Here is a 72,089-nt window from a genome sequence, read left to right on the forward strand (position 1 = left end):
TGAAAGTTATTTGTCATTGTCTGTCAAATGAAAATTTAATTGTTATTATGCTAGACATTCATTGATATGATCGAAGTATCTGACAAGAACAACTAAGAAATAGGAATTTTCATTTTGGGGTAGTAGTTTAAGAGGGCTAAATTCATGGACTCCAATGCTCTGAGCTTGAGAGGAGTCAGAATATTATGGCAGAAGGGCATGGTGGAGGAAAGATCTCAGCTTTGGGAACCTGGGACAAGATATAATCCCCAAGGCCATGCCCCAGTGACCAACTTCCTCTAGCCACACCCTAGCTGCCTAGTTACCACCTAGTAGTCTATTCAAATGATTAAATGAATTAATCTGCTGAAGGCTTACAGTTCTCATGACCCAATTCCTCCACCTTTGAACATCATTACATAACCTAACATGAGCATTTTGTGGGACATTCACTAGATCTAAATAATAGTAGACATTCTGTGATATTGTTCAAAAGACTAAAACCTGGGATGATTTGCAGTTTCTCATCAGAAGTTATTTGTTTTCTCAATTTCTGAGAAATGTTTATACAACATTTTTCATAAGTCTTATCAGATGATCATGAATTACATTTTCTATGTCTTATATTTAAAAACATTATTAGGTCATTATTCTCAGAACAGTTTGGGAAAATAAAAAAAAACCTAATGCTTTTGTCATAGTGCAGAAAATCTCATTGCAGTTCTCCTGAGCCAGTCTAAATAAGCAGGCCAAGTAACCAGGATATAAAAAAAAAAAAAATTTTACTTGGACACATTGACTGTTGGGTCTGGGGAAGGATCATTAGGTATGATGTAATTTACTTGTGGTAAATTTGATATCTTACAGTCTCATTTGAACTATTACTGGCTTATGCTGTGTCATACTTTGCTCATGATTCTTTTTTTTTTAGACTTATGAAAACTATCTCTTTTGTTGCTTCTTAATTGTTCTAGAAGAAAATATATAGGTCTGAGCTTAAACCCAGGAGTTTCCCATCAATCATATGTTATTTTGAGAAAGAAATACTAAATGAGAATTATATATACTCATAGGTCTGTAAGCCTAGGGATGTGAGGCTTATGATGGTTTTCACAGTGATCTTGTGGTCTTAGATTTATTTCAAAAATTATCATTTTATTACCTGTGAAGAACACAGGATGTAGAGGGAACATGTATTTTTTTTTTTTTTTACAGAGGTGTAATATGCATGTATTACCTGCAGTAAAATAATGGTCCAATGTGATCTCATATTTTGCCCTGTTAACCTAGTGATAAAATCATGTTATCAATTAAACAAAATAGTGCACTATAGATCTAATATTGATGCTTTTGTTTGCTGTTCATTATTTTCCTTGTACTTAGGTATGTTTTGCCTCTGCATCTATAGTTGGAAAGAAATGTTATTTGAGTACTCTGTATGGCTGTTGCATCTGGCTGCATGATTGCATGTGACCACTAGAGGACATGCTTCCTCTAGCAAAAACTATGGGAACTCTTGTTTAAACTTTCTGAAGAATGGAAGTGTTTAAAAGGAAAAAACAAATAAGACTCTGTAGGCATTTTGTCTATGGAGTCTGAGACTGTACCTGTTTCTAAAAGTTTTGGAACAGAATTTGTTCTCAAATCCCACCATTATATACAATTATAATACACTAGTAAAAAATGTGGGAAAAGTTAAAAAAATTTAGAAACAAAACAAAACAAACAAAACCAACAACAAATCCCTGACAAACAAACAAAAAATGAAACCAAAAACCAACTGCCTCCTCATCCTGTATTTTTTTGAGCAGTGGTTATTTGTTAAACACTAGTTAAGTGCTTTGTATGAATTGTTTCATTTAATCTTCTCACAACCCTTCAAGGGAAGTAATGTGGTTTTATGTGTCTTATAGATGAGGAACACAGACAAGACATAGGAAGGGTAAATAAAATGTCCTACTGTATCTAAAATGTCACTATGTTAGTATAAAAGATAATGCATAATGATCTGATTGTGGCCTACCTCTGTGCCTTCATTACAAAAGTGGACTTTCCATGTTATCTTAATATTGCAGACATTCAGAAGCAATCATATGCTGCATTATTTCAGTGCCTTTGCACCTTCTAGTCTTTCTGCCTCAAATGACTACATGACTTCAGTACTCCTCATATGCTTTGTCAGTGTTGCAGAAAATCTCCTTTCTGTGCTCTGGAATTTTGTCACAAGTCCTTCTTCCTTTTCCTGGATAAGCTCACGTGGAAACGGTCCCTTCCTTCTCTCTCTCTCTCTCTCTCTCTCTCTCTCTCTCTCTCTCTCTGTTTTTCTCTCTCGCGTGCGAGAGCGCCACAACTGCATAGAATATAGTATGATATTGCACCTCTCCCATTGTACTGAAATTATTTATTCACATTCATCTGTATTATACCTCATCTCTTTAATACAGGAATTGTATTTCTTTCTTCCTCTTGATTCCCAATATTATTTGGTACATGATAAACACAAATAAAAGGCAGTGAGGGATAAAAAAAAAGCATAGGTATACTGGTATTACAAACAAGTTGTAATAGTTAAACCTTATATGGGGGGGGATAATTGTGATAAGCTTCGTTTATGGTATTTTAATAATTTGAAGGTAATTATATATTTATATCTATACATATAGCTAATATCTAATTTTAATGTTATAAATATTTTATGAAAATAGGTATGGAGAAAAAAATTTATGAACAATGTCTATTTAATTAGCTTTTTCACTGCCATAACCAAAAGACCAACAAGGTGGAAAAGTTTATTCAGGGCTCATAGTTTCAGAGGTCTCCACCTCAGGGCCTTGCACATTTTTAGACAAGTTCTCTATATATGACTGACTTATTCAGAACTTTTTATTTTTTTGACAGTATGATACTAATTTTTTTCATATTGACATTGAACTTGTTATCTTTCTGACTCATCCTCCTGAGTAGCTGAGGTACCAGGTATGTGCCAACATGCCAAGCTAAATATTTGGTTTTTATTTAATATCAACAGATTTGTCTGGGGCAAAGTGAGATACTTCAATACATGTATATTGTGTGCAAAGATCACACTAGAATAATGAGTATATGCATCATCTCAAACATTTATCATTTTGTGTTGGAAATAGTCAAAATACTCTCTACCAGCTATTTGAAAATATTCAGTTCATGTCTGTTAACTATAGTGATCCCACTGTACTATAGGTCCTCTGTACCCATAAACTGTCTGCTTTCAGAACCTCCTTCCTAGACTCTTGTAACTACTATATTATTTACTTCTATGAAATCAATTTTTTGCTATGTATGGAGAATATGCAGTATTTGTCTTTCTATACTTGACTTATTTCACTTTATGTTTTTCAGTTTCATTCACATTGCTACAATGTGACAAAATCTCATTTTTCATATTAGTGAATAATATCCAATTATATATTTATGCTAAAATTTCTTTATCCACTTATCTGTTGATGGACACCTTATCTGATTTTGTATTCTGACTATTGTGAGTAGTGCACACAATAGAGTGAAGTTTATTTCTTTGATATGACAATTGCACTTTTTAAAACATATACCTAGATGTGGGATAGTTGGATCATATTTATGAATTTATTTTTAGTTTTTTGAGGAAATTTTATACTTTTTCCATAATGGTTGTACTAATTTACATTCCAACAAGCAGTGTATAAGCAGTATATAATTTCTACGTATCCTCACTGGGATTTTTTTTTATTTTTTGCTTTATTAATAATAACCATTTTGACTAGGGTGAGGTGATTTTTCATTGTGGTTTTGATTTGCATTTTGCTAATGGTTAATGACATTGAATTTTTTTTCTTATATGTATGGGATAATTTGTATTTCTTCTTTTAAGAAATATGTATTCAGATTGCTCATTTTTATATTAGATAATTTGTATTTTTGTTATTGCATTTTTTAAATTCTTCATATATTCTGTTAGTAATTTCTGTTTAGAGAAATAATTGGAAAATATTTCCTCCAATTCTGTAGGTTATATCTTTATTCTGTTGATTATTTCCTATGCTACGCAGTAGCTTTGAGACAGTACTCAAATAAAACCTTTCATTTTTAGCATTTCAAAAAAAGCAGGTAGGTAAACCATATTCTTACTTCTTTTTTTTTGGCAAAAGAAAAATCACAATGTGGCAATAATATTTCTTCCTGTTATCAGTTTTCTGGTTTGTCCCTGCATAGTATTTGTTTCTTTTATAATGTAGTTTCCTTCTCATTTATTTTGAGAACATTTTCTTTGCTCAAAGAGCATGAGATGTGTGTACATTGCTTGTGTGCTTAACTAAATGTGTGCTAATTAACATACCATTGGAAAACTATTCACAGTACTCAAGAAGAAGCAAAATCTATATAGCACACTGTTATTTGCAAAAAGGTCATGAGGCAACATGTAGCAAATAACAAATAAGGTACACCATCAGTTTCTTATGAACTTCCATGCTTTCATGATAAGTCATGTAACTTATATGACAAGCATCCAATACTAAATCCATAAAATACTATTGAAGTTTATTTTTCACAAAATCATAAGGAAATATAAATAGAAGTTTCAGTATTTTATCTATATACTCTAGTGTTTCTACTTTTTTTTAATCAACCAAGGTGCTCCATTTTGAAAATCACTGTCTAAGAGATCCATTGACTCAATAATTTAAAGGGTTTGGGTATAGATTCCATCACCATTCCCAAGTGTTTATATCCTTCTCTGAGAAAGGATTAAGCTTTGATGCTATTGACATGTCTTCCTATGGGTGGAATGTCTTTTTCTGCCTATTCACATGTTTATCTATGTAACATCCATTGGTCAATAGATCAGAGTGAATATAATATGCAGTTGACCCAAATTGAGGATGCTACTGCACAGTTCAACTTACAAGGAGCCACTCAACGATTGTGGATACCTTCTCAATCCTCTTATACCCTGGTACTGTGCTGAGGGAGACTGTATGTGTGGACATCTTCCTCACCATGCCTCCCACCTGGGTTCCAGAATGAGAAAACATTTAGAAAGGATCCAAGTCAAGTTATAGTCAACTTTAAGTAGATGTTTAAGTTTACAGTTTCTGTGTGTGAGAAATAAATGTTATAAAGCTTTGGGGTTGTTTTGGACACAATGTAATCTACTTGCAATGTGAGTTATTCTAGGGAGAGAGACTAACTTTAGAAACCTATTATGTTTAAGGAACTTGAATGAGAAAGCCTCTTAAAATCAGTTATTTTTACTAGGAGGAGGGTGTGTGTATGCACAACTATCTAAATGCTTGTATTTTGTTAAGTTCCAAAATTAATTACAGAGAACATAAAATGCCTTTGTACATTGTAGCACTTTGTACATTTCCCTACTAATTATTTGGTCATAAATTAAGCACTATATGGGACAGGGCAAAATAGGTATTTGCTGTAGGATGGGGTGAGCAGGTGAGATAAATGTAGCACTGGGCCTTAGGCTCAAGCAAGGAAAGGTGACAATAAAGGGGTTTGGTGTAACAGTGGTATTGGAGCCCATGAAAAGTGAATAAAACCTCATCATGGTGGTGGAGTGTCTTCTGGTGTGTATACTTAGATCCTGAGTATGGTGAGGTGGCTGTCCACAAGTGGCAGTGGCCCAGAGCAGAGTAGCAGAGGATAGGAGACTTGAGGAGGTGTCCCCATAGGGGAAGGCTGGTGTGAGATGTCAGTCTGTGAGAAGAGGCCATCTATGTGGTGGTGTGGTGAGATATGGGGAACGTACCTTAAGCAGGATTGGGAAGTCATTCATGCATGAAGTCAGTTTTTGTGAGAAGTCAGAGCTCCCTTTTGGATGAGGAATGAGTCCTTATAGAGGGGCTGCCTGGCATGGAATCTCAGCATCTGGGAGTGATGAGTAGACACCCCTCAACAGTGTTATTTCCAATGTTGGTTGGGATTCAGTGCCTAAGTGGGGTGAGGAGGCATCCTTGGAGAGGGAAACCTGTGTGGGTTTCAGAGACCAGTCAGGGTAAAGGGGGTATCTCTGTGTAGAGTCCATTGTTGAAATTCACCACAAAAGCAAGGGACAGAAGGAATTCTTGCTGGCAGTGGAGGACCTGGCATGGGATGTCAAAGCCCAAGGAGGATGAAGAAAATGTCTGTGCAGAAGATAGACACGGTGTGGGTTTCAGAGACTGAGCTGGATAAGGAAGCTCTCCACATGATGGCATAGACCCAAAGGGGAGTCTGGTCCTTATATGGTAAGAACTTTTATCAGTGGGAGCAGCCTTGTATGGTCTGTTAGAGCTCAGGGAGACCATCTGGTGGTAAGAGATATGCTTTAAGAATCTGATCTGTGTCACCCTTAAAGAAAAGTAGAACAGTAATATAGCATGACCCTGAAACACCCCTTTCTATTTCCAAGAAACCATTCAAATTAGGGGAACAGTATGAATGTTCCTCGACTTAAATATTCAGGTAAATACTATCTTGTAGGACACTGACTTTTTTCTTGTATGTTGTAAATTTGAGGGTGGCTTAGCACGAGGTGTCAGAACCTCCACAAAGTGATGAGAATGTCTGTTAGATGAGGTGTGGTTGGCTGGCCATTGTGGGAACACTCAATTAGAGTGAGGACGGCTATTGTGCAGGGGACAGTGGTTGGCCTAGGGAGAAAAGGATATATCATGGAGAAAAGAATGTCTAGGGAAAGATGGTACAAAAGATGAGAGATTGGTAACATACAGAGTAAAATCAATGAGTTAAAAATAAGTGAATAAGTGTAAAGATAATGAACACAAATTTCTTTCTGTCACTGATGTGATAGAATTGTGACAGAAAGAAATGTGAAAACTGAGAAAATGAAAATGAAATCTGAGCCATTGAATTAGAAGTATTACTGTGAATTTAGGGTTTTCAGTATATGTTGATACAAAAATAAATGTAAGGTTAGGGGATATAGCTCAATTGGTAGAGTGCTTACTTTGCATGTACAAGGCCCTGGGTTCAATCCCCAGCACCACACACACACACACACACACACACACACACACAAAAATGTAGAAATGGAATGGATACAAATATAGAGATGAGAAAGAAGGAGAGATGTGGAGGGAGGGAGACAGATATAATAGAAAAAAAAGAGTTAGGGTTGATTACAAGAAGGGGAATCATTTTGGGAGATCTGAGGGTAAAGAACCTGGGCATGAATTCAAAGTAACCCTCTGGACTGGTCCTACATGAAAGATTTAGTTTTTGGACTGCTTACATCTTATCCTTTGGACAAAAAATTCAGATTTTGCACTCAAGTTCATTCTCTTCTATATGTATTACATTCAATTTTCCTAACTGTTAAGTATAATCATATGTACCTTCCAGAGCTGGTTGTTAAGGTGATGTGGGGATTAAAGGTAGAGATAAGTATGAAATGAAAGATGGCCTCCTCTTTTATTATGGCTTTCAGGAGTTCTCAAGGTAACCAGTAGCAAAATGAATAGAGATTCATGATGGAACTGATTATGAACAGCAGGGGAATGCAGAGATCACAGAGGAGCACCATCTGAAAATAAAATTTAAACTTTTGCTTCCCCACCATGCTAAAGGAAGGTGGCTCTGAACATGGGCAGCCTGTATTCAGGAGATTTGTGTCAATGATAACCTTAGAATGTAGTACAAAAGAGCTGCTTTATCAGTCAAACATCATGATATGAACGCAATGTGAACAAGTGTTGCTCAGGTGGTTGGCTAAAAAGAGGTTACACTTGCACGTAGAAGCTCACAAATTTCAGTTTTTCTGTTGAATTTATAGAATGAAGTTCTCAGAAAAGATTTCTTTAATTGCTTGGTTCCTCTTTTCCTTTCCTTCCTATTTCTTTTGAGTTACCACTTTTGTTATATTTTTTAGCTATATTTACTATGACAGCTGGAATTTTCATCTGGTTGTCACAAAGATTGGACCTCTGTGGCCCAGTGGTTTCACATGTTTTCAATCTTAGGGGTATGTGTATATTTATTACTTCTGCTTTCATCTAGTTAAGTGGTAGAACAATTTACTCTCAGGCTGGATTCTCAGTTGTAATATGTTTTAAGAAAAATATTGCATGGGATTTCTGAAAAAAGCAGAAGGTTTCTTCTCAAGATGGCTTGGGGAACAAATTATGCTGAAGTGAATTTCAAAAATGAATTGAAGTCCTCAGGCACCAACTCAAATTCTCCTGCAGGTAAAAATCATTTTCCAGTGGTCAAAGTTAATTATGAGTTGAAAGATGAAGAGACTGTTAATAAGCAGGGCAGAGGTAATGTTAGGTGCTGTTATATCTGAGTGATCATGTCTGGGACACCCAGGAATCTCTGAGGATTGTGCTGCCTGTAGATAGGAATTAAGGTGTTGTAAAGTTGCAAATGGGAAAGAAAACATCCAAAATACTTTCTTTAATATTATCATTTACAGAAAATCAGAGGTCAAATTCTATTGTATATTTCAGGTATGAATATATAAAAATGTGTGTACCTATATTTCCAGAAATGAAAGAATATAATACTGAGTTTTTCCTCCTCATCATTGACAATATACATATTTTTTTGAGAAAAAGAAAAAAAAAGCTTATTGCTTTGCTAGCAAAGGAGAAACACAGGGGATTCCTGTTCCAGAGGCCATGTAATAAGAATTGTAATGCACTCTGCTGTCATATATAAATAAAAATAAATTAATGAATAAATTAAGACAATATACATAGTTTTAAGGAAAGTGTTTCTCCTTATTTAGTGCTTTTATCTGAATGGAATGTGCCCTCACTGACCCCCTCATCTTTGGTGGTGACCAATTTTAGTTTTTATGTATCCTAAGCAATAGCTTGAAGGTATGCCCCCTGTCCAGAAAATGTTTTTTAATCATGAAATAGTGACTAAAGAGGCTGACTTTATCTTAAAAATGTGAAACTTGGTTAGAAAGATTTATCTTGTATAGTTTACTTATAAATGGATGCAATCTGAAATATTATTTAAATATGTAATAAGTAATAAGCAACCCTAATAAAAATATTAATAAACAAATTATGGTGAAAAAATGTTCATCATACAGTATAAAAGTAAATAATGAATCAGAAATCAGCAAATATGTATGTCAATGAAATGGAAACATGCACATATATGTTGTAAACACTTCAAAAATTGCTGAAGAGACATGTGCCAAAAAATTAACAATAGTTATTCTCAATGATAGAAATTTTTTGTTTTTGGTTATTTTATAATGTTATTGTAATAAACATTTATTTTTTAAATTTCCATTTTCATGTTATTTCAAATATTCACAGTACTAGTGATTGTGGTTTTTAGAAGAAAATTTAAAGTACTAAGAGGAGAAAGTTTCCTTTTTTTTTTTCACTGTGACCAAAATACCTGATAAGAACAACTTACAGAAGAAAGCTTTATTTGGGATCAACATTTCAGAGGTCAGTCTTGGGTGATTCAGCTCCATTACTCTGGCTCTAAACTGAGGCAGAACATTATGGTGGAAGGGCATGGCAGAGTAGAGCTGTTCAGCTGATGGCAGCCAGAGGATCATTGAAGTTTCCACTGAGATTTCAAAGGAAGACTTGAGTGTTCAGACAAAGTGAAGCTGTGATGGAATCCCTTCAGGATTCCCTTGAGAGGGCATGCATGAAGCTGTGAAGGGGAAGCTGAAGCTGGAATGGAGATCTCAGGGATTAAGACATGCAGGTAATGTGGAATGTCTGCTGAGGAAAGCTGTTGGCTGTAGAGGGAGTCAGCCCAAGAAAGCCACCTCGTGAATTACAACCAGCAAGGAAATTTAGGTGGTGCTGCAGAAGCCCTTTGAAGATTACATCGCAAGATTCTTGATATGGAGTTACAGGAACTAATATCTGCCTGACTGAGTTTCACTTGTTTTGGTTCCATCCCTTCCTCTATATCCTTATTCCTCCTTTTTGGAATGGGAACATTTACTTTATGTCATTGTGTATTGGAAATATATAACTTTTGATTTTTACAGAGGCTCACAACACAGAGTTTGTCTTGAGTCACAGAGGAGACTTTGGATGTGTCTGGAACTTTGAAAATTATGGGGACTCTTGGAGATGGACTAAAGGTATTTTTCTTTCTATCTTTTTTTTTTTGTGAGATGGATGTGACGTTTTGAGGGCCATGAGTAAAATGTTATGGCTTGATTATGAGATGTGCTCTAAAATGTTTGGTGGCAATTCATGAATGTTAAGAGATAAAACAGTTCTGAGACCCATAACCTATATGGTGGATTAATGTATTTGATGGATTAAAAATTAGAATTGTTATATAGATTGCTGGTTGGTAATCAGGTGGGGTGTGGCTGAAGAAATTTGGTCACAGGGACATGCCTTTTGATTATATACTTTTTATTTCAATATTTTCATGGATGAATTATAATTCTACACAATAGTGGGATTCACTGTTACATATTCATACATGTACATGATATAACAATATAATTTGATCAACATCATTCCTCAAGGGATTATATTTTTTTCCCTGGCTCTTTGGTTGTTCTTTCTGGCTATCTTGAGCTGAATAGCATTCTTCCACGACACTCTTCTTCCATGATGTTCTGCCTCATGTCAGACCCAGAGTAATGGAGAAGACGGACCATGGACTGACACCTCTGAAACCACAAACCCAAAATAAAATTTTTCTACTGTAAGTTGTTCTGATAAGATATTTTGATCACAGTGACAAAACCCAACTCACATAGAGGAGGAACTGGAAATAAGGATAGAACTTATTACTGATGAGGATAGAATTTATTACTGATGAATTAATTTGATTTATTCTTCAGATCCCAGGGAAAACACCATTCCTCACCAGAGTAATTTTGGTTTTTCCAAGCTTCTTCTTGCCTTGTTGCTGATACTTTTCCTGCTGAAGGAAATCTTATTGTCTGTCTCTTTTATCAGTAAGTATGCCAACTAAGTCAGTCAGCAATGCCTGTTTTTCATGAATAGAAGCTATTCATTAGAAATTGACATTTCACAATGATCCAGACCTTTGAAAAATATTGGGGGGTTGGGTGGGTGGATAGAGTTCCTGAGCATTCACTTGGAATTTTGCTTTTGCAAAAACAATGGGATTCATCTTCATTGAGTGAATTTGAAAAGTAGATATATGTGTATGTCTTGGTTTACAGAATGAAATCTATAAGTCATCAGTTCTATATTAGATTCTTTGTATGGACCCATCTATAATTCCTTAATTGTATTTATAAAGCTAGCCTTATTTGATTTCACAGACATTTATATTTTGGGATGAGCAGGTGAACCTGCAGAAGATGTCAAGAAATGTTCCAGGAAGAGTTCTCCAGTGAATTTCCTTCTAATAATTTCTGTCTTGGTCAATACTGTGATAACTCAGGAAGAGTCAATTTAACAAATAAGTAGATTTATGCATATCTTGTATTTCAGAGTTTATCAAGTTTTCAAAATCATAAATATCAGCATATATTAAGATACATGTTTTATTCATTAATTTGGTAATTTGATAAGTAACAATGGCCATACATATTGTTTGCTAGGCGCCTTGTTAGAGAATCCAGAAATAGCCACAGCCACTGGTGTCAAGACATTAATAGAATAGTCAAAATAACCAGTGCTTTTAACAGTAAATGGGAAGTGTTGTTCAGGTAAGAAGTAAGCACAGGAGGCTGAGATAGGTTTGCTGAAGGAGGAGACATCTATGACTGTGTGTATCAAAAATAACATAGACATATTACAGTATCAAAGATTTTGGGGAAATATAAACATGGCATATAGTACTATGTTAAAAACTATGAAATAAAGTTGGTTGTGGCAGACATAAGCAGAACTCAGATCTTGAAGAATGTCATTACCATTATAAAAAAATTTTGATATTTTATAAAATATCCTTTGCTCCTTAATTAAGAAGTCTAAAACAGTGGATTGAAACAGCTATTTATTTAGCTCATGCATCTATGTCTTGCCAATTTTGACTGGTCTTATTGGGAGTTTCTATTGGTCCTGACTGAACTCAGTCATGCATATGCTGTTAGGAACCAATCACAGGCACTGTGGCTTTTGAGGAACAGCATGTCAGCTGGAATGAAAGGGGCAATAACCACATTTCTCTCATTACTCATCAGAATAGCCTGGGTTTGTTCACATGGCCACTGGCAGGTTTCCAAGAAAGAGGGGAAAAGAAAACCAAGCACAATGAAGTTTCAGTTTCGATTTAGCATGGTTACTTTTGCATGTTCTTTTGGCCAAATGGAATCTTAAAGTCAGCTTATATACTAGTGGTGCAGAAACAGACCTCACTTGTTGATTGGAGAACATGGAAAGTCACATTGGAAAGGGGTCTGAGTATAGGGCGGGTGGAAGATTGAGGCCCATCTTGCAGTGAGTCAGTCCTGGCCAGCCTTTGTGGAATTCTGGGGAAGGAATTGACATAGTGAAATTTAATTTATGGGGATATGCTTTTACTGAGGTGTGAAAATGGATTTATGAGGACAAGATTGAAGGTAAGGAGAGGTGTTATTTTGTGGAAAATAGATAGAAGTAGACAGCATTGTGTTAAGAGAGATAAACCAGAATCAGAAAGTCACTGGTTGTATGTCTTTTCTCTTATATGATAATTTGGAGGCAAAAAGAGAAAAAGGGGTGAGCTCTAATGAAAATTGAGTTGGAAGAGTAGTAGAGGAAGGGGACAGGGTGAGGGCAGAGATGAGATAAATTGGAGTACTAGGAATGAAATTGACCAAATAATATTATGAGCACATATGATTATGTAACAGTGCATCCTATTATTATGTATAATTATAATGCACCAAACAGATGCTAATTCATAATCCCATTTTAAACATTGAGAGCATCATTTAAGGATAGTGGTGCTAGTGAAGAAAGAGAAGAAAGGTAGCTTTGAATGGTAAAGAAGATATAATGAAGGAGGCCAAGGTTTGATGATATTGGGGATTAAAGGACCCAGAGAAGTTAAGTGTGAATATATATTCTGATCTTGTAACCTCAGTAGTGAATAAGTTATTCAAATAGGTAGACAATATAGGTTGCATAGCAGGGTTTTTTTGGTAAAGATGATTATTTACATTTTGGGAAAAATGTGTCAAACCACAAATGTACATGTCCAGTGGCAGGCATATTTGCTTGGATTTTAGAAAAGAGGTCTGGAGTTTTGGAAGTCATTCACATAATGACAGCAAGGGAATATATGCTATCAATCCAGAAGAGGACATTAAGCAAGAAGTAGGGATTAGGATAGAACTCTTGGAAATGCTACATTTTTAAAAAAGTTGAATGGAGGAAGAGAGTCGATGGAAGAGGATAAGAAGCGGCAGCAAGAAAGTGGAGGTGGGAACAGGTAGAGCACTGCACCAAGAGCTAGAGAGGAAAACCCAGGGTGAATGATGCAAGAAGGTCATTAGAAGACGACTAATAAGTGGTCCTAGAAAATTACTGATGATCCATTTCAAGGATTGTTTTAATAAATTGATGAAAGCCAAAGCCAGAATGAAGTGGGTCAAGGAACAAATAGAAGGTTAGAGGGAAAGAGGAAATTTAATTTCTTGCAGTAATTTCTCCCAGGGTCTTGCATCTTCTAAGCAAGTGCTGTAATACTGAGATACCACTGTAACTCAGAAAATTCAATTCCTAGGGGGAGGTGTGAATTAGTTCTCAAATGGGAGAGACCTGGTGCACTGAGGAGTTAGAATCAGTTGTGATGAAGAGAGTTAAAAGACAAAAGAGATGAATAACACTTTTCTCTTGATCAGTCTTGGGGTTTTTGAAAAACATTTTTTTTTTCTGTTCTTTAAGATAAACCAGAGTTGCTTAAAATTAGCAAGTTCTTCCTTCCCCCAAAGTCCCAGGTGGTGTACTTCCTTAAATAACTTCCACTTCCTTCATACAATAGTTAGCCTTTGTTGGCATCTTAGGTTAAGTACTGAAGAACACTGTGGACAAGATCATTTAAGTCCCATTATGATGGAACTCTCATGTCCTCTTTCAACTCTTCACCTTTTACCTCTTCCTGAGAGATACCTAATCATTTAAAAGTAGTAGAATCATGATTCCATTGATAGTGGGGTCAAGGGGAAACTTTTCTTGTCAGGCTCTGTCCTATCAGGTAATCAGACATTTGTGAATTTTGTTTCTGTGTAGAATGCAAGAAAGCAATGTATAGAGCAATAACCTAATGCTACTGGAAAATGTTTGATTTTATTCTATTTTACAGCTTTCTTTCAAAAAAATTCTCAGCTGCTCAAAGAAAAAAACTATGAAAATTCTACAAAAGAAATGATTCATACAAATTTGGAGTGTGTAAAAATCAATTCAACCATGAAAGGTAAAACTTAATGTGTGTAGAATTCAATTACTGTAGTAGGTAATGATCCCAAATCAGAATTTATGATTACCAGGGAGATCACAATAAGAAGTGGAATCTTATGATCATTCTAAGCTACAAGTGTATTATATAATTCATAGGGTCTAAAATTCTTGTTTGTGAATTCAAAGTTGTTCATGTGAAGCTTAATTGTGAAACAGGATATATTGCTGTTGCATTTATTCAGCTTGGGTTTTTTTTTCAGAAGTTTCTGTGAAGTACAGCTCCTTTTCTCACATGTCAGTTAAAAAATTGCTGACCATAATGATAATGGCAATATAATTGTGAGACTGAATTATCTATATTAATATATGTTATTTAAAGACCATATTTCCATTTACAAAAAAAGCATATGATATTGAAAGATCCAGTTTTAATTCCATCCTTCACACAGTGACCACTGTGTAATTAAAAGTATTTTATCCAAATAGTGAATCAATATTAACATATTATCACTAATTAAATTTACAATATTTTTGGTGCTGGGAATTAAACACAGGGTTTCACACATGCTAGACAAGTCTATCACTGAGCCACCTTCCTATCTCAGAGTTCTTATTTTTTTTTCCTAAGTTTTCAACTATTGTTCTTTTTGTGTACTAAAGTCTCATGCAGTCTGTGAAATTACATTTAATTGTCATGTCTCTTATTTGCTGTGATAGTTTTTCAGACCTTCCATGTTTTTGATGACACTGACAATTTTGGGGAATACTGTTCTATATATTGTAGGCTGTCTCTATTAAAAGTTGAAGTTTTCTAATGGTTAGATTGGGATTATTTGTTTTTGGGGAGGAAGATCATAGATGTAAAATGCTATTTTCATCACATTATTTCAAGAATATATGTTATCAAAATAATTTTTAATAATTGATACTGAACATAATGCTGCTTTTCCCTCTTCCATTTCCACACTGTACTGTTTGTAAAGAAGTTACTATGCCTAGCTCACACTTTAAGATTGAGGAGTTATTCTTGTCCATTAGGATGGAGTTCTTAGGTTTCTCTGGAGGAACAGATGCAATATGAATATGACAATTTAGTTTAAGGATTTGGCTTTTGCAATTATGGAGGCTTGAAAAGTTTAAAATTTGATATGGGTAAACAGCAGGGTAGAGACTCAGGGGAAGTAGCAGTTTGAGAACAATGACAATCTGCTGCAGGACCAGGAAGAGCAAATGTTGCAGAGGAAGTCTAAAGGCAAGTTTGCTGGAGAATTCTCTCTTGCCTGTGGGGGGCATCCTTTTGTTCCATTAAGATCTTCAACTGATGGGATGAGATCTACTCACATTTGGAAGGCAAACTTCTTTACTAAAATTTCACAAATTAAAATGTAATTCTCATTCAAAAATATCCTTGAAGCAATACCCAGAATGCTTGATAAAACTAGTATATAAAATTAGCCATCAAGAAGTATCTATATAATTTATTTGGAATTCTTCTGCATTTGAGGTTTGTTTTTTCTATTCCATTTATTAATTTACTCTATCTTTTACATCTGCATGCACTCATGTCTATTTACTTTATATTTCAGATTATAATCCAATGCCACTTCATTGATCTTGTTATTCTAACTTTGACTAGTGGGTGGTCTTTCTGTTGGCTCTTGTAGCCTTTGTCATTTGCTATCAATGTGTTTTTTGTTTGTTTTTGTATTTTACTTTCTTTAACTACAAAATGCTCTAGATTCATGTTGTCTGTTTCCTGTCCCTATCTAGAATTAACCATTTCTATGAGGAGCCCTGATTCCTTTTATTGAAGAATAATATCCTAGAAATTTTGTTATGTTGTATTTTTATTTTCATTCATTCAATGTATTTTTTAAAGTTATCTTTGACACATCTTTAACTCATGGGTTATTTATATGTATTATTAGTTTCAAGTGTTTGGAGATTTTCTGTTTTCTTTCTTTCATGGGTTTCTAGTTTGCTCTCATTGTTGTTGAATGACATTATATGATTTTAATGACTTTAAATTTCTTGAAGTATGTTCTGTATCTCAGTATGTGGTCTATCTTGTCATAGGCTCCATGGGCACTTGTAAAGAATGGGTAGTCTGTTGATGAGTAGACTCTTCTAAGAATGTTGATTGGATTCTGTAGGTTGATAAAGTTTTTGTTCTTCAACGGTTTTCTAGTTTTCTGCCTGGATTTCTTTAATTTTATTAATCTGTTTTCAACTTCTATTTCCACTTGTGTGAATTTTTACTTCATATATTTTGCAAACCTGTTGTTTGGTATATTCACATTTGAAATCATGATAAATGAAGTTCTGTTTAATGTTTTTATTATGTTTCTGGTGTTTGGTTGGAAAATTCTGGTTTTTTGTCCCTCCCAATTCACTTATTTCTCTTTTCCCTCCATTCTGATGTTAAGTCCTACACTGACATCTTAAAATGTAATAATATTTTTCAATGATAAAATTTCTGTAGTTTTTTTTTATATCTCTGTTTCTTTGTTGAGTCTGCTGTTTAAAAAATTTACTTGAAGAATGTTTGCTCCTTCTTATTAGAGCATCTTTACTATGGCTGCTTTAAAAATCTTTGTTACATAATTCTAACATTTTTGTTTTCATGATTTTTTACATCAGTCGATTATCAGTTTTTATTACATTTGAGAACTTCCTAGTTTTTGGTGTAAAGAGCTATCTTTTGCTGAACCTTGGACATTTTTGTATTGAGTTTTCAGAGGTGGGGTCTTATTTAATTATTATGTTTTTGTGGCTTTTCCTGATACCACTTCAGCAGGAGAAATGTTCCCTGACACATTAATACCTGATGAAGGCAGACTTGGCTCTTTGTTACATCTGGATGAAGACAGGATAATGGTGCTCATGTGGTCTCCTTTGGTCCTTAATTTTAATAATAAACACACTTTTAAAATAGATTTTCTTATGTTGCACTTATATTTCCTTCTTCCCAATAAAGGAAAAGTCTGGAGCTGTTGCCCAAAGAATTGGAAGTCATTTACTTCCAGTTGCTACTTTATTTCTTCTAAACAAAGATCTTGGAAGGAGAGTCAGGAGAATTGCTCTACAATGGAGGCTCATCTGGTGGTGATCAACAGCAAGGAAGAGCAGGTACTTTCTGAGAGACAATGGAGTCATGAGCCTGTCTGACTTTTGTACATATCCTTGCTAAGAAGGAATATTGGTGCTGTGACAGATGACTTTCCATAAGACAGATAGGAGAGGCTTCCTCAGCCTTCACATTCCACACCTTGTACCTTCTTCAATGTAACTAAGCTAACTTGAGAGAAATTGTGGAATTAAAAGTGATAGCTGGGGCTTTAGTGAAAGGATTAAAATAGCAGCTTGTTCTTTCAATATGAATATGTTTTATAAATTATTAACTGTTTAACAGAGAGAGGTATTAAGTTGAATAGGGAAATAAAGTGAAATTAAGAGTCACAGCAATTAGGAATGAAATTTAAGAATCTGTGAAAAATAATTAAATGTGTAAGAATTTAATTTGCACAAATTTGAAGAATGCTTCCTTAGTAACAAAAGTGGGGAAATGAGTCTGAGATAGGAATTCATTATGATTATGGATAGGAATTGCTTCCATAGTTAATGAAAATATGATACTTCCCTGTTTAGCTGAGAAAACCTGCACTTCTGGGAACACCATGTGGCTATTCTTTGCTTCCCCCCTCATTTCTATATAATGATCTCTGTGGAAACATCACACTATAACCTTTAATATGTATAATAGTTATGTGTTAATCAAAATATTTTTGCTACATTTTAAAAAATTGGTCCATTACATTTGTACAGATTGATGGGATTTTTTGTTTACTAATTATTTATTTATTCTAATTAGTTATACATGATGGCAGAATGCAATTCATTTTATATTACACATATAGAACACAAATTTTCAGGTGACTGGTTGTACAAAAAGTGTTTCTACACCATTCGTGTCTTCATACATGTACTTAGGGTAATAATGTCTAACTCATTACACCATCATTTGTACCCCCTTTCATGCTCCCTTTTCCTTCTTCCCCTTTTCCCTCTCTAAAGTTACTCCATTCCTCCCCCCCCACCATTGCCATTATAAGTCAGCATTCTCATATTAAAGAAAACAATCAGCCTTTGGTTTTTACGGATTGGTTTACTTCACTGAGCATGATATTCTCCACCTCCATTCATTTACCTGCAAATGCCATGATTTTATTTTCTTTTAATGCTGAATAATGTTCCATTGTGTATGCATATACATTATATACTGAAGGGCATCTGGGTTGGTTTCACAATTCAGCTATTGTGAATTGTGCTGCTATAAACATTGATGTGGCTGTGTCCCTGTATGCTGCAGTCTGGCTGGGCACAATTCAGGAGCCACTTGTCAAAAGAAACTAAGTTTATTTTTAGAACCACACACGCCAAACAAAACAGCTCCTCAGGAAAAACCCTCAGAGCCCAACTGCCACCACCGGCTTCCAACAAGCCTCTCACACCAAAACCAAGCCTCTCCCACTCCCACAATCCTCCTGCTCTTGAGGCTGATTGGCTGGGTCATGTGGGCGGAGCCAAAGAAGTCTCCCAATGAGCAGTTCCGTGGTCTGAAAGGGCAGGGAAACAGCCCAGTGAGCATCAAGGCAGATGAGCCAATCAGCTAGATGTTGCTGGGGCCACTGTGAGCCAATCATCAGCCGGCAGCTGGAAGTTTGCTGGCAGCTGGAAGTTTCCTGGGGCCCCTTCGGCTCTGGCTCTCAACATCTCCCCCTCTCTGTTTAAACAACAAGCATGTGGCTTAGGGACCGTGCCTGCCTTAGGTTGTCCAATAGTACATATGGTCCTTACCCGTTATCAGATGAGCTGACCTCAAGGCATCAGCCTCCTGTCTTAGGTTGGTACCATTGTAATTGTATATTACCCGTCACTGACTACCTGTCCAGTATACAGCCACACCTGTGGAGAGGTACTTGTACCAGCGGGGGGGTGAGGTTCTTTGCCTCACCTCTGTTGGCCACCAAATTTTAGCTGAACGATCATGACAAACAGAAGGGAGGAAGATACATGAAGCCAAATGACGGCTCCTTTTGGAAAATTTGTACTACCGATGACATCATCAGCAAAAATACCCCAACACTACCACAAGTCGCTGCACCAACAGATAGTTCACAATGCATACAGGTGATACATAGGCCAGGCAAGTTCTTTAAGCAGTTCAGTGATGGCTATTGCAGAAGCTGTAGATTGGTTTTATCTTTGTCTTCACTGGCACTGGGATGAAGATAGGAATTCTGGCAATAATGGCTAAAGAAAAAATTATGTAACATTCCAGAAGGCACTAAAAGAAAACAATTTTCTTAACAATTTACATTGTCTTCACTGGCACTGGGATGAAGATAGGAATTCTGGCAATAATGGCTAAAGAAAAAATTATGTAACATTCTAGAAGGCACTAAAAGAAAACAATTTTCTTAACAATTTACATTACCTTGAAGAGAATTATTAAATATAATGAAAAGGAAAGGTGAAAGTAAACAAACAGATCTGTTAACCTTCTTTTTTGTTCACACATTAAAACAATCCTCAACATTGTTTACCCAATTTAAATTAAACCATTTAAATCATGTGAATAAAAAAAAATATTTGGATCCATTTTTTCATGAGCGCTCATCATATATAAATATGGACATACGTACATTCAAACATATAACACAAAACACAAGTGTGCACACATAATATAATACATACAACACATAACACAATAGTAAAGGCCTTATAACTTTTACAGGTGAAATCTCCATTGCAATGTTTAAAAACTCTATAGTCAAAAAATAGAACTGATCAGCAAAACATTTACCTAGGTCTGTATGAGCTCACAAAACAAAATAGAACTTCATGATGTGGAAAAGGGCAATAATAAAATAGATATTGAAAAAAGCATTCTGGTTCTGTCGCAGATGTAAGGATAGCCAAATTGGAGTTCTGGATATCGGCTGTTATGGATTTGAGCCAAATCATCTTCTTTTTGGTCTTTAGAAATCGCTTTAGTTAATCTTTCTGGAATCCAAATCGGCTGCTGTTCTCCCAGTGGAAACACACAACAGGCCCCCAACTCCAGACAATCACTGGGTCAGGACTTTAGTTAATCTCTCCGGAATCCAAATCGGCAGCTGTTCTTCCTGTGGAAACACACAAAGAGACCCTCAACTCCAGACAATTACTGGGTCAGGACCTTTCCATTGTCCTGTTAGAATATCTTTCCAAAGTACCTTGGGCTTGTGTACATTTTTTGGACACATATGCCTTTCTGCAGCACTAAGTTCTGATGAATCCAAATTTAAAAAGTTTAGAGTAAAAAGGGTTATTTTAAGTTTATCTTTGGGGAATATATACCCCTTCCCAATTCTGTCTTTTTGCTTTAATAAGTACATTTTAATAGTTTGATGAGCTCTTTCAACTATGCCTTGTCCCTGTGGATTGTATGGGATTCCTGTTATATGAGTAATGCCAAATGATGAGCAAAATTGTTTAAAAGATGTAGAAGTATAACCAGGGGCATTATCTGTTTTTAACTCTTTTGGCATGCCCACAGTGGCAAAATTTTGTAAGCAATGAGCTATAACATCTTTAGTTTTTTCTCTGGCATGAAGGGAGCCCATCAAAAATCCAGAAGAAGTATCAACTGTAACATGCAAATATTTTAATTTTCCAAATTCTGGCAAGTGTGTGACGTCCATCTGCCAAATATGGTTAGGTATCAATCCTCTAGGATTGAATCCAAGATTAACTTGTGGTAAAAAGGTCACACAATTTTGACATTGTTTTATTATTTGTCTAGCTTGTTCCTTAGAAATTTTAAAATCCTTTTGTAAAGTATTAGCATTGACATGGAACCTTTTATGAAAATTTATAGCTTCTTCTAGTGTAGATAAAATACGTATGTCATGTGTAGTTTTATCTGCTAAATCATTGCCCAAACTAAGGACTCCAGGCAATCCTGTATGTGCCCTGATATGTCCTAAAAGAATGGATCTTTTCTGTCCCAGATTAGACTTTGTATAGTGGAAAGCAAAGAGAAAACATTAGAGGAAGGGGAAATCCTACCAGCATCTTCAAGGGATACTATAGCATTAACTATATACTGACTATCAGAAAATAAATTAAATACAGAATCTTTAAACATCACAAAAGCTTGTAATACTGCATTAAGCTCTACATTTTGAGCTGATTTTTGGGGTACTAAAAATGTAAAATTTTGATCAGGTGTAACTATTGCTGCTGTACCATTATTTGACCCATCAGTGAATATATTTGGAGCATTCATGATAGGTATTTTTCTTGTCATTTTTGGAAAAATTACAGGATGCCTAGACCAAAAAGACAATAAAGGATTAGATGGTAAGTGGTTATCAAATGAAACATTAGATTTTCACATGATTATTGCCCAAGAATTTAACTCATTAGCTAATTCATCAATTTGATTCAGAGTATATGGAGTAATAATTTTATTGGGAGAAATTCCAAACACTCCCTTTGCTGCTTTTATTCCTTTGAGTATTAATTGTCCTACAGCCTCAGGATATCTAGTAAGAATAGTGTTAGGAGAATTTTAAGATAAATGTATCCACAGTAATGGACCTTCTTGCCAAAATACTCCTGTAGGTATATTTTTTGTTGGTAGTACAATAAATAATAAAGGCAAACATATCAATTCTATCCAAATGCATATTTTCCATATATGTTTCAATGATTTTTAATGCTTTTCTTGCTTCAGGTGTTAACATGCGGGGTGAATTTGGATCTGATGGACCTTTTAGGATATCAAATAAAGGTCCCATCTCTCCTGTTGGTATACATAGATAAGGCCTTATCCAATTTATGTCTCCTAATAACTTTTGAAAGTCATTAAGTGATTTGAGTTGATCTACTGGTATTTGAATTTTTGGTGGACGGACCATGGTTGAGGATAATAGAACTCCTAAATAATTAATTGGAAAATTTAATTGTACTTTATCTATTGCTATCTCTAGATTATAATTTTTTAATAAGTTTGTCAGTGTGGCATAACATTCTAGCAATGTGTTTATATCTTTGTGTGCTAATAATACATCATCCATATAGTGAAATATTTGTAGTTCAGGATTTTGATTTCTAAGTGGCTGGATTACTTTGTTAACATAAGTTTGACACATATTTGGGCTGTTAGCCATCCCCTGAGGGAGTACTTTCCATTCATATCTCTGATCAGGACCTTCATGATTCAGTGCAGGGATAGTAAATGCAAAACGTGGACTATCCTCAGGATGAATTGGAATTGAAAAAAAGCAATCTTTAATATCTATAACTAAAACATACCAAGTTTTTGGCAAAGCAGACAATTGAGGAATCCCCGATTGAGCAGGTCCCATAATAACCATCTCATTATTAATGGCTCTTAAATCTTGCAATAATCTCCATTTACCAGATTTATTTTTGATGACAAAAATGGGAGTATTATGGGGAGATACAGAAGGTTGTATATGTCCTTCCACTAATTGTTGTTTGACCAGATCATGGGCTGATTGTATCTTTTCTTTAGTCAGGGACCACTGAGGAACCCATACTGGCCTTTCTGATTTCCAAGTAATTTTTATTGTCTCAGTGGCCCTTTCTGAAAATCCAACCCATGTCTGTCTGTTCCTTGATCTATTTGTATTGGTGCTGCTATACCTTGTTCTTGTTTTTCTAATCTTTTTCGTTTCCTAAAACCTTGTCTAGTCATAATAGTGGGTGCATTTTTATTGATGTTATTTGTTAATGTCAAACTTAATTGATCTAGGACATTTTGTCCCCATAAATTTACGGGAAGATGATCCAATACATAGGGCTGTATAGTTCCTTCACATCCTTCAGGATCCTTCCAATCTAATACCATTGTACTTCTATGGGGATTAGTCGCCACTCCTAGGCCTCAAAGTGTTTGAGTGGCTTGTTGTAATGGCCAATGTTTTGGCCATTCTTGATGAGAGATGATGCTAAGGTCTGCACCTGTATCCAGTAGCCCATTAAATTCATGTCCTTGAATATTTAGTTTTCACATGGGGAGAGAATCTAAATTCAAAGAAGGCATAGCCCAACCTACACCTGTGGAGCCTAATCCCTTGGAACCTCTTTCTACAGCATGACTGGAAAATTTATCATACAGGCTTGGTATTATTAGTAACTGTGTTATTCTATCTCTTGGTGAAATTACTAATATACCCTTTGGAGAACTGGCTATAATTTTTATTTCAACTTCATAATTGGGATCAATTACCCCAGGACTTATCATAAGTCCTTTTAGAGTAGAAGAGCTGCGTCCCAATAATAAGCCTACTGTTCCTTTGTGAAGAGGTCCTTTTACCCCTGTGGGAATGATTTGAATTCCCATCTCTGGAGTTAGTACTGATCTGGCGGAGGCGCAGATGTCCAACCCTGCGCTCTCTCTGGTTTGTCTGATGAGGGATCTGATGGACAATGTGTCCTGGGCACTACCCTGATGTGGTTGTTGGGTTCCTCCAGTGCTCCGTATATTTGTGGTTTTGGGCTCCGGAGCATTGGGCCCCCGCTGTCCATTTTTTGGCAATGGAGCCCGATGCCTTTCTTCATGATTTCGTGGATAAACACCTGGTCCTTGTTTGTTTTTTGATAATGGAGTACCCTCTATGGTGGTTTGAGAACGGCATTCATTAGCCCAATGTCTCCCTCTATGGCATCGTGGGCAAATACCCGGTATTCTACTCCTTTGATACCTAGTTTTGTGAAACCCTCCTCCTATGGGGCAATTCCTTTTAAAATGTCCTGTTTGTTCACAATTGTAGCATATTCTTGGCCTGGAATCTAAAGCCTGTTTTACTGCAGCTGCCACCATTTGCCCTTGTTCATTAATGTCTCTGGCATCTAAAGCCTGTTTTACTGCAGCTGTCATGACTTGCTCTTGTTCATTAATGTCTCTACATAATTTAATATACGTGTTTAAATCTTCATGCTTCCATGGTCTGATGATTTCTCTGCACCAATCATTTGCTTGGTCATAAGCCAGTTGTTTTATTAATGGCATTGCTTGTTCTGTATTCCCAAAAACTCTGGTAGCTGTTTGAATAAGCCTATCTACAAATTCAACGTAAGATTCATTAGCTCCTTGTATTATCTTAGATAATTGACATTGTAAACCCCCATGTCCTTGTAAAGTCTTCCATGCCCTAATCGCCTCTACAGCAATTTGTGACTATACGCCAGGATCATATGCAATTTATTGCTGCTGATCCTCATAAGGTCCCTTTCCTAACCACATTTCTAGATTTCTCTGAGGATAACCAGCTGCTGCATTTTGCCTAGCCGTTTCCTTGCAAAATTCCTCATTGGCAACCTTCCATAACAGGTATTGTCCTCCATTTAGCACAGCTTTACACATATTAGCCCAATCTTCTGGCATCATGTTCAAGTTGTTAATGGATTCAACCAAGCTTACAGTGAAGGGTGCTTGAGGACCATAGGTGGTTACAGCCTCTTTTAGCTGCTTCACTGTTTTGAAATTTAAAGCATGGTAAATTCGCTGCCCTCCTACCTCAAATACAGGGCATGTTAATACTTGAGATCCTGTCTCAGAATCCCAACTATCAACTGTGGGGGTTGAGGGCCTCCCAGCATATGGAGGTGGCCTTGTTAGTTGGACATTTACATCCTCTGGTGATAGAAAGGTGTTAGTAGCAGTCTCCTGTAGAGGTGGTGCTGTTGGTTGGACACTTACACCCTCTAGTGATAGAAAGGTGTTAGTAGCAGTCTCCTGTTGTAACTTTTCCCCTGATGGCTTTTTCTGCTCTAAATTTTCTTCCTCTGTCTGACTAGTTCAAGAGACCTTCTCTTTTACTTGAATCTTTTCCTCTGTCTGACTAGTTCGAGAGACCTTCTCTTTTACTTGAATCTTTTCCTCTGACTAGCTCGAGAGATCTTATCTTTTACTTGAATCTTTTCCTCTGTCTGAATAACTTGAGAGACCTTCTCTTTTACTTGAATCAATATGTCTTCTCCATCCTCTACCATTGTCTGAACTGAAGGCTTTGGACTAAGCAAACAAGATACTAACGTCCACAATGGCAATGTGCCAAATGGCGCTGTTGGTTGTTGGTTGTTGGGCTTTTCTTTTTATTCTTTTTGAATATTCACCATGATGGTTCCATGCTAGGAACCACAGCAAAGTAAATTGATGCATGGCACTTTTGGTTGTAAGGTGACACCAGCTAGCCATTGAGATGATATGATTATGTTAAGGTTTACATTCATATGGAAATTGGACTCCTGCTGTTCACCTTGGCCTGCTACAGGGCTCATGTTACAGGACTCCTGGAGAGTTCCCATTGGTTGGGGAAGGATAATAGGAGGGAATTCCGGGGGAGGTCCTGGGCCCCGGTTCCGGTAGACGCGACCACGTGGGTGGACCCGGTTGCTTGCCGAACGCCTATGGGGTATTGACGGCATTTTCAAAAATAAAGTTTGTTCCTGCTTGAGCGGCTTGTGATTCTGTGCCCAGCCAGACGACGGCAGTTCCATTGTGATATATTTAACAACTCCTCCTTAAAAAGCCATGGGCTACATTTTTGTATTGTATCAATGTATGCCTTGACTGCTCTTGATTTTACTGGCATGCCTCCTTCCTCTAACAATTTAGTTAACACTCTTTCAGTTTGTTTTTTACTAATTTCTGATTAAATATTTCTACTATAATACAACCCAACAAGATAACACCAAACAAAACCGAGATAGAATGAAATAAAAATGGAACAACAAAAAATCATTATAGCCTTTCTCCCTATCTGTTCCTCAGACGGAAATAGTTTTTCCTCAGATGTGAGCGATTTTTCTTCCGTCTCACTCATCTTCAGGAACAGGCAACTTAAAACAAAAGTGAAGCAAAACAAAAGAGGAATCTTAAAATGGCTACCCATCCTCTCGCCCTGCCCTCAGGGGCGAGCAGTTTACTTACCCTCAGTCGGTCCCCATGTGAGCCACCAGCAGTCTGCCTGGCACAATTCAGGAACCACTTGTCAAAAGAAACTAAGTTTATTTTTAGAACCACACACGCCAAACAAAACAGCTCCTCAGGAAAAACCCTCAGAGCCCAACTGCCACCACCAGCTTCCCACAAGCCTCTCACACCAAAACCAAGCCTCTCCCACTCCCACAATCCTCCTGCTCTTGAGGCCAATTGGCTGGGTCATGTGGGTGGAGCCAAAGAAGTCCCCCAATGAGCAGCTCTGTGGTTCGTGGTCTGAAAGGGCAGGGAAACAGCCCAGTGAGCATCAAGGCAGATGAGCCAATCAGCTAGATGTTGCTTGGGCTGCTTTGAGCCAATCATCAGCTGGCAGTCTGAAAGGGCGGGGAAACAGCTCAATGAGCATCTCCAATGAGCATCACCACAGTGGAGCAAATCAGCTAGATGTTGCTGTGGCCGCTGTGAGCCAATCATCAGCCGGCAGCCGGAAGTTTGCTGGCAGCTGGAAGTTTGCTGGGGCCCCTTCGGCTGTGGCTCTCAACACCTGTAGTATAGTGTTTTTAAGTCCTTTGGGTATAAACCAAGGAGTGAGATAGCTGGGTTAAATGGTAGTTCCATTCTCAATTTCTCAAGGAAACTCCATACTGCTTTACAGATTGACTGCACCAATTTGCAGTCCCACCAGCAATGTATAAGTCTTCCTTTTTCCCCCACATCCTCACCAACAATGTTGTTGTTTGTATTCTTGATAGCTGCCATTCTGACTGGAGTGAGATAAAATCTTAGAGTAGTTTTGATTTGCCTTTCTCTAATTGCTAGAGATGTTGAGCATTTTTTTCAAATGTTTGTTGATTGATTATGTATCCTCTTCTGAGAAGTGACTGTTCATTTCCTTGGTCCCTTTATTGATTGGGTTATTTGGTTTTTTTGGTGTTTAGCTTTTTGAGTTCTTTATGTACCCTAGATATTTGTGCTCTACCTGAAGTGCTTATGGTAAAAATTTACTCCCATTCTGTTTTCTCTCTATTGACCTCACTAAATGTTTCTTTGCTAAGAAGAAGCTTTCTAGTTTTAATCCATCCTATTTATTTATTCTTGGTTTTAATTCTTGGGCTACAGAAGTCTTATTAAGGAAGTTGGGGCCTAATCTGCCATTATGGAGGTTTGGGCCTACTTTTTCTTCCATGCACAAGGTCTGTGGTTTAATTCCTAGGTCCTTGATGTATATTGAGTTGAGGTTTGTGTGTGGTGAGAGAAAGGAGAACTAACACCAATACTTCTCAAACTATTTTATGAAATAGAAAAAGAAAGAACACTTCCAAACACATCATATGAGGCCAATATCACCCTGATTCCATGAGCAGACAAAGACACATCAAAGAAAGAATACTTCAGACCAATATCTCTAATGAGTATATATGCAAAAATCCTCAATAAAATTCTGGAAAATCAGATACAAAAACATATCAAAAAATTAGTGCACCATGATCAAGTAGGGGTCATCCCAGGGATGTAAGGTTGGTTCAACATTCAGAAATCAATAAATGTAATTCATCACATCAATAGACTCAAAGATAAAATCATATGATCTTCTCAATAGATGCAGAGAGAGAATATGATAAAATACAGCATCCTTTCATGTTCAAAACACTAGAAAAACTAGGGCTAAAAGGACCATTCCTCAACATTGCAAAGGCTATTTATGTTAACCCACAGGACAACATCATTCTAAATGAAAAAAAAAATTGAAAGCATTCCCTCTAAAATCTGGAACAAGGCAGGGATGATTTTTTTCACCACTTCTATTTAACATAGTTCTTGAAACTCTAGCCAGAGAACTCAGATAGATGAAAAAAACTAAAGGGTTACAGATAGAAAAAGAACTCAGATTATCACTATTTGCAAACAATATGATTCTATACCTAGAAGACCCAAAGCATTCCACCAGAAATCTTCTAGAACTAATAAATTAATTCAGAAAAGTAGCTGGGTATAAAATCAACACCCATAAATCAAAGTTATTTCTGTATATCAGTGACAAATACTCAGAAGGAGAAACTAGGAAAACCACTCCATTTACAATAGCCTCAAAAAAGAAAAAAAAATTTGAGAATAAACTTAAAGAAAGTGTTGAAAGACCTCTACAATAAAAACTACATCATGCTAAAGAAAGAAATAAAAGAAGACCTTAGAAGATGGAAAGCTCCACCTTGCTCTTGGATTGGCAGAATTAATATTGTCAAAATGACCATACTACCAAAAGTACTATATAGACTCAATGCAATCCCAATACAAATCCCAATGACATTCCTCATAGAAATAGAAAAAGCAATCATGAAATTCATATGGAAAAATAAGAGACCCAGAATATCCAAAGCAATCCTTAGCAAGAAGAGTGAAACTGGTGGCATTACTATTCCAACCTAAAACTACTGCAGAGCAATATTAGCAAAAACAGCATGTTATTGGTACCAAAATAGACCAGTAGAACAATGTTACAGAATAGAGGACACAGAGTCTAACCCACATAACTACAGTTAGTTTATATTAGACAAAAGTACCAAAAACGTTCTTTGGAGAAATGATGGGATATGTTGTTACATATTTGTATATACACACAATGTAACAATATAATTTGGTCAATATCATTCCCTAGCACTTCTCTCCCTCCCCACTTCCCATCCCTTCTATCTTTCCTCTACTTATCTTCCTTTGATTTTTATGAGATCCACCCCCACTTTTTTTTTGCTTTGTTCTCTCTAGCTTGTACATAAGAAAGAAAACATGTGGGCCCTGACCTTCTGGGTTTGACATATTTTGCTTAACATAATGGTCTTAGTTTAATCCATTTGCCTGAAAATGACATAATTTCACTTCTATTTATGGCTGAACTCCATTGTTTATATATACCACACTTTTCTTTATCCTTTCATCTATTGATGGACACCTACATTGGATTCAGAGTTTGGCTATTGTGAATTGTGCTGCTATAAACATGAGTATGCATGTATCCCTGTAGTATGATGACTTTCATTCTTTAGGATAAATATGCAGAAGGATAAATATAACTGATTCATATGGTGCTTAAAAAGCCTAATCTTTTGAGGAGCCTTCAAAATGATTTCCATAATGGTTGTACGAATTTACAATCCCACCAACACTGTAACACCGTTCTTTTTTCTCCACATCCTCTTCAGTGTTTATTATTTGTATTCATGGTAACTGCCATTCTGACTGGTGTGAGATGAAAATCTCAGCGTAGTTTTAATTTGTAGTTCCCTAACCGATAATGATATGGAACTTTTTTCCCCATATATTTGTTGGCCTCTTGTATTTCTTCTTTTGATAAGAGTCTCTTTAATTCATTTGCCCATCTATTAATTATTTGATTTTTTTGGTGAAGTTTTTCAAGCTTTTTGTATATTCTAGATATTAATCCTATGTCAGAAGAGAAACCAGCAAATATTTTCTCCCATTCTTTAGGTTCTTTCTTGGCATTCCTAACTGTTTTCTTTGCTATGCAGAAGCTTTTTAATTTGATACCATCCTACTGTGAAACTTGTTGCCTGTGCCTATATGGTGTAGTACTGAGCCTATGCTTTCTTTAAGGAGTTGCAAGGTTTTGTTCTACTTTCTAGGTCTTTGATATATTTTGAGTTGATTTTTGTGCAGGGTAAGAGATAAGAGTCTAGTTTTATTTTTCTACATATGGATAACCGGTTGTCCCAGCACCATTTGTTACAAAGGCTGTTGTTTTTTCAATGTATGTTTTTGGCACTTTGTCAAGGATCAGATGATTGTACATGTGTGGTTTTGTCTCTTTGTCTTATATTCTGTACCATTGGTCTATGTTTTATGTCAGTACTATGCAGTTTTTGTTAATATAGCTGTGTAGTATAGTTTGAAGTCAGGTATAGTGATTCCTTCAGCATTGCTTTTTTTGGATTAGAATTGTTTTAGCTACTCTGGGTCTTTCATTTTTCTGAATGAATTCTAGGACTTTTTCTTCTTTTTTTCTAGTTCTGCGAAATATGTCACTAGTATTTTGATGAGGATTGCATTGAATTTGTATTTTGCTTTTGGTACCATGGCCATTTTGACAATATTTTTTCAGCTTTTCCAGAAACATCTTATCCATTTCCATCTTCTGAGTTCTTCTTCAATTTCTGCAGTGTTCTATAGTTTTCATTATAGTCGTATTTTACCTCCTTGGTGAGATTTATTCCTTGTTTTTTTTTTTTTGAGGCTTTTGAGATTAAAATAATTGTCTTCATTTCTTTTTCAGAAAATTCATTGTTTTTTGTATAGGAAATCTATTTTTTTATAAGAAGTTTTTAAAAATATAAAGAAGATGGAAATATTAACTACCCAGATTTGATTATTACAAACAGTATGTATGAATCAAATTATGACACTCTACCCCATAAATTTATACAATTAAAATAATAGTTAAAATTTACCAATCTAAAAATAATTTATTTGTGAACATATTTGTTCATAAAGTTACTTGTGATATATTTATAGTGTATATAGCTTAATTTAACAATACATGAAATAAACAACAACAACCCCCCCAAAACACCCCAGTTGCGGTTGGGTTGAGTACTCTACAGATATGATTTCTTTTTTTTTTCTTTTCTTTAAGGATTTTCTCACCTGGAATTTGAATAAATCGCATGCTTATTTTGTGGGGTTGTCAGATCCAGAGGGTCAGAGAAATTGGCAATGGATTGATCAGACACCATACAACCAAAATACCATGTGAGTACAGAATTAGATAAAGGAATCCTGGGTCCTATATCATGCCTAAAATCTAGGATGCCCAGCTCTAAGATATGAAATTCAAATATCTCATTTTTGTTCTGTTGGGCACTTGGTTAAATTATTTTATTATCTCATTTAATCACCAAGAAAATCTTATATAATACACATCATTTTTTATAGAAATGAGAAAGTGGAGTGTGGAGAGTACAGATAATTTAACTAAGGTTATCCAATAATGGTTTCCAAATTCAGGTATATTGTAATTTGCTTTTAACCTATCTATATATCCTTAATATAAATACATGCTTATTAAGATTATTACAGATTATTTTTAAATTATGATTTAATATTTCTCATAAAGCAGAAATCCTAACTTCTGATACCATTTCAATATCCAAGATGTATATTATCTTTTTTATAAATATTTATTTTTTTTAGTTATAATTGTATACAATTTCTTTATTTCCTTTCTTTCTTTTTTTCTTTTTTATTGATTGTTCAAAACATTACAGAGCTCATGATATATCATCTTTCATACATTTGACTCAATTGGGTACATTTGACTCAATTGGGTTTTGAACTCCCATTTTTACCCCAAATACAGATTGCAGAATCTTATCTGTTACGTATTTTCTTTATTTGTTTTATATGGTGCTGAGGATCAAACTCACCTGCACGTGTGAGGTGAATGCTCTACCACTGAGCCACAACCCAGACCCACATTTATATTATCTTTAAAAATATTTTAGTATACTTCCACCTCTGATCCTCATATTTTCTTTGTGAAATATATAGTGCTGTTACTCTGGTTCAATTTTTAGATGGGCAAACTGAGAATCAAAGAAATGAAATTATTTGTCCAAAAATAAAAAAAAAAAAACAAGAATAAGTAGGCTTTCTAGAGATTTTGCTTGCCTTTTGACTCCAAAATCATTCCTGTAAAAAGGGGGAAAAAGAACTATATTGATAATGAGACCAGATTGATATCTCTTCATTATATAACAAAGCCACGTGATTGACAGACCCTGGCAATAGGACTATGGATGCACAAATAGAAAACAACCTCAGGGATGTCTTTAGGTGAAATGTTTGCTGCAATAAGGTATGAGAAAATGTTAAGTGATATGGGCACAGTTTTCAAGGGAAATATTGAAGGTTTTGATGGAGGAAAAACTGCATGAGAAGTGGGGAAGCGTTGGTCTGGGCATATTTGACCCTGACTTCCACAAAGTTACACCCCAGTCTATGGACCCATAACTATCTCTAACCCTTTTACAAGCAGTGCTGGAAGAATAACCTCATGCTTTTTCTCTGTTTCAGGTTCTGGCATCTAGGTGAGCCCAACAGGGTCCAAGAGCGTTGTGTTGTGTTAAATTATCGTAAACAATGGGGCTGGAATGATATTTTTTGTGCTCATGTTCAAAGCTCAATTTGTGAAATGATGAAAATCTACTTATGAATCAAACACCTTTTTCATGGACATGTTGTTGGATTCGTGTCCATTATTCTAGAGATAAATATTAAGTTCCTCTTTATGTGAAAGAAATTCCATAGACTTTTAAGTATGTTGTTATTTTACTTTTTGAGAAAACTGTCTACATGTTTATTTGATTATTCATTCATTTGCTTATTCATAAAATGACATTTTCTATATGACAAAGAGTACACTGGAAACCTATTTTGTGCATACATAGAATACACTTGAGCCTGTTCCCTAATCTCTGTCTGAATGCTAAGGGTATATTTATGGACATAAATTATATGATATGCTTTGTCCACTTATCTCTTTTCCCTTCTCCCCTCTTGGCTTTATTGATGCATAATTTGGAAATATAAATTTTATATATTTAGGTTACAAAGTAATGATTTGATATTCATATATACTGTGAAATGATTATTATAATCAAGTTATGTAACCTTCCATTACTTAACATAGTTTACATTATTTTGTGGTTGGTAAGAACACTTAAGATCTTTCTGAAGGAGACAAATTTATGCTATGTGCATTTATGAACATATCACAATGAATTCCACTATTGGTACACCAATAAAAATTATCAAAAAGCAAATTTCACCTATGCAATATGATATTGTTAACTGTAGTCACCAAGGTGTCCAGAACTTATTTATATTTTAACTGAAATTTTATACCTTTGGCCAACTTATTCCCTTTTCCTGCACTTCCCAACCCCACTCAACTGCCATTCTGCCCTCCTTTTCTTGATGGTCACTTTTTTAGATTGTATACATAAGTGTGTTCGTACAGTATTTACCATTCTTTGCCTGATATTTTCACTTAGATTAATGCCCTCCAGATTCATCCTTGTTGTTGAAAATTGCAAATTTATAATTACATTTACAATTTTAATTGAGTCCTTTCTCTTTTTTCTTTTATAGATTTGTTGAAGGCTTATCAATTTTTTAAAAATTCTGTAAGAAAACCAAGTCATTTTTATTTATCTGTTTAATTGTTTTTCTAGGCTTTCATGTATTCTACTCTATGTTTATTTTATTCCTCCTGTTACTTTTGAATTTAGTCTGTTCTTTTCCAGTTCTTTTTAAAAATATTTAGTTGATTTTATTTTTAAATATATGACAGTGGAATACATTACAATTATTATTACAAATATAGAGCACAATTTTTCATATCTTTGGATATAAAGTATGTTCACACCAATTCATATCTTCATACATGTACTTTGGATAATGATGTCCATCACATTCCACCATCATTGCTAACCCCCTGCCTCCTCTCTTCCCCTCCCACCCTTCTGTCCTATCTAGAGTTCATCTATTCTTTTCCAGTTCTCTAAATTATAAAGTTAAGTTGTTAATTTGAGTTTTTCCCTCCTTAATATAGGTATTTTTAGTTCTAAATGTTCTTTTGTGACTTACCTTCACATATCCTATAAGTTTTGTTCTGCTGTGTTTTTATTTTTTCTCAAGATATATATATATATATATATATATATATATATATGTATTTTTTTGGGGGGGGTACTGGGGACTGAACTCAATGACACTGGACCACTGAGCCCTATTTTGAAGTGCTTGTGGTAAAAATTTGCTCCCAATCTGTAGGCTCTCTATTCACTTTGCTGAATGTTTCTTTTGCTAAGTAAAAGCTTCCTAGTTTGAATCCATCCTATTTATTGATTCTTGGTTTTAATTCTTGTGGTATAGGAGTCTTATTAAGGAAATTGGGGCCTATTCCAACATGATGGAGATTTGGGCCTAGTTTTTCTTCCATTAGGCACAAGGTTTCTGGTTTAATTCCTAGGTCCTTGATCAACTTTAAATTGAGTTTTGTGCATGGTGAGAGGTAGAGATTTAATTTCATTTTGTTACATGTTCATTCCACTTTTCCCAGTACCACTTTTGAAGAGAGTATCTTTTCTCCAATGTATGTTTTGGGCACATGTACAATATGTGCCAAACAATATGTTTTTGTCTAATATACAATAACTGCAGTTATGTGGTTAGACTCTGGAACCTCTATTCTGTACCATTGGTCTACAGGTCTGTTTTGGTGCCAATATCATGCTGTTTTTGTTACTATTACTTTGTAGTATAGTTTTAGGTGTGGAATAGTAATGCTGCTAGCTTTACTCTTCTTGCTAAGGATTGCTTTGGCTATTCTGGTCTCTTATTTTTCAATGTGAATTTCATGATTGCTTTTTCTATTTCTATGAGAAATGTCATTGGGATTTTGATTGGGCTTGCATTGAATCTGTATAGTGCTTTTGGTAATATGGTCATTTTGACAATATTAATTCTGCCTATCTAAGAGCAAGGTGGAGCTTTCAATCTTCTAAGCTCTTCTTTAATTTCTTTCTTTAGCATGTTGTAGTTTTCATTGTAGAGGTCTTTCAACTCTTAAGTTTATTCACAAATATTTTATTTTATTTTATTTTATTTTAGGCTATTGTAATTGGGGTGGTTTTTCTAGTTTCTCTTTCTGAGGATTTGTCACTGATGTACAGAAATACCTTTGATTTATGAGTGTTGCTTTTATATCCAGCTACTTTGCTGAATTTATTTATTAGTTCTAGATGTTTTCTGGTGGAACTTTTTGGATTTTCTAAGTATAGGTTCATATTGTCTGCAAATAGTGATAATCTGAGTTCTTCTTTTCCTATCCATATTCCTTTAATTTCTTTCATTTTTCTGATTGCTCTGGCTAGAGTTTTAAGAACTATGTTAAATAGAAGTGGTGAAACAGGGCGTCCCTGTCTTGTTATAGTTTTTAGAGGGAATGCTTTCATTTTTTTTTTCATTTAGAATGATGTTAGTCTGGGGCTTAGCATAGATTGCCTTTACAATTGAGGAATTATTGAGGAATGTTCCTGTTATCCCTAGTTTTTCTAGGGTTTTGAACATGAAAAGATGCTGTATTTTATCAAATGCTTTTCCTGCATCTATTGAGATGATCATATGATTTTTATCTTTGAGTCTATTGATGTGATGAATTACATTTATTGATTTCTGAATGTTGAACCAACCTTACATCCCTGGGATGACCCCTACTTGATCATGGTGCAGTAATTTTTTGATATGTTTTTGTATTCGATTTTCCAGAATTTTATTGAGAATTTTTGCATATACATTCATTAGAGATATTGGTCTGAAGTTTTCTTTCTTTGATGTGATTTTGTCTGGTTTTGGAATCAGGGTAATACTGGCTTCATAGGATGTGTTTGGAAGTGTTCCCTCTTTTTCTATTTCATGGAATAGTTTCAAAATTATTGGTATTATTTCTTCTTTAAAGGTCTTATATAACTCAGCTTTGTATCCATCTGGTCCTGGGATTTTCTTGGTAGGTAATCATCAGATGGTGTCCTCTTTCCTTGCTTCAAATTGATTTGTTTAAATTGTGTATATCACCCGGTTTTAGTTTGGGCATATCGTATGCCTCTAGAAATTTGTTGATCCCTTTGGTATTTTCTATTTTATTGGGATACACAGTTTTGAAATTATTTCTAACTACCTGCTGTATTTCTTTAGTGTCCCATCATAATATTTCCTTTTTCATCATGGACGTTATAATTTTAGTGTTTTCTCTTCTTCTCTTCATTAGCATGGCTAATGGCTTATCATTTTTATTTATTTTTTCCAAGAACCAACTTTTTGTTTTGTCAATTTTTTCAATTGTTTCTTTTGTTTCAGTTTTATTGATTTTAGCTCTGATTTTAATTATTTCTTATCTTTTACTGATTTTGGGGATTAAATTGTTCTTCTTTTTCTAGGATTTTGAGGTGTAATGTTAGGTCATTTATTTGTTGACTTTTTCTTCTTTTAAGGAATGAACTCTATGCAATGAATGTTTCTCTTATAAATGCCTTCGTAGTGTCCCAGAGATTTTGATATGTTGCATTTTTGTTTTCATTTACCTTTAAGAATTTTTAAATCTCCTCCTAGATATCTTTGCCACCATTGTTCTTTCAAAGGCATGTTATTAATCTCTAGGTGATGGAGTAACTTTTATTTTTATTTTATCATTGATTTCTAATTTCATTCCATTGTGGTCTGATAGATGCAAGGTGTATGTCTACTTTTTTATATTTACTAAGATTTACTTTGTGTCATAATATATGGTCTATTTTAGAGAAGGATCCATGTACTGCTGAGAAGTATGTGTATTCCCTTATTGATAGATAATATACTCTATATATGTCAGTTAAGTCTAAGTTATTGATTTTATTATTGAGTTTTATTGTTTTTTTGCTCATCTTTTGTTTGGAAGATATCCACTGGTGAACATGGTGTGTCAAAGTTACTCAGAATTATTGTGTTGTGGGCTATTTGACTCTTGAACTTGAGAACAGTTTGACTAATGAACATAGAGGCTCCATTTTGGGGGGCATATATATTTATACCTGTATGTCTTGTTGAAAGAAGTATGAAATGTTCATCTTTATCCCTTTTAATTAACTTTAGCTTGAATTCTATTTTATTTGATATGAAGATGAAAATCCCTGCTTGTTTATGTAGATCATGTGAATGGTGTATTTTATCTCAACCTTTCACTTTCAGTATGTGGGTGTCTTTTCCTATGAGACAAGTCTCTTGAAGGCAGCATATTGTTGAGTCTTTTTAAAAAAATTCAATATACCAGCCTATGTATTTTTACTGATGAGTTTAGGTCATTAACATTTAGGGTTATTATTGAGACATAATTTGAATTACCTGCCATTTTTGTTTATTTTTGGCATTTAACTTGACTTGATTTCTCATTTGGTTGGCTTTTCCTTTATTGTAGTTCTTCTCTTTGCAAATTTTCATTGTTGTTTTTATTTTCCTCCTCATGGAATATTTTGCCTAGAATGTTCTGTAGTGCAGGGTTTCTTGCTGTAAATTCTTTTAGCTTTTGTTTATCATGAAAATTTTTATTTCATCATAAAATTTAAAGCTTAATTTTGCTGGGTATAAGATTCTTGGTTGATATCCATTATATTTTAGAACCTGGTAATTGTTGATCCAGGATCTCCTAGCTGTGAGTGTCTGGGTTAAAAGTTAATAAACTGGTTGAGTTAAAAAATCTGCTGAGGTCCGAATTGGTCTTCTCTTACAGGTAATCTCATTTTTCTCTCTTGTGGCTTTTGAAATTCTATCCTTATTCTGTATGCTAGGCATTTTTATTATAATTCTCTTGGTGTAGATCTCTTGTAATTTTGTGCATTTGGTGTCCTATAGGCCTTTTGTATTTGATTTTCCAATTCATTCTTCATGCTTGGGAAATTTTCTGATTATTTGAATGAAAAGACTGTGCATTACTTTGGTTTGAATCTTTGAACCTTCCTCTATCCCCATAAATCTTAATTTGGTTTGTTGATGGTATCCCATAATTCTTGGATGGTTTAATTTGGTCTGTTGATGGTATCCCATGATTCTTGTTCATGGTTTCTTACCATCTTCACTGTGAGGTCAACTTTATTTTCATGATTGCATATTTTGTCTTCATTGTCTGAGGTCCTGTCTTCCAAGTGATCTAGCCTGTTGGTGATGCTATCTATAGAGTTTTTTAATTGGCTTATTGCTTCATTAATTTCAAGGATTTCTGTTTTTTTCCCAGTATATCTATTACTTTCTTGAAGTAATATCTTGCAACCTGTATTTGCTCTTATCTCTCTGTTGGTGTGATCTATGGTAAACTGGATTTGTTCTCTTATCTCTTTGTTGATGTGATTGATTTTTGCATGTACCTGCTCACTTAGGTCATTCCTTAATTCTCAAATCATTTTAGTTATGTATATTCTAAACTCCTTCTCTGACATTTTGCCTATTGAGCTACCTATGCGTTCTATTGTTGTAGTATCTTGGTTTGTTTGGGGCACCTTCTTCCCTTCTTTTTCATGATGTCTATGTATTGTCCTCTCTTGCAGTGTAGATTCAAGGTATTATAGTTTCTGTCCTATTGTCTTATAGTGTCCCTACAGCCTACCAATATTTCACTTTTAAGGGAGAGATCAATATTAAAGCACTGAATGTACCCAACATGCAGCCATATATCAATTAGCTTCTATTTTTACATTTACAGTTTTGTCACTGTATTCAGCAATAATGAGTTTGGATATCTTCTACCATATACTCAATAGGTTTGCATAATGGTTTACAGTTTCTGATGGTAGAAGGGGGAACTGGGGGGTTGGCTGAGATATTTATGATGTAGGATGTGAGAATATGGAGGTATTTGATTATATGGTATTGAGAGGGTAATCAGAAGAAGTTGGATGTTAGTAGGAGAAACAAGAGATAGGCAAACCCCATTCAAGACTTCCTGTTATTACAGCAATAGGATAACTGTTAGCACCCCTAATAGAGAAACCTCTGGTGCAGCCAGGCCCACAGGGACCTTGGTGATGTCTTACCAAGTCATTATTGTTGCCCCTTGATAGAATTGGCAATATACCAGTTTCATGGTGGGGCATCCTCAAGCCTATATGTACCCTGATGTCAAGGTATGGAGCCATGCTTTAGGGAATAAGTAACCCCATCATGGGGGCAGCTCTCTGGGTGGGCAAGGGTTGGGATTATTTCCAGAAATCTGTATTGTGGTGTGATGGGGGGCCCCTCTGCCACACTCTCTAGCCATGATGTTCAACCTCACCTTGAGCCCTGAGTAATGGAAATGACCTTCTATGGATTAAGTCCTTTGAAACTATGAGCCCTCAAATAAAATTTTCCTGCTCTATAATTATTCTGGTTGGGCCCTTTAGTCATAGTAGTGAAAAATATGACTAAAACATCAGTTTTATAATTTCTGTCTACAGGTTATCAGTCAAAATGACCCCTGGAATGTTTATATTCTCTTCTTTACTAAAATTCTTACATTTTCTTTGTAAAATAATACTAAATATATCATACTTATAATGAAACCTGTAATTCATTGACCTGGTATGATAATTTTATGAATAATGATAACCTGTGCATGTGGACATCTCAATATGATTTTCAGGGATTGTGCAATTGAGTCTTTCCATTTGCTACTAATTTTCTGACTATGCTCAAATTCACACATTTTTATGGGGGTTTAATTTTGATTATTTTTAATGTTGTATATAGAATTTACTAGTTTATTTTCCAAAGAGCACCTTATACTATATTCTGGGGGAACTTTTACTTCATGTAATTGAGCTCACTACCTTATAATTGTGCCATAGGGATGAAAATTGATCAACCCAGCCTAATTCCATTTTAAGATTGGGAGCCATCTTTTCACAAAGTCATTAAAAGTTAATTTCTGTTTTACTATAAATTAGTGATATTTCTAAACCTATTTGAAATTCCTGTCCATGCTCTGAACTCAATGCCTGGGTCTCCTTGACCAGATAACAACCCTCTCTTAAACCTTAGTGGTGCCTCATAAATCCTGGTGCCCCATGACCAGATAATAACCCTCTCTGAAACCTTAGTTGCACCTCATAAATTCTGATGTTGGGATCTGAATTTACCTTCTACCTTGAAATATCATGCCATGTAGATCATTAATCTGCTATCTGCCCTTGTATTACATTTACCAGAACCCTGTTAGCTGTAGGTTCCCAAGACAAAACCCTTTGTAACTTTTTGTGCTATATAAACCTTTTCTTCCCTGAGAGCTGGGCTGATCTCTAGCCTGGTTTTCGGAGAGACAGTTGTTGGTGGCCAGCTTTCCTTGTGTACACAATGCAAGCTTGCTTTAATTTGATTTAAAATTGGAGTCGGTTGTCTTTTCTTTGTGCCATGGTTCAACAAAAATGAAGAAATTTAAAAATGTATATATTACTAAAAATGCTGTTGAATGCTACAATAAAGAGTGCACTTGCTCATAAGTGAAACATTTCATCATGTGATTAGCCAGTTGTTTTAGTCAGCTTTTTCACCACTCTGACTAAAGGAACCAACCAGAACATTTGTAGAGGAGAAAAAGTTCATTTGAAGGATCATGATTTCAAGAGGTCTAAGCAGCTCACATGGTGATCAGAAAGGAGAGAGAGAGAGAGAGAGAGAGAGAGAGAGAGAGAGAGAGAGAGAGAGAGAGAAAGTGAGAAAGAGAGTCCACTCTCCAGGTACAAATTATATACCCATAGTCACGTTCCCAATGAACCATTTCCTCCTGCCACATCCCACTGGCCTTCAGTTGCCACTCAGTTAATTGCACCAAGGATTAATTCACTGATTAGGCTAAGGCTAATACCTAGTCATTTCTCTTCCAAACCTTCTTTCATTGTCTCACATGTGCGCTTTTGGGGGATACCATATCTAAACCATAACACCAGTGCAGGGACTCTCGTCTTCCATCTACCTTGCATTGTGTGCATTTCAGAGCCTTTTCCTTTAGTTTTCTCAACAACATCTTTAAAATAATGTGTGTGTAGCAGGGTTTATGGAAGATTTGAGTTTAAAGTGTGATATAAAATGAAAAATTATCCGGCTGAGTTCTAATCAATAAACAGGTTTTTTTTTTTCTTCTTTTTTGTTATCTACTTTTTGACCCATTTATGAAAATACCTGAAAAGAACAACTCAGTGGATAAAAGTTCATTTTGGCTCATAGTTTCAGAGGTTCAGTTCATGATTGCCTGACTCCATTGCTTTGGAACCAAGATGAGGCAGAACACCATGACAGAAGCGCAGCATAGGAGGAAAGTTTCCCACCCCTTGACAGCCAGGATGTAAGGACAGGAAGAGAAAAAGACCAGGGGGACAAGCTACAACCCCCAAGGGCACATCCCCAATAACCTACCTCAAGCATTCATGCTGAGCCTGCTCACAGTCACATTCAGAACAGTAGTTCTTTCAAATTATTAATCTACTGAAAAACCAGCCTCTACCTCAGAGCAAAGCCTGTCCAAGGAAGGTGGCTTGACCCTTCTCCTTGAAAAGATCCACAGAGCACTCCTAGGCACATACCCATCCTGATGATTTGTTTATCTACAAATAACAGAAGATAACTGCCCAGCCAGGTGTCCCTTACTCAGTTAGGCTAGGTTGGAACTTATAGAAACCTTCTAGCAACCACCATTCAGCATGAGACAGAGGAAATACCTGGGATGGCAGCTGACTCTTCCAGTACTTTATGGTGGTTGATAACTTGTTGGGAAACCATGTATTTCAGCAAGTACTACCCTCATGGCTTAAACCAATCAGTTCAAACAAATCCTCCTCTTGTACTAACCAATCACCCTTACCCAACTTTTTCCCACCAGTGAATGTGCTAATCATGTTTTAGACTTGTTTTATGATTTTCCTGTTGTGTTTGATAATTTGCTAAGAGATGCTATGATGTATGTGAAGTCCCTGCCTTCCCCAAAGAGTGTATAAAACTGCTGCAAACCCTGGGCTTGGGGCCTCTCAGTGTCACCAGTTGCTCTGTGCAAGCAGAGGACTGAGCTAGCTTGCAATAAACACCTCTTTGCCGCTTACGTGGATCTTGGTCTCTGGTGGTCTTTGGGGGATCCAGAATTCAAGCATAACACTACCAAATAAATTCATTGATTATGATAAATCTCTCATAATTCAATAATTTTAGCTGTGAACATTCCTGCATTGTCTCACATGACCTTTTGTGGAACACATTATATCCAAAATATAACATTCTATTCCTGGCCCTCAAAAGGTCATGTCCATCTCACAATGCAAAACACATGTAATGTGTATTCAAGAGTTCCTATAGTCTTAATAGTTCCAGCATTGACTAAAAGTCCAAGAACAAAATCTTATCTGAAACTCATGGCTAACTTTTGGCTGTGAGTCACTTTAATGATCAAAAGTAAGACATATATGCATACAATAGCAAAAAATAAACATTCTCTTTCCACTAGGGAGAGATAGGGGAATAGAAAGAAAAGATGGGACCATAAAACGAACAAAACCCAGCCTGGGAAAACTTTCCTGTGGCTTCATCTGTCAGGAGTGACAAATGAATCCCCACTCTGAACTCTATAGCCTTGGACAGATAGACTGCCCTTGTGGGCTTTTTTAGTACAAAAGTGCTGAAAGACACACCCATTTGCCAGTGGCCACTGTCAATGAGGCAGATTCCATGCCTGGTGTGGGATTTATGGATCCAATAGCTTTGAATTCAGATACCTGCTGCCCTGGGGTGAAGGAAACAGCCTAGAGCCATAAGCTTACCCAAGCAAGAAGAAGATATCATGCAAATAGATAAGTCTCAATTAGCCTGCTCCTGTTGACTCTGTTTACCTTGAAGAACACTTCAGGAGAATAAATCCCTTTGATATACTTCCATTTAATAAAGGATTCCTGAGATTTTTTATTTTGTTAGGGATCTGACCCATCAGGTCTGATCCATCCATAAGCCCTATCACCCTTTGAAACTATTTTTGTGCTTCTTTTGCTTTTATTTCTTATTATTTCAGATTTTTCATTTCTCAGCTGGTTCACCCTTCAGTTTCCTAATACCTCACTATGCAGGATACGTTGAGAAGCATCTGGGGTACATGTTGGTTGTTAGGGGCTAGAAGGAAGTTCTCCTTCAAAGAATAGCCTGACACAAGAAACAGCCCCCTGGGAGACATCCTGCCTGGGAGATATCCTGCAGCCATCTATCTCCCTGAGACATCCTGCGGTCATCTGTCTTCCTGAAACATCCTGCGGTCATCTGTCTTCCTTAAACATCCTGCAGTTATCTCACCTTGTGCAGACATCCAGCAACTGCTGATAAGAGAGCTTCCCCATCCCCAGCATATAAATACCCTTGTGTGAACAATAAAAATTTGCAGCTTGATCAGAACTCCTGTCTTGCTGTCATCCCTCGTGTATCTTGTCCCTTCATTCCTCCCCACCTAGGTTTGCTGCCCACATTCATGTGTCCTGCCGGTCGGGACATTTGGTGCCCAACGATTGGGGCTCGAGCCTTTGAATGAGGGGGAACGCTGTCCTTCGGGGAGACTTGGCCAAGCGGAGCTATAGATTGCCTCGGCAGACACGACCTAGAGACAGATCCAGGAGGAGAGTGGGGACAATGCACCATGAGTGATCCACCATGGGACAAGCAGTCTCGTCACATGATTTGTTTTTGTCAGGCCTTAAGGAGGCCCTCAAGACATGGGGGGGTGTGTGTTAAGGAAAAGGAGTTAAAATTATTCTTTTCATACATAGGAGAATTGTGTCCGTGGTTTCCCCTTGAAGGGACCATTGATGGTAAAAGATGGCTTAGAGTAGGAGACTGTTTGAAAGATTATTATGAATTCTTTGGCCCAGAAAACGTGTCTGTTCCCACCTTTTCTTACTGGAACTTAAGTAACGAAATTCTTAAAAGTTTACCCTTTGACAATGGTACCTTAAAACTTGTCAGGATTGGGGATGAGGCTATGCAGAAGACCTCTCATCCCTCTGTTCCCCCCTCGGCATGCCCTTCAGTTAGTATAGACATAGATCCTTCTCAGTCTCCCCAGGACCCTGGGAACCTTCCTGGTCCCCCTCAAAGTCCCACCCTAATGAATAAGGCTCCAAAGGTTACCAACCGCCTTTATCCAGTTTTAAATCCCAGAGACACATTGACCCCTGGGGAGAAGGCTACCTTGGAGAAGGAAGCAGCTTGCTACCATTCAGAAGACCCACCACCTCTCAGGACCCTGCCACAGCCTATAGGATTTACACATCCACCTCCCTCCTATATCCCTCCTGCCTTTTATGCTCCAGCCCTTCAGGGGCCAATTGCCCCTTCAGATATTTTTTCCCCACTCCCCTTGCCTAACCTGGCTCCCTTGCGAGAGTCTCTCCAACATAGACAGGAACAGATCCTACATTTTTTTTTATTCATCTCTACTTTTATTTATTTGGCTCTTTCTTTCTTTTGGTTTATTCAGATAAACTTTGTCAATTGTGTTTTTAAAGTACCAGTGTTTTCTTTAATGGACCAGTTACATTGTTCTTTTTTTTTTATTGGTTGTTCACAACATTACAAAGCTCTTGACATATCATATTTCATACATTAGATTGAAGTGGGTTATGAACTCCCAATTTTACCCCAAATGCAGATTGCAGAATCACATTGGTTACACATCCACAATTTTACATAATGCCCAATTAGTAATTGTTGTAGAATACAGATCCAACTTTTAAAAGAATTAAAATCCCTTGACTCTGAGCTTCGCTCATTAGCCTTAGGCACAGAGTCAACCCGAGCTGGCCAAAGGTGGTCTAATACAAAGGCTAAGCCATGCCATAGGCCTGTTCTCACCTTCCCAGTCACCTGCAGTCAGACAGATAAGCCCGCCCAGGCTGAGGACAAAGACTTAGAGGAGGATCTGGGGGAGGAAGTGGGGGAAGGGCAAGAGGAAGATCAGGACTCAAAGGATGAGGAGTTCACCCCTAGGCAGGAAGGAACCCAGAGTGTCTACAAAAAATTAAGCCTACGTTTTCTTGAAAAACTTAAAAAGGCTTGTGCTCACTATGGCCCCACTGCGCCTTATACATTGGCTTTATTAGAGAGCCAAAGCGCACAAAGGCTTACTCCCAATGATTGGAAATTTTTAGCCCGAGCTACCCTCAGTGCCGGAGACTTCCTGTTATGGAATGCAGATTTCAAAGAGCACTGTTGGGAAACTGCTCAAAAAAATTTAACTCAGGCCTCCTCTAAATCCTGGACTAATGTTAAGCTAGTGGGCAATGTGCCCTTTGACACTAACCCTAAACCTGCGCATTTCCCTGCTGGACTTTTGGCACAAATTCAGACTGCTGGCTTACATGCTTGGAGATGCCTCCCTCAAAAGGGTTCGGCTACCACTTCCCTGGCAAAAATCTGACAAGGGCCTGAGGAGCCTTATAACGACTTTGTTGCCCAGCTCAACCTAGCCCCGGAACGCCTGCTTGGACCAAGCGAAAATGAAAGCACCTTTGTAAAACATCTTGCCTTTGAAAACGCCAACCCCGCATGTCAGGATGTTCTATGACCACATAAAGATAAAGGGGAACTTTCTGACTTTATTAGACTCTGTGCCGGGGTGGGTGCAGCCCATGCCATGGGTCTCACCATAGGTGGCGCCTTTACCAAGGCTTTTTACAATCCTGGCTCACGTACTTGCTTTACTTGTAAACAAACTGGCCATTTTGCACGAGAGTGTCCAACAGGCAAACAAAGCCTAGGGATAGCGTCTCCTCAAACCGGGGCTAAACTGCCCCCAGCCACCCTTTGCCCTAGATGTGGTAAAGGTTGTCACTGGGTCAATGAGTGTAGATCTAACACAAATGCCCTTGGACAGCCTATTTCTTCCTGCTTCTCGAGAAACTCCTTTCGGGGCCAGCCCCTGGCCCCGACTTCCCCCAGGACAAACCCAGGGGTAATAAGGTTTGTTCCCTCCCAAACTCCCAACCTACCACAAAATCCTTCTCCACAATTGCCTCCCTCCAATGAGCCACCCCAGGCAGCGCAGGATTGGACCTCTGTGCCGCCACCGATACAGTATTAGACTCCATGCAAGGGCCCCAGATAATACCCACTGGAATTATGGGTCCCCTTCCATCTCATATGTGCGCCCTTATTCTTGGAAGAGCCTCTACTACCTTACAAAGTGTTCAGGTATTCCCTGGTATTATTGATAATGATTTCACTGGAGAAATAAAAATACTGGCCACAGTTATTAATGGAGTTGTGGCCATCCCAGCAGGAACAAGACTTGCACAATTAATACTCCTTCCCTTAGATTCAGGAGGCACTTCCACCGCCCAAATCCTACTGCAGGGGAATGCCTCCTAGGGCTCCTCTGATGTGTATTGGGTTCAGCCCATTTCTCACAATAGACCCACCCTTACCCTACTTATTGAAGAAAAGGAATTCCAAGGAATCCTAGATACTGGAGCTAATACCACAGTTATTTCTCAAAAAACACTGGCCATCAAGTTGGCCCCTCACCCATCCTTGACTGACCTTAAAGGGATAGGACAGTCAAAAAATCCTCTGGTCAGCTCTAGGGCCCTTAGCTGGATTGATAAAGAGGGTAATAAGGGAACTGTCACTCCTTTCGTTGTTCCTGACCTCCCTGTTAACCTATGGGGCCGAGATATTTTGAGTCAAATGGAAGTTATTCTTGCCAGTCCCAATTCCATGGTGACTCATCAAATGCTTCCTATGAATTTTGTCCCTGGTACAGGCCTTGGGAGACTGAGACATGGACTGGTTGAGCCTATACAACTGATACAAAAAACAAATACATATTTGTTTTCAGATTTTTAGTGTCGGTCCCCAACCCTCCTGTACCCCACGCAGATAAGATTATTTGGGAGACTCAGACTCCTGTGTGGGTGGATCAGTGGCCCCTTACCCAAGAAAAATTGGAGGCTGCCTCCATGTTAGTGCAGTAACAGCTGGCAGCCGGCCATGTAGAGCCCTCAACCTCACCATGGAATACTCCCATTTTTGTTATCAAGAAAAAATCAGGCAAATGGCGCCTTTTACAAGATTTGCACACCATTAATAAAGTTATGCACCCGATGGGTGCACTATAGCCAGGCATTCCCACACCAGTGGCTATTCCCAAAAACTATTGTAAAATGGTTATTGACTTAAAAGATTGCTTTTTTACCATTCCTTTACATCCTGAGGATAGACCCTATTTTGCCTTTAGTCTCCCTCGCATTAATTTTCAGGGCCCTATGCAGAGATTTCAATGGAAGGTTCTTTCCTAAGGTATGGCCAACAGCCCTAGTCTTTGCCAAAAATACGTCGCTCAAGAAGTAGATCCTGTGAGAGAGCGATGGCCACAAATTTATATTTTACATTATATGGATGATTTGTTAATTGATGCACCTAATACCCATGACCTTAATAGTTGTTACTTGGACCCTTACAAAGCCCTCACTACCTTGGGACTACAGATAGCTCCTGATAAGGTTCAAACACAGGACCCTTATACCTATTTGGGCCTTAAACTTCAAGATAATCAGATCCAAATTCCTAAAATACAACTATATGTGGACCATCTTCACACCCTTAATGATTTTCAAAAATTACTGGGAGATATTCAATGGCTAAGACCATATTTAAAATTACCCACTTGTGTACTTTTGCCCCTTAATGATATTTTGAGAGGTGATTCCCACCCCTCCTCCCCTCGAAAGCTTACTTCCGAGGCATGACAGGCATTAAACGAAGTCACAGAAGCCATTGCCCAACAGTTTGTTACACAAATTTCTTATAACCTTCCTCTGGTTCTGGTTATTTTACACACTCCTCATACACCTACAGGAATATTTTGGCAGCGGGATCCACATTTTAAAAATAAAGGCTGCCCCTTGCTTTGGGTCCATTTACCCACCACATCCTCCAAGGTTATTACTGTTTATCCTGCTCAGGTAGCTTCTATTATTATCAAATGTCACTTGCTTTCTTGACAACATTTTGGCAAAGACCCTGATAATATTTTAATTCCATATACTAAGGACCAAACCCAATTTTTACTACAGACAGGGGATGAATGGGGTATTGCCCTATCAGGCTTTTTGGGAACAATTGATAACCACCTCCCCAATGACCCCCTTTTACATTTTGCCCAATTACATCCATTTATTTTTCCCAAAATTACTCAAAAGGCTCCCATTCCTCAAGCCCTTACTGTCTTTACAGATGGTTCCAGTAATGGCCGAGCAGTCTTTGTTGTCAATAACCAGCCTACCACCTTCGATACTGTCTATCAGTCAGCACAGCTTGTGGAATTGTTTGCCATAACACAAGTTTTTATAACATTTTTTTGATAAGCCTATTAATATTTATACAGACTGTGCCTACATTGCTCATTCTGTGCCCCTGCTGGAGATTTCACCCGCCATTAAGGCTTCTTCCAATGCAGCCTTTCTGTTTCACCAGCTTCAGCAGCTAATTCAGGCCAGACAACACCCATTTTTCTTAGAACACATCAGGGCACACTCTGATCTTCCCGGCCCTCTAACACAAGGTAATGCCCAAGCTGATGCAGCAACTCATTCCATCTTTCCAATTTTTGTTGGCTCCATTCAAAAGGCCACAGAGTTACACAATCTTCACCATTTAAATTCCCAGAGCCTTTGATTACTTTGTAAAATTACCAGGCAACAGGCGTGAGAAATAGTAAAAGCATGTCCTGCTTGCACTGTCTCCCTCCCCATTCAACACTTGGGAGTTAACCCCCGAGGATTGCTGCCCAATCAGGTTTGGCAAATGGATGTTACTCATTTTCTTGAATTTGGAAAAACCAAATATATACACGTTTCTATAGATACCTTCAGTGGCTTTATTTTTGCATCACCACATTCTGGAGAGGCTACCAAAGATGTCCTTTCTCATCTTGTTTCAGCCTTTTCCGTAATGGGTAAACCAATACATATTAAAACAGATAATGGTCCTGCATATACCAGTGCCAAGTTTAAACAGTTTTTTGCTACCTTACAATTTTGTCATACTACTGGAATTCCATACAACCCTCAGGGCCAAGGCATTGTGGAACGTGCCCACCTTACCTTAAAGACTTGGCTAACCCGCCTTAAGGCTTCTGCCCTTGTATTTACCACTCCCAGGGATTGCCTTAACCATGCATTATTTGCCCTTAATTTTCTTACCCTAGATAGTGAAGGCCATTCAGCCGCAGACAGACACTGGCATCCCTCGTCCAATTCTGTTCGCCCACCTGTAATATGAAGTGATCCCCTTACAAATAAATGGAAAGGCCCAGATCCTGTCCTCATCTGGGGATGAGGCTCAGCTTGTGTTTTGGACCAAGAGCAAGCAGCCCCAAGATGGTTACCATAACCCCTGGTTAAACAGGTTAATGACTTACCTCAACCCAGGGATGGAGGCCCTCCCCCTGAGGACAAATTTTCCTCTTTTTCAGATGCAGCCAACAATCTATGTGAGGATCCTGCTTAAGGCACTTCTGCTCAACAGGTTTATATACGGAGGCCTTGGCCCTCCACCTTCCAACATCAGGAAGTACCTTTTTGGCCCCCCCTGCAAATGCAAGGGAGGATCTTGGACTCAGGCTCCCACTAGTTGGACCCAGACTGCTGGCTGCTTGACTAAGGTGGCTTACCTCTGTGCTGAGGTTGACCATAAACTCGGAGGATTTCATCAGCCTGAATGGGTATGTGTTAACAAGCCAAAGATTATTCCCCCCAGTACAAGTAAAGCTCTCCAAAATTGTTCTGCAACTTGTATGCATACCCAGGCGATGCATGTCTCTTGTTATGCGTCAGCCTCAATTTGTGTTAACAAGCAGGGAGAACAATTTTTTGAAGCCACCCTAACTAAAACTCATGCAGCAGAGGGGACCACTATTCATTATACCCCCCTTCTCTTTGACCGGGAAGGAGAAGGCATATACACCAAGTTACAGTCAGCTGGGTGCCAAGGCACTCATCACTGGTTAACAGTAGTAACATTGCTTTGGAAAAGAATTTGGTCAGAAAATATGCCCACTCAAAATTAAGATAGCCATTGTGATTATTTAAAATGGATTTCCAGAAAGCAAAAGTGATGTCATCTGCAGAACTTGAGGGACCAGGTACCACTGGGAACTCAATGACAGTTCAGCTGAGGTGGAGCAGAGAGAAATTTTGTCAGAAATTCCAAGATCTGACTGGTAAACCCAGCCTAATTCCCTGTAAAGATTGGGAGCCACGACAAGGCATGAAAAGTTAATTTTGTCTTTACTATAAATTATTGTGATTTCTAAACTGCTTGGAATGCCTGCCCTTGCCTTGAACTCACCCATGCTTGAGTCTCCTTGACCAGATAATAGCCCTCTCTGAAACTTTGGTGGCACCTCATAAATTCTGGCTTTTCCTGGCCAGATGTGGACCCTCTCTGAAACTCTAGTGGTGTCTCATAAATTCTTATGTTTGGACCTAAATTTACTCCCTAAGTGCTGGACCATTAACATACTACCTTTCTTTGTGTTATGCTTGTCAAAATCCATCCTGTTATCTGTAAGTTCTCAAGACACCCCCCCCCTTTTTTTTGCAACTTTATGTGCAATAAAGCTGCACTCCTAGAGATCTGTGGTGCTGTCTTCTATTCCCACTGGTTTTGGGAGAGACAGCCCCAGCCAGTCTGAATTACAAGCTTGCTTTAATTTAATTTAAATTGGAGTCCGTAGTCTTTTCTTTGCATTGTGGTTTAACACTGACAGCTCTACAATTGGGTGTTTTGAATATTTGTGACTTTGAGGTAATCCAAATAGGTTTCTTTATCTTTTTGTTAAACTATGCATTAATAAATTGTACATATCTTATGTTTAGGCACACTCTACAGTTATTCCTTGCTTGTGATTTAAATCAAGCTGATGAACGGATTAGGAATAGCTTTGAAGGTCATTTAGTCTGTGTAAATTCTCTGCAAATTCCCTTGAGAAGCCCCAGGCTCATCAATCAAGTTTCCAAGACCATATAAAAAAGACCAGATTATGCTCCAGGGAGCTGACACAGGATTCTGGGGCTAACTGAGCTCTGGCAATACTGCAGAATTTGCCTGCTTGTAGCTATTGGGGACTGAATGGTTGTTGTTATTCAGAAACCTTGACCTCAAGGGCAGGATAATTATCTTCTATTGGGTTTGCAGTGTGATTTCCATTCTGGTCTGCTCCATCTGCTGTGTTTCTCCTTCTGCCATGACCCAGGGACTGAAAGCTTCCCTGGGAATGTTGGGGTTCTTGAGCCCTATTTTCAACAGGCTCATAGTAAAGGACAGCCTTCTTGCTCATGACATTTTTGGTGTTTTAGTGACTTAGTACAACATTTCATGAGTTTTTCCTAGTTTTGATTTCTAGCACAACATTTAAAAATATTTTGTAGAATCTTGTATATATATATTTTTTTATTTCCTGATTCAGTTGTAAGTTAGTTTGCTTGCCTGCCAGCTTGCCTGCCTGCTTTACTTTCTTTATTCCTTTTTCCTTTTGCCACGCTTGATATTATTATAGTTTGGATATGAAGTTTCCCATGATGACTCTTGTGTTGAAGGTTGTTCAATGTGGCTGTGTTCAGAGACAGCACTTTTGGGAAATGATTGGATTATGGGGATAATAACCTTATCAATGGATTGATCCACTGATAAAATTCATAGCCACATTGGGTCCAATTAGAGGAAGTAGGTCACTAGGGGTGTGCTTCTGAAAGTTATAGCTTACCTCTGGCTATTTCTGTTGTAGGAACAGATGAGGCAAGGCACCAAAGATAGCAGGAAACAGTTTTATTTGGTTGCAGCCAGATTCAGAGGGCACAGATTTTGTTGTAGTCAATCAATTCCCTGAACCCTAAGTTAAGGAAGTTTCAGAACTTTATACCCAGCATGTAAGGGGAGAAGCTCAGAAGTTCAAAGTCTGCAGAAATTCACATAAAAGCAGCTTTTTCTTTCAGTGTTTTGGGCAAGTTAACCCTTCAAGGACAACATCTGAGAAGGGGAGAGCTTCTTCTCCCTTTCGTTTCTTCCCCTGACAGTTGTTACCATGGACCCAATTGGTAACTTCTCTTATCTTAGAAATGTAGACATCTCTGTAAAGCCCACCTCAAGGCCAGAGGCCTTGTTTACACATTTCTACAAACTACTATATTGGATACATGTTTGTGAGAAACCAGTAAGGGGTGTCCAGCACCTGGAGTGTTAATTTCTTCCCAGCCAGTGGCCAAGTAAAACAGGGCAATATGAAAATAGGAAGTTTATCTACATTGAACTCTTTTGTAGAGATTCTTTTCTGGCACTCCTAAAATCAGCCATGGTGAAGATTTCTGGAGAAGCCCAGTTAAGACTTTTCTGTGGAAAAAGGAAGTGTCACTACATTTCCTCTTTCTTTCTGCTTCTCAATTGCCAGTAGCCAAACAGCCTATCTCTACCATGTCCTTTTGATATGATGTTTCCATTTTGGAGCAGAACAACCATGGACTGGAACTTCTGATACCATTAGCCCAAATAAACCTTTCCTCTTTGAAGCTGATTTTCTCAGGTGTTTATCATCATGATGAAAACTGACTAACTCAAATAAAAACTCAGGACCTTGTTCATGCATCTAGGGCAACACTGAGCCCCAGTTTCAAGTTTCTTTTAGAGTCTTCTGGCTTAGATTCACTTGGATTATTGTGATCTGTATCAGATGTACTTTGTTAAGAGTGGAAGGAACAGCCATTGAAAGAAAAAGTGATGTTTTACTTTTAGTGGGAACTGGATTAAATGTGCACTTTTGGTTCTTGATGTGAGACACAGGTTTGTAGGTTAAAAGAGGGTGCTGTGGCTGGTGGTAATTTAAGCAACATTGGTAAAGGGTGAGCTGTTTGCTATCTACACTTTGCCTATTCCCCATGACAACAGGGCCTGCAGGGTCTCCAAAGGATTGGGATGTGTTATTTGTTATCATTAAGGCCAGTGCTGAGAGCAGGGAGGAGTCAATTAACTTGGTTCTTATCCTAGAATACCTATCTTCCCCTCTCCTTGGACTCTGGGTTCTAAGACTTATTTATATTTAAGACAAAGCTCCTGACTATGGCTGAAATAACTTGGAATTTGTGTTTAACTTTAGAATCCTGTTTTAGCCCTTGAAGCTTGCTGTAAATCCCCTAAGTGAAGGAAAAGTGTTCTGCTACTGCACCTCAAAGGGAGGTGAGGAATTGTGGTGATTGATTAAAGCCTTTGCTCCTAGACCTATTTCTCAGAAAAAACCTGGCAAGAGTGGGGGCTGGGCTTTTTCACTGGGATCTGAGAAATGTTTGTCCAGATGTAACATTATATATTTGCAAGTTTGTGCATGAATATCACTGAAAAAGATAAAGGCTGCTTGTACAGTTGTTTATGTTGTACTTTATATTTTAGCTCTTGTGCATCTGGGAAACCTTGGAGTCTAGTTGTCTTTGACAGGCATTGATAGTCACACTTTGACAACAGTTGGTATTTCCAAATTTCCCTCTTTGGGTCCTTCCTGTCTTGTGTAGCTGCCACAGTCTGGCTGGGCAAAATAACCAGCAGGTGACCAGCAACTTGAAGGTTGAAGCAGGAACTGCTTTACTGCGGGGAAACTGAGCGGGAACTCAAGGTAGTGTGCACCCAAGGTAGCAGGAGCCGCTTTATTGTGGAACAGCAGAGGTATATATACCTTACTGATTACACACAGCTTGTCTCAATTAGCATCATCTAGATACAGTAGTCAGCCAATAAAGAATCCTCATCATCTTAATGGCTTGGTGGCGTTGCCTCACAAACCACTCCTCCTGGCAAACTGCCAAGCGCCATCTTGACTTGGTTGTGGCCCTCAACATGTAGCCAGATTTCCCATCTGGTGAAAAGTTTTTCTTAAAAATGTTTTGTAGAAAAACTGGTGATTTAGCTCAGTGGTAGAGTGCTACAGTGCATGCTAGAGTCATTCGAGTTGCTCACACATGCCTGTGGTCCTCTTTGTATACAAATAACACACAACAGCTATTAGGCTGCCAATGGTCTATCAATAAGTTGCTGACTCCAAACTCCAGGGATGGGGGTTTGGTACATGGCTTTCTGTCCCCCTTAGAGCAGAAGTTTGACTTGATGGCTGATAAGGCATGCCCAGCAAGTAAATGCTGCTCAGAACCAGATGGGCTAATTGTACTGGGAGATGTGGAAGCACAGTTAGGTTCCTTCTGGTATCTACAGTCCAGGCTGGAAGACCCCCAACAATGCTCTACTGCACTGGTTGGGACTGCAGCTGCTCAGACCCCTCAGGAAGGGGTGCCATAAAGCTATGGCCTGGGTGACTAGGAGGGGAAGCTGAGCCCATGGCCATAGCTTGTCACCTCTGCACTGCAGGGCACCAAGCAGAGCCTGCCTGTCAGGAATGGGCATTGTCTTTTCAGGTATTAGCAAAGAAGCAGCCTGAGAAGTGAGGATAGGCCTGAATTTCAATCTGGATGCATATTGTCTTCCATTCAGTATCCTGAGCTCCGAGGTATAGTTTTTCTAACAAATCATATGACAGTTGTTATTCAGAAGTAATTTCCCATAAACTACCCCAATGGGAGCATACACCAAGACTGAGAGGGAAACTTTATTATAATCCTAAAATCTCTACCTAGGGTAAAACTAAAGCTTTTTTCCCCCTATAATTTGGAAAGCATCAAGAAGTATGTTATCAGAGTGTCTCTGAGAGGAAAGTTCCCACCCAAACTGTAATGAAACATTTCCCAATGCAGACTATGCATTATCTGTCAAATAAATTGCAGATTTCTCAAGCTTCGGGGATTGCAGTTTTAGTAGTGATTCACCATGGTTTCCTTATCTGCTGCAAATGAATTTGGTGTGTCACAACTATTCTTGATGTTATTGTTCAGTTTTCATCAGGAGGTGGACTCTGGTCCCAGGCATTCTTCCTCAGGAGCTGGAAGAGTGGTGAAGCTGTGTGGAGAGGGGCACTACCACTGCCACTAGGTCCCAGAGCTTATAGTCCTTGCTGTCTATGGAGAAGATGCAGAATGGAAGAAGCAGGACAGGAGGCTTCTACAAATTCTTGGCCTCTCTGAAGTCCTTCAAGTTGACCAGGCTTCTTCCCAGCCCCTGGGAACCTGTGCTTGTGTGCAATTGGTACAGTAACTGTGGGGACTGTGTTTATTTTTCTTTAGCTCACCTTCTCCACCCAGACCCAGGGTGCAGAGATGTGGCTGCATGCAAGGTGGATTGAGCTGCATCCACAGCTCCTTCTGTGCCTATGTGCAGCCTCTTTCTCAAAAGAGGCTTCAGAGATCATCCACCATGGATACTTGGGGACTCTGTTCACATGACACTTCATGCAAAGGACTCCAAGGAAAGGCAAACCATTTACCAAGCCCTCACCCCTGGCATCTTCAACCTCACCAATTGCATCTCCAGGATCTTTATTATGTCTCCACATTCCTTGACTTGTTTGATTTTCATAGCCCAATTTGTTTAATTGAGTACTTGATTTTGGTTATTGTAGTATTTAATCCTAAATTTTCTTTTAAAATTATATTTTTAATTAACACACTAATTATGCATATTACTGGGATTCACTGTGATATTTGTATACATGCATACTGTATGCACTGATCATAACCATTCAACTTTCACTATGTCCTCCCTTCCTCTATAATACTCTTCCCATTCCCTTAGTAATTGCAATTCTACTTTTAGGTTAGTTAAAATATTTTTTCAAATTACAGAAAACACCTATACTTGTCTGTGTCTTGTTTATTTTGCTTAACATAATTTTCTCCAGTTCCATTCACTTTTGCTACAAATGACAGAACATCAGTCTTCTTTAAGGCTGAATAATAGTGCAATGTGATTGTATGCCACCTTTTCTTTATCTATTCATCTGTTGATCTGCAACAAGGCTTCTTATTTCATCTCTTAGCTGTTGTTAATAGTGCCACAATAAACCCTGGCATGCCTTTTCTATGCTGATTTCATTTCCTTTGAATAATTTTTTTTAGGAAGGCATTTTTTTTTGTCTGTTGTAGGCAGTTGAGAGGCCTTTTAACTCTTCAATCACCCATATCTATTTTCAAAGATTTGTATCATACCCAGGAATGGAATAGATAAATCTTATGGTAGTTCTATTTTTAGTTTTTTGAGGAACTTTGATATTGTTTTTAATAGTTTCTGTACTAATTTACAGCCACATTAATATAAAGAATGGCTTTTCTCTACATTCTCACCAGCATTTGTTAATTTTTGTTTTATTGATAATAACCATTCTGTGACAAGATTGTATCTCATTGCGGTTTTATTCTCATTTCCCTAATGACTAATGAGATTGAGCATTTTTTAAAAATATATTTTTTAAAATTTTAAATATAGTTTTGGCCATTTGTAATTCTTTTGAGAAGTGTCTTCAAATCATCACCATTTTTTTAAATTGGATGATTTACTTTCTGTTAGGATTTTTGAGTTCCTTATATATTCTTAATATTAACCCTCTATGAGATGATGAGCTGGCAAAGACTTTCTCCTATTCTGTAGGTTGTCTCTTCATTCTATTGGTTGTTTGCTCTGAAGAAACTTTTTAGTTTGAGGACACCTCATTTGTTGATTTTGGCTTTTTTTTTTTTCTTGTGCTTTTGAGTTCTATCAAAAAAAATCATTCAATCCTAAATTTTCATGTTGATTTTTCTTTTAAAAATAACTTTCAGCCTGTGGTTGTGGCTCAGCTATAGAGCACTTATCTAGCACATGTGAGGCCCTGAGTTCAATCCTCAGCACCACATATAAATAAATAAATAGATAAAATAAAGATATTGTGTCTAATTACAACTAAAAAGTAAATATTAAAAAGATAATTTTCAATTCTTTGTAGAAATTGTCAATATTTTCTTTTATCTCATGGCATATTAAGCATTTTTTAAAACTCTTAATCTTAAAAATCTCTTATCTCGAGCCACATGGATCTAATTTTTTTTTTTTTTTTTAGGTTTTCAATCTTACGTGTGTGCACGCGCACATACATAGTTTTGATTGAGTACTAGATACTATGGATTAATTGTACACAATTTTTTGTTATTTTTTAAGGAAAAAATTACTTTTGCCTGTTGTATGCAGTTGGGAGGTCTGTTACTCTTTCATCACCTATAGTTATTTTCAGAGATTTAGATCATTCACAATTGAGTGACTGGATCTGGAAATGTCAGTCTATTTCTGGTTATCCTTATTTTCAGGATTTAGGGATCCAATTCAACTTTACTTAATATAGGTATTAGTAATAATAATTAAGGTGTATTTTTGTTCAAAAAATTATTTTGTTAATACTGCCTAGTACTAATTTACTTAGTTGTTTCTTTAAGAGTCTTAATATTTTCATAAAAAATTGAAAATATGCTTTTTAATAAATACTGCTTATGTTGTTTGTGTTAAGAAAATTGATTTTCAATAAAATATTACATATAATTTTTGTGTTAATGTATTTATGAAAAAACTTGTTAAGTGGGCCCAAAGCTTTCATCAGAATCTGAAACAGGTCATTGGCCCATAAGAGTTTAATCGTCCCTTATTTATATTGCCTTCCACTTCCCAACATTTTAACTCTCATACCCCAAACCTCTAAAACAAATAAGGAAAAAGAAAATCATTTAAGTTGCAATATAAAACTGTTCTACTTCCATAAATGTTGAACTATCTTTTTGTAGACAAATCCTTATATGAAGAACACCGGAGGATAAATCTAGTTTGAAACTACTAGGGAGGTTTTATGGTATCAAGGACTCAAGGTACATAAGGGTCAAGATATAACCAGTTGGAATCTGTAAAGAGTAATCAGAAACTTTCATTTTTTATTATTTGCAATTTGGTAATTTCCAGAATTTTGGTATAATCCCAGGGATAGAGAATAGTTCCAAGACTGGTTTATGAAGAATTTATTAACCAGTGGTAATAGGAAATAGCATGTTTTATTTAGAAGAGGTCAACCCAAAACATAACAAAATTGCCTTGTCTCCAATAGTATTAGTATATGGTTTTGTTTTCAATCTCTGGTAATTATTACTGTCTTTATTGCTAGTGTTTGCATTATTCATTACACAGGCTAATTTATCTGCAAATTTAATTTGAGGTTACCCACAATTCTGCTCTTGTTCTGATTTTCTATTCTTGCTGTCCTCTTTCCTCAAACTCTTCTGGTATTACAGGAGTACACAACCACACCTGGATTTTTGTTTAGGTATATCTCATCATTTTGCCTTTGTTTCTACCACCTCAGCACTCTTTAGTTAAAGACATATCACTATAATCTAGAAACCTGTTCAGGACAAAGGAATGGAAATAAGCAAAGAGAATACAGCATAGGTCAAGACAAGAAAGCAATTAGGGGAGCATAAATTGGAGAAGGGTAAGGAAGCAAAAAGGTATTAAAATTGTTTTATCTATATATAACTGAAGAGAATGCTTCTCTTCCTGAACATTTAGGTGACTCAATCCTGGAGGTTGTGTTTCTTCATCTTGAAGGGGAACTGGAAACAGAGAGTCATGTGTTATAACCACATCTCTCCTTGTGATTTATTGCATCTCAAACCAAAAAGTCTGTTTCATCATTACCTATAGCTATAACTGCCCTGACACTTAAAAGGTCCTATTGAGTTCAATACTGTGTCCATGATTTTTATGGAGAATCCATTACATAGACACATTTAATTAAACCTGTGGCCATGGTGGATCGAAAGTTTCAACTTTCTAATCCCAAGTAGCACCCACTCTGAAGCTATCTTGGTGACCATCAAAGATAACTTGGGTATGGTTGAAAGGGTCTTGTTATGAATAACCAAACTGGCTCCTTTTATCTTTCTTGCTCTGGAGCTATTTTGGGAATTGGAAGAAAAACACAAATATTGTAACAAAAGATACTCTTATCATTCCTACAGCCCAGAAAATTTCAAGAGTTTTAGAAGCTGTGTGCCTAGAACTGAGGAGGAAGATCAAGTATATGTTTCTTAGTATATCCTAGGATCATAATTTTAATATACATATATCCACAGTAAATTTCTTTATATTTAAAAATGCTTCCTTGATAATATAGAGATGTTTGTAATGTTAATAGACAGAAATTCCATTGTGTATATATAACACATTTTTTTATCCATTGTCCAGCAAAACAAAGATAGTTCTCAAAGTAATCATTTCACTATAAAGTGTACAAAAGTACAATAAGGAAAAATAAACAAAAGGAATGTGAAATTAAACTTTCCCAAAGATACTATTCCATTAGATTTTTTTCAAGCATGAACTAGATAGACAATATCTTCCCCAAACACAAACATGTAAAATAAACACAGGAATGCTTACTGGAGACTTATAGGAGACCCGAGGCTTATCTTAAAAGGTTAATTTGGTCTTTAGATGCTGCAGTCTGGCTGGGCACAAAATAACCGAGCCACCACACATTCTTATAGATTCAAAACAGGAATTCCTTTATTCTTCACACTCCGTGAACGCCATGCACGCAGCCTTCTCCTGGGACACACCACACACCAACTGGAAATTCCTCCTCTGGAAATCCCTCCTCCGGCACTTCCCAACCAATGTGAACTCCCCAGGAATCCTGTGAGAACTCCAAAGTAGCAGGCTGAGGCGGACAGCAGGGGTCTAATATACAATTGAATACACAGCTTAACATAACCATGATCATCTCAATGGCTTGCTGGCATCACCTCTCAACCACTCCATTCTGGCAAAAATGCCATGCATCATCCAAACTTGGCTGTGGCCCTCAACATTTAGAAAACATTTAATTAATCCTGATTTTTGTATCTGACTTAACAATATCATGTCTATTAGGTAAACTTTCTGTGATGTAGGTTTTACCTGGTTAACTATCCACAGCTTAACAAAGAGCTGACTCCTAATTTCATCTGAGTGAATGATGTTTGTAATGTTAATAGACAGAAAGGTCTACATTCTAGAGGTTGTGTGTACAAATGAGGAAGGATCTCCAAATCCTTCTACTAAGAATGTAGTAAGGTACCATCACAGTTAAATGGTTAAAATTTCCCCACTGTACCATAACTCACTTATATAATGCCCCCAGTGACCATGTGATCACTGAATGTGTTAATTTACAGTTATCTTTGTTTTCTATCTATAAAAGTTGTCACAACCTCCTTTTCTTTGGAGCTCTTCATTTAAAGCAATTTAAATCTTTGCTCTGAGGCCTGAGTCCCTCACATTTAGCTCATAATAAAATTTTGTATTATTTTCCTTTAAAGCACAGTGGTCATTTTGCATCAACTGAATGTTAGAATTTGAGGTTGGCTGAGGAACAAAGCACCAAGCAACTCACCTGGGTCTCCTGACCAATCCTGGATCTCAGCAATCTCCCCAGACCAACCCAATAGGACAAGGGACTCTAAAAACCTCATTTTCCTGTCCCAAGCCCTCCCTTCCTGCTCTAAGCCCAATAAAAATTCCAGTCTGGCTCACCTCCGCATGCTTCTCCCCAGATACCTTTTTAGTCAGGAGGGTCTTGCCTGGGAGTGAATCTTAATAAAGCCTTGTTCAGCAGCATTTTTAATCTGTGTCCTTTTGGTCAGTGCTGCCTGACCTTACGCTGAAATATGTAAAATCAGGTGAAAATAGGTAAAAGAAAATTACTTGTGCTCAAAAGGCTAGCAATGAACAACAACAACAAAAAAAATCATACTTCTACAGAAAGAACTGTATACATGGTCCAGGAGAAAAGTTCCTTCAAGGGTGACAATTGAATGGGTCCTTATTGTTATCAAAACATCAGCAATGAAGTAAGGAATTGTTCCTTCTTGACAGAGCCTCCAGAGCTGATGCCAATTCAAAATGATTAAAGAACATTGTCATAGTGAGGTGTGTCTCAAAATGGGAGTCTGAAGCCATTGTATTTGTAGTCCCAGGTGTATTATCTCAATTTCCAGATGTTAATTTTGGAGGGAAAGATTCCAGGCATCAACTATCTAATTTGCATATCAGTGCACAGTTATCAACATAGCTATCAATCAGTTGGTTGCCAAAGTGACTATCAGTTACAGCTTGTGTTACAAGAGAAAAATCAAGATGGAGTTAGTGCTATCAGAGCATAGCCACATTAACATAATTAAGATACTAATTAACAGATTCTTGAGAACCACCGTATAGTGAAAACACAAATCACAACCCCTCTGTGGATAGATCTTGGAGACTTCCAATTTATAGTCAATCAGTCAATTTTTTTTATGTTTGTAAAAATTCTGAGTTTATTTTAAAGCATCACATCAAGTTTGAATCTCAGTAAACAAAGCCACATCTTCTTACATGTTGATTTTTGCAGAGTACAGACTTGCAAACAACAGAGACAACAAAGTAGTGTAAAGAAAAAGATGTTTGTTTTTATAAATAAAGTGGCATGGAGCTAACATACAATGTGGGTATCTTCTGGGTAAGTTATTTAGGCCATGTTTCTCGTCTTTTAGAAATGTTCAAAAATATTGTAAAAGTTGCTCTATTTATTTGATTTTGATATTTGTGCTTTTTATGGAACCAAAGAAATATTCTCTTTACTTACATTAATGTACTCACACAATATATATTAAAATTGAAATATAAAGGTTATCTATCAAGAGATAGTGACATTCACAATCACAAGTTTTATTAAAAAGAAGAAAAACCCCTAAAATTTCTTTATCAAAAACCCAAGAAATTAAATCTTGGGCTATGATTACCAAAGCATTTTCTAATAGTTAAGTGACAAAATTCTTTGAAAGAGGATGCCATTTTAAATTTACTTGCTATCCCACTTTTGTGACAAACACATAAACATTTCAGAGGCAAGCAACTTAGAAACATGTTTCCATAATGGTAGAGTTAAACAAGGAACTCCTCAACTGAATGCATTTATTTTCTTTTGTTTTGTTTTTGTGGGAAGTCATCTATTACTACCCAATATATGCAATGAAACTCTGCATTTAGAAGCTTGGAAAACTTGTGGTTCAGTACATAGAAGTTTCTTCTACAGAAGAATGGGAATGTCATAATTGCTGCAGGAAATTATAATGTTTAACAAATCACAAACATTACCTGCAAGTAATTTTAATATATATATATATATATATATATATATATATATATATATATATATATATATATATTTGGCTTATAAGAAACCAAATGCATCTTGCTGGTTTTACTTAATTGCCATAGAGTCAGAGGAAGATGGAACATGTACAACAATCACCATCCTGGAAAAAGCATCTGGTGGTTGTTTGGGTCTTGAAAATGGCTGTAGAGCCTGAGTCACAGTTTTGAAACAATGTTCATGGGTCTTTCTGTTGTTTATTGACCCTTAAGCCATATTGATTCAACCAGACTTTTTTTTTACTTCTTAGGACATGTGAAATTAAGCATTACATAAAAGAAGTACCCAATATAAAGGTGTGTTAGGTAGCAATTTATTTAGGCCAACAGATAAATTCTTTTAGGGCATGTAATTTGTTTTCTTTTGTATGCTGGAATGAATAGGAATTAACGAGAAACTTCATGTTAGAAACTGAATAAATGATTTGAATATTTCTGTTAAGATTTTCAGGAACAATTTTGGGTATGTTTCTTAATTTCCTCTTTCGTTTTTCCCACGCCTTTGAATCACTGGAAACTTTAGATCTTTGTGTATTAGCATTGGACATTTATTAGTCATATCAGAGTGTGGAGCTGTTATTATCTGAGCCTTGGCCTCTTTGAATGAAAACAGGTCTTTGGGTAACATTTTCAGGGAGACAGAGAGATACAAAAGGTTCTAGAAACTTCTGAACACACAGAGACTCACATAATGATACAAGAAAGGCAAGCTCAAGGTGGAGGTGAGTATTTCGTTTCTCCAGATAGCAAGTTAGAAATGTATGAGATGATAAGAGTCATCTGGAAAGAAGGGGTAGAAAATGGACAGATTTAAGCAATAGAGATTGTGCCAAGGCAGTAGAATTGGGAATTTGAAAGAAAGAATAATGTCTCTGAGTCAGAAGCACTTAATCAAACATGAACATAGAAGACAACATTAATCATTCAAGAAAGACAGGTGATCAGTAGAAGAATATAATAATAAGAAAGAAAGTATATGGAAATGGAATTTACAGTTGCCTGATGAATTTTGTCCAGATTGCTCTGTGTTTCAGAGCAATGTTATCTATCCTGAGAGGTTTGCATTTGTCTTGTTGGTCTGATAGAGAAGAGAATCTGCTGGTCCTTGAAGCTGTGGTCCATTGCTCTGATTTCCATCATACTCCTCAGTGCTTGTTTCATTGTGAGCTGTGTCGGTAAGTTTGGCACTGAGGTGCCATTTTTTCTTGGTCTTTCTCTCTCATGTTCTGTAAAGATTCCCTGGGATTCATCCTACTTTACCTTACAAATAGGTCAGCTCTTACTCAGAATGGCATGCTTTTCTTGATTTTGCTTCCTACCGTTCTTGCTATTTCTCTATCTTTCAACAACTGAGTCTTCTAGATTTACTTTATCTGGCTTTGTTAACATTTGCTGAATCATGACCTCCCAGGTGCATGGGTGTTATTTGTAGATCCCCTAAGGTACCATCTTTCAATACTGGGTCCCCTATTGATCATGTGTTTTCTAGTCAAAAAATTCCTGTATTGGGAAGGCAACTCTGATTGCTTTCATAATGATTATAGTTTAGATAGGGGTCTTTGACTCATGTGGGTGTCTCTTTAAATATGAGAGGAAAATAATTCAGATGAGATAATGACAGTGTAAGGAGATAAAATATTCCTTCCTTTTTCCATTTGCCTCTTAATAAATATCTCAAGTTCTTTGTGTGAGAAAACTCAAACATAGTTTTTTAGTCCAATCTATAATTTGATTTTCTATTCACTGATAAGGTGAATAAAAATAGTTCTTGAATAGTCTGTAAGGGAGTGAAAGTTGCTTGCTGTGTCAGAGTCTTGCTATACATGAACTTTCCTTTGAGAAGTAAATAAATCTATCAACGTTAAGTAAAACACAGATCATTATCACCAAAGTTATAAAATATTTTGGTTCTCTAGATCAAGTGTAAGAGAGAAGAGAGTTAATAATAGTTATTTCATTAGTCAAGAAGCAGAAACTCAAGAATGCCAAACATGGGCCAAGAGAAAGGTAGACATTTGTAAAAGTATTGATCTTTAGTAGTAGGCAAAAGTGAAAGAAGAGAAATAGTATTGAAGAGTCAAATCAGGACCTGAGAGATAATAGATTTTGTTAAATGTTGTTTAACATGCACATCCATGAACAAGAAAGGTAGTTTGTATTTGAGACATGTAGATATTTAGAATATCTCCAAATGTTTAAAGTCTCCCCTTGGTTGTTATTTATACCATGTTTATCTATAGCTACATGCAATCAGAAGTATTTAGAAAATATTCATATAACCTGTGACTTCTTCAATATTACTAAAATAATGTATACCAGATTTCCAGGAAGTCAATAAATATCTGTACATGGTTTGTTGCAAGTCATTTTTCTAGGTATTTGCAAGTAAGTGATGTAGAAAACAGAATCTCTGCTGTAGAATCTAGAGTTTAAATTATAGTGGGGGAAGAGACAAAAATAAATCATCAGACAGACAAACAAGTAAGATAAATGAATATAAGCAAGCATAATTCAGGCTGGTCTCTACTGGCTTGCATAAGGAAGAAGAGTGGTGGGGTGAGAAGTAAGCTGGCTTGGTACAGATAGAAAGCATGAGGCTCTATGGGTGGATTCTCATCCTTTTCTTTCCTTTTCAGTGACTTACCATTTTACAAGTAACAAATATGACAAAAGACTGTCTGTACTACACACATATCATTCAAATCTAATCTGCTTCAGTGAAGGGACAACAGTGGCAGGTAAAGATTTACAATGTTTATCTACACTTTCCCTTTCTCGGAGAAAACTCAGGGTTAAGCTTAAGATTGGTGTATTCTTGTGTGTGTGTGTGTGTGTGTGTGTGTGTGTGTGTGAGAGAGAGAGAGAGAGAGAGAGAGAGAGAGAGAGAGAGAGAGAGTGTGTTTCTGCTTGGATATCTTCAAAGTGTCTCTAAACTTATATGCTTATATCAGGCTTTAGTTATGTATATCAAGATATATTGAAATTCTTGATCTTGATGAATGCTGTCAACACCCACATGTTTGCTCAAGTTAACTCTGGAAATAATAATTCTCACAATTTCCACATTATTTTCACCCTTTATTAAAATAAATTCCCATTTTTGATAAGTTTCCCAATTAATACTATCCTTCTTCATTCTTATCACTAGCTTTATTACTGGTCAGATTGTTTCAGGTTTAGATCACCACACTCTAAAATTCCCTCCTAATACCATCAGATGTTGGAGAATTGGGTTCAGGATTGTTGTCTGCTTTACACTATGGTGCAAAATACCAAAGAGATGCAAAGCACATGTCTATGGAGGTCTTATGGTCTTAATGCTTCCAAATCTATCTAGGTGTCAGACTCTTGTTATTCAGGAGTAATGAATACCCTACTGCTATGGCAAAACCTTTTAAAGATGAGGAGAAGGCAGATGTTTCTTTCCATTTCTATGAGATGTTAAAATTTTTTCTTTTTAGGTATTTGGCAAGAATATGTTGCAAGGGAATCCAAAGCATGGTTTCTTTGCTTTCCCTGACCTATGGTTTTCTTAGCACAGTGGGTTCTTATAAATAAATTTCTTTTATAAATAAATATTTATAAATTTTGTATTTATATATTTATGAGTACATAAATATATAAATTTATATAAGCATATTTCATGTATATTTATGTTTATAATATTTATCTTTATAAATATATAAATATATAATTATATATTTAAACATATAATGATTAACAAATATATGAAAAAATGTTCAACATCTCTAGCAATTAGAAAATTAAAAATAAAATTATAGCCAGAATGGCAATTTTCAAAAATACAAGCAATAATAAGTGTTTGAGAGGATGTGGGGAAAAGGTTACATTCATATATTGTTGGTGGGACTGCAAATTGGTTCAACCACTCTGAAAAGCAGCATGAAGATTCCTCAAAAAATGAAGAATGTAACCATCATTTGACAGTTATATCACTCCCTGGCATATAGCCAAAGGATTTAAAATCAGTATTTACATAAGAACATATATATTTATAATATTTGTTGTACAAGTTTAAATATTTATTTTATAAATTTTATAAAATGAATATTTATTTTGTTGTAGTTGGAGATTGAACACAGGACCTCACAAATTCTAAAAAACTGAGTTTTCAATTTGTTTTTGGTCAACTTTTTGAGATTTGGTATATTTGACATATGAAAAATGTTTCAGTATGTAACTTAATTGACAAAGCCAAAACCCAACATTGAAAAAGATAATTAAATTTTAAAATTCATACGTTAATATGTACTTTCAGGAGCATTGTAAAAATCAGGAATTGTTAGTGAATGGAATGCATAAGTAATGTTATAAAAGCAGCTAATAGTAAACTGATAAATATGTTGTCTATTTTATTCATTTTGTAGCATTATAAAAGGAAGAATAAGTCTATAGATTTTCATCACTTAATATGTAACAACAGAAATGATTAACAAAAGTCTGTGTATAATGATATGAATGAATCATGTGAAATTTTAAAAAAACTTCTAGAAGACTACATATATTATTATGTTTTCTTTCTGCTGTGCAGAGGATTGAACTCAGTGCCTTGTTATGCTTAACTGATGCTCTACCACTGAGTCAAATTACCAGGACTCTATTTTCATACCTTGGTAAAAATTCAAAACAAATTTAAAGAATTAATTATTTAAACATACATATATATTATGCTAAAATTATACATATAGTATAAGTCATGCTGAGTATATGTCTAAAAAAATATGGCAGTGAATTTATATATGGCTAGGTATCGATTTCTTCAATCCTACAAACTAATACTTCTAAGAGAAAAAGGAAGAGAACTGATCATTAAAACACTTTAAATTGCTTGATACTGTGATAAAATTAGTGGTAGGTGACATTTATTGAGTAATTATTCTGAGTTAAGTATCTTTTATAATGTTTTTCATGTATTATGTGACTAAATCCCCCATGAAGTTGTCGCTTTTATTATTTCTATTTTATAGATGAAATAACAGACTCAAAGAGGTAATATTGGGCTGGTGGAGTTGCTCAGTGGTAGATATTTGGCCTAGCATATTTGAGGCTCTGGGTTTGATACCCAATGTTAAAAGGTTAATAAAAAGGAAGAAAAAATAAAAGGGGTGGTGGAGGAGGAGGAGGTAGTATAACTAGCTTAAAGACACATGAAATAAATGGTAGAGCCAGAATTCTAATCAGGCATAATTAATGAGGCATAATTCTAATAGTTATAATTTACATTTCAAAAACCTAAAACTTGGTGGCTTATTCAAGATCCATGAGTAGAATTGGATTTCCAGATTCATCTGTGTTAGTCATTTAAAACTTCAAGACAACTTTGAACTTATGATGTATAAGAGACAGGGAACAACAGGACTAAAAAATCTCCAAAAACAGTAGTCAATTATTATTATTTTAAAATTTATTTCTATGTGGTGCTGAGGATCAAATCCAGTGCCTTGCATGTGCTAGGCAAGCGCTCTACCACTGAGCCACAACTCCAGCCCCAGTAGTCAATTACTGGAAAACAAACAAACAAACAAAAAAACCAGAGGAATTTTGTAGGCTAACTCAGTAGTCAATTATTGAAAAACAAACAAACAAACAAAAAACCCAGAGGAATTTCGTAGGCTAACTTAGTCAATATTAAAGACTTAATATTTAAGAATGTTTACTTAACATTAATTCGATGACCCCCAAATTATATAATTCAGAGAAAAGTTAATACCTGAATTAAGAAACCAACTCTAAATAACAACCAAAGATCCTGGAAGTTTTATGTGTATAGAACATATCTCTTTCATCTAATTTGTCTCACCTTGCAATCACATTTCTCTTTCATATAATACAGAAAAAGTCTGGGGATGTTGCCCAAGTACTTGGAAGCCATTTGGTTCAAGCTGCTACCTCATTTCTACTGAACAACATTTTTGGTCTAAGAGCGAAGAGAAATGTGCTGAAATGGGGGCACATTTGGTGGTGATTAATACAGAAGCAGAACAGGTACTTTTTCCATCTTTAGTTTTCATCAAACATCTTTTAATTGTAGAAAATAATATAGCAAAATTTACTCTTACCCATTTTCAGTGCATAGTTCAGTTGTGTTTATTGTGTTCACATTTTGGTGCAACTGATCTCTAGGATTTTTCATCTTGCAAAACTGAAACTCTCTTTCCACTGAACAACAACTACCCATTTTTTCAATCTACAAAGGCCACAGCAATCACTCTTCCATCTTTTGCTTCTGTAGTTTGACTCCTTTAGATTCCTCATGTAAATGGAATCATTTCTCTTTCTGTGACTGGCTTATTTCATTTAGCATGATGTCTGCAAGGTTCATCTATATTGTTGCTTGTAACAGCATTTTTTTCCTTTTTAAGGTGGAATGATATTCATTCATATGAATATATTTACATATGCCAACACTTGCTATTTTCTATTTTTTCTTTTTATTCTGGCAATCTTAGTGGGTATATGGTGATATCTCAAGGTTTTCATTTGCCTTCTTCTAATGCTTAGTGATGTTGAACATTATATATGCTTATTGGCCATTTGTATATTTATTTGGAGAAAAGTTTAGTCAGGTATTTCACCCATGTTTTAATTGGGTTACTTATTTTGCTGTTGTTAAGTTGTATGTGTTCTTTGCAGTTCGGATATAAACAACTTATCATTTATGATTTCCAAATATTTTCTCCCATTAAATGGAGTACTTTTTCATTAGTTGTTTGCTTATTTTGCTGCATTGATGCTTTTTGGTTTGATATGGTCCTATTGGTATATTTTTGCTTTTTTACCTGTGCTTTTGGTGTCATATTCCAGAATACATTGCCAATTCCAATGACAGGAAGATTTCCCCTTATGTTTTCTTCTAGGGGTTTTACAGTTTTACACCTTACATTCAGATCTTTGAAATATTTGGGTAACTTTTGTGTTTGGCATAGATAAAGGCCCAACTTTACTCTTTTGTATTTGGATATGCAGTATATCCAGCATCATTTATTAAAGAGATGATCCTTTCTCCATTGTGTGGTCTTGGCACCTTGTTGAAGATAATTTGACCACATATGTCAAGGTTTATTTCTGGACTCTGATTGTTTTCCGTTGGTCTATATGTCTGTCTGCATGCTATTACTATACTGCTTTGATTACAAAACAGTTTTAGAATATATTTTGAAATCAGAAAGTAGGAGTCTTCTTTGTTCTTCTTTTTAAAGATTGCTTTGCCTATCAGGGGTCCTTTGAGATTCCACACGGATGTTAAGATTTTTTCCTATACCTGTGAAAAACGACATTTGGATTTTGATAGGGATTACTTTGAATCTGTAGATTGCTTCGGAGAGTATGGATATTTTAACTATATGAAGTTTACCAATCTATGAACATGAAATGCTTTTCCATTTATCTGTGTCTTCTTTATTTTTCTTTGTCAATGTCTCTCATGACCTAGGTTAAGTTTTTTTTTAAGTATTTTTTTTTTAGATTTTATTATAAATTTATTTCTTCCTTAATTTTCTTTTCAGGTTGTTTATTGTTAGTGTAAGAAAATATTACTGATTTTTGTATGTTGATTTTGCATCCTGCAACTTTGCTGAATTTTCAGGACACTCAAGAAAACCAGTGATATACCTGCAGTTCAGATCTGAAGTCCTGAAAATAAGGGGAGCCAATGGAATAACAGCTTGGTCAGGCAGACAGCAAAGAAAATAGGATAAATTCCTCCTTTTTCTTTTTCTTTTCTTTTTTACTGTTGCCCTAAAGCATTCTTATTACTTTATAGTTGAACACTACTAAATTTATTTCATAACTTTGTCCAGGAATCATTGATTGCAAAGAATATGAAATCTAAGACAAGTCATACCTTCCTTTGGTTTTTATTCTGTTCCTCTCAACAAATTGGATGATGCTCATCCACCCTGAGGACGGCAATCTACCTACTGATTCTGCACATTCTGATGCTAATAATACCTGGAAACATACTTACAGACATGCCCAGAAATAAAGTTTTAATCTGGGCACCCCTTGGCCCAGTCAGGTAGAAACATAAAACTAACCATCACAGCATCTTAACTTATAAAATAAAAAAGTGGTCAAAAGCACAAAAATGAACTTATGGCCATTTAAAACCCTTCTGTCTCTTGATAAAGAAAAGAATGAATGGTGGGAATTTATGTGTTAGCACTTTCTCCTTGCAATGATGATGTTTTTTGCCTGCATATTTGTTTAGTGTGCCACCATGCGACTGTTCCTTGCATCCTGTGTTTTCTTAGTATACTTTAAAGGATATTAAAAACACTTATTCTGTTTAATAAGGAAATTCCAAAGTCTATTAATTCCTATTTTTTTTCATGCAGAATTTCATTATCCAGCAGCTGAATAAAACATTTTCTTATTTTTTGGGGCTCTCTGATCCACAAGGTAATAATAATTGGCAATGGATTGATCATACACCTTTCGAAAAAAATGTCAGGTGAGTTCAGACCTAGATTAATGAAATTTAGGACCTTGTACACTTAGAAAATTTAGGAAATTTTGTTAAGATCTTGAGACTATTAATATTAATAATTATAATGATGATAACATAATCTAACAATTATTAAATTTTTACTAAGTGAACACTCTTAAATCTTAAGAAAACTTCTCTGTTTTAGAATTCACTTTTCAGAGGAAAAATGAAAAAGTTTGCTCAAGATTATTGAATGAATATGATGAGAAACTCTGTTTCAATCCCATGGCTATCCAAAAATGGAGCTCTTAGTCATTGCATTGTTTTCTATAGACTTGTAAACATAAGTAGCCACTTAAATTAATTCTAATAAGTAATATTCAAAATATCTGGGTTAGGACTATGTGTAATTTTAACAATTATGTAATTATACTTTTGTGGCGTTTAAAAAGAAATTTAATTATGTACTACCTTATTTTACTCTCACACAATCTTGTGAGCTATCTAGACACCTTTATTAAGATTTGTTTTTGTAGATGAGAAATCTAATCCCTGAGAAGATTAATTTATTTGATTAATAGCAAGATAAATTAGTAGTAAAATTGTCTTTAATTCCAAAACTAATGACCAACTACCCAGCCCTGCTCCATAGTGTATTCCTCAGAGGCAGGGTAACTTATTTATGTTTAGACTCAGGTACCTGATGCTCATTTAAGGCAGCTGTATGAGAACAGAGAAGCTTATCAAGAGGCATGCAAATGCTTCTTTATAAATGGATATAAAGAGGAAGCTTCTATGATGTGCTGGTAAGAAAGAAATTTTTAATAAGCTAGGTCAGGAAAATGGCTCTGTAAAGAGGAGGAAGTCAACATCAGACTGCAGGCTGAGGTTCACCACATCATGGAGAATGTTAGACAAACACATGAAAATGTGCTTCCATACTTAAATTTTTGGTGAGGGGCAGTATGAGAAAAGGTAGAAACTGTTAGAATGTTCTCTCATTCTCAACCCAATTTTGCTAGACACCAAACTTATATACTTTCTGATCAGTCACTATGCATTCATTGAATAATTCTATTTACCTTTGTTTCTCTTTAGATTCTGGCACCAAAATGAGCCCAATTTTTCTGCAGAGCAGTGTGCTACAATAGTTTTCTGGGAATCTAGAGGATGGGGTTGGAATGATGTTTTCTGTGATTCTAAAAGGAATTCAATATGTGAGATGAAGAAGATTTACCTATGAGTATCAATTTATTCATTGACACCATGAAAATTCAGACCCATCATAAAATTATGATTATTTGTAATGTACATGCAATTCTTGTGTCACAGAGATTTATGGACATATTCCCCTGTTTTTTTCACTTTAATCAATCCTCTTCTAGTTTCTCATTTTCCACTAATAATAGAATAATTCTTTTCTCCCTTTGTTCTGCTTTTTCATTTATTATTTATTCTTTTTTTCACCTTTCTTTATACATACTTCCACATGCATTCCTTGTTCTAGAGATTACACTATTTTATTTGTTAGAAG

The 72,089-nt window shown here is 36.4% G+C and overlaps 2 protein-coding genes across 6 annotated transcripts; both read left to right on the forward strand.

The window, feature by feature from the left end:
• The first annotated feature begins 8,110 nt into the window (after positions 1 to 8,110).
• Positions 8,111 to 32,557, forward strand: LOC113201639 (C-type lectin domain family 4 member A-like). Its single transcript, XM_026415462.2, has 6 exons — positions 8,111 to 8,192; positions 10,799 to 10,915; positions 14,221 to 14,331; positions 17,293 to 17,444; positions 30,980 to 31,095; positions 32,419 to 32,557. Exons 1-6 carry the CDS (start codon positions 8,111 to 8,113, stop codon positions 32,555 to 32,557), a joined length of 717 nt encoding a protein of 238 aa, XP_026271247.2.
• A 30,240-nt stretch (positions 32,558 to 62,797) lies between these two features.
• On the forward strand, positions 62,798 to 71,798 carry Clec6a (C-type lectin domain containing 6A). Of its 5 annotated transcripts, none has more exons than XM_026415467.1 (6): positions 62,798 to 62,828; positions 63,192 to 63,281; positions 64,743 to 64,844; positions 67,967 to 68,112; positions 70,464 to 70,579; positions 71,654 to 71,798. In XM_026415467.1, the coding sequence occupies exons 1-6, from the start codon at positions 62,798 to 62,800 to the stop codon at positions 71,796 to 71,798; spliced, it is 630 nt and encodes a 209-aa protein (XP_026271252.1). The 5 variants fall into 5 exon arrangements, with proteins under 5 accessions (XP_026271252.1, XP_026271251.1, XP_026271254.1 ...); XM_026415466.1 differs by having other exon boundaries at positions 62,798 to 62,822; positions 67,961 to 68,112; XM_026415469.1 differs by lacking the exon at positions 63,192 to 63,281.
• The last annotated feature ends 291 nt before the right edge of the window (positions 71,799 to 72,089 follow it).

Source organism: Urocitellus parryii, chromosome 5 (assembly GCF_045843805.1).
Source record: "Urocitellus parryii isolate mUroPar1 chromosome 5, mUroPar1.hap1, whole genome shotgun sequence".
In the NCBI taxonomy this organism is placed as follows: Eukaryota; Metazoa; Chordata; class Mammalia; order Rodentia; family Sciuridae; genus Urocitellus; species Urocitellus parryii.

What these genes read in the sequence shown, in the direction of transcription:
- LOC113201639 (XM_026415462.2), top strand. Translation starts at nt 8,111, where the DNA reads ATGGCTTGGGGAACAAATTATGCTGAAGTGAATTTCAAAAATGAATTG. An exon ending in CAACTCAAATTCTCCTGCAG is followed by an intron (nt 8,193 to 10,798) that starts GTAAAAATCATT and finishes TTTATTCTTCAG; the next exon opens with ATCCCAGGGAAAACACCATT. An exon ending in TCAACAGCAAGGAAGAGCAG is followed by an intron (nt 17,445 to 30,979) that starts GTACTTTCTGAG and finishes CTTTTCTTTAAG; the next exon opens with GATTTTCTCACCTGGAATTT.
- Clec6a (XM_026415467.1), top strand. Translation starts at nt 62,798, where the DNA reads ATGATACAAGAAAGGCAAGCTCAAGGTGGAG. An exon ending in TGAAGGGACAACAGTGGCAG is followed by an intron (nt 64,845 to 67,966) that starts GTAAAGATTTAC and finishes ATACAGAAAAAG; the next exon opens with TCTGGGGATGTTGCCCAAGT. An exon ending in CCTTTCGAAAAAAATGTCAG is followed by an intron (nt 70,580 to 71,653) that starts GTGAGTTCAGAC and finishes GTTTCTCTTTAG; the next exon opens with ATTCTGGCACCAAAATGAGC.